The sequence below is a fragment of the Dromiciops gliroides genome, chromosome 2 (assembly GCF_019393635.1).
Source record: "Dromiciops gliroides isolate mDroGli1 chromosome 2, mDroGli1.pri, whole genome shotgun sequence".
Lineage (NCBI taxonomy): Eukaryota > Metazoa > Chordata > Mammalia > Microbiotheria > Microbiotheriidae > Dromiciops > Dromiciops gliroides.
In genome coordinates this window covers 614,268,027-614,324,285 of record NC_057862.1, presented here as the reverse complement: position 1 = coordinate 614,324,285, position 56,259 = coordinate 614,268,027, and the positions used below count along the sequence as shown (strand labels likewise).

Here is a 56,259-nt window from a genome sequence, read left to right as displayed (position 1 = left end):
CTGGAAAAGGAAATGGTAAACTATTTCTGCCAAGAAAACCCCAAATAGGGTCACAGAGAGTCAGACACAACCAAAAATGACTAAACATTAACTTACACACACATATGCAAATATGAATTGTTATTCTTTAACCTTAAAGTGCTATATAAAAATAAGTAATTGTGATTATTTGTGTCAAACCTTAAAATACTATTACTGTTGTTACTTGCACAGTGATAGGGAAGGAAGAATTTATCCTTCTGCATGTTTTTTAGTAATTAGACTATCAAATATATTCATGAATCAGGGAAGATTATTATAACATCAAATTTCCTAATTTCTCAGAACCATAGGCCTCCTCTGAAATGATGGGAAAGGGAGGAAATGGAGATCTTTACATAAAAGAGATGACAATTGCACAATACTTTAAAAAATATTTTATTTTTATTATCCTAAATATGTTGGCATTGCTGACATTTGCATGATGAATTCACTGACATTATCCTTAATATGGGTGATACAATATACTGAAAATGAAAAGAATTCTCATTCTTACAAAGAAGGAAAATACAGGGTGTACAAAAGTCTAGATTCATATCAAAACAGCTTCACAGAATAGTTTCCATTTAAGAAAATAATAATTTCTATATTTATAAAATGAGCTACAATACAAAACATCTAATCTGTGCTACATTATAGTTGCTTGCAATATACTTAATCTGAACTACTAAAAACATTAAAAATATTTATTTTTTGATGAATTGCCTGCCCAATAAACAGTGCTTAGGGTAGCTGTGTCTCTTATTTTGAGAACAGCAGCACTAGTTCTTTAAATTCTATCATTCGTAATATGATTTTTAAAAATGTTTCACTTAATACAGAACACTAAATCTCTTTCATAAGCAAAGCACTATGAAAGCAGACAATTGAAAGTGAGGATCCATGGATGAATGAATGAATAAACTGAACGGAATGAATGAAAAAGCATTTATTAAACACTACCTGACACTGTGTGCTTATCAGGTGATTCATATACAACAGTGAGATTGTCCTTGCTCTCAAAGAGCTCACACTCCAATTGGAGAGGAGACAACACATAAAAGAAAGCTGCAGGGGGGATGGGAAGGTCTGGAAATCCTAAGAGGTATCATCAACAGGGCAGATGGCAAGGCCCAGGTGGCCATTAACAGGTCACATACAGTGGGGGTGGTGTCAGGAGGGTGTTGATGCAAAGAGGGAAGATGGGAAGGAAGGGGAGAGAACAAGTATTATTAAGCACCTTCTACGTGCGGGCACCCAAGTAAGCACTTTACAAATATAACCTTAGAAGGCAGTGGTAGGCAGATGTAAGGCCTGGTGGATGGTCATCTAATTTGCCAGAAAGAACAGAATTGTGACTCCTATGTCAATGAAGTCATGTGAACTGAAAGAAAACTTTAACTAACTCCTAATCTGTAAATTCCTGGCTGGCTGGCTGGTTATCTGAAAAAATTATAACTATAAGCTATCTGAAAAGCTATAGCTGGCTCGTAAGTCCCATCTGGGTCGCCATTCTGAAACTTTCTATAGCTCAAATTAGCTGGCTCAGCATCTAAAAGCTGCTAGCTGTCTGCCTATCTGTAGGCTATTAGCTGCCTAAGACAGTCTGTAAGGGCCGTTTAAAAAATCCCCCAACTGCTTCTCCCAGACTGATAAGAAAAAGCCTCTTTTCAATTTAAGTAAATACCAGGATTTATTGATATGGAACAAACTTAGAAATAAATACAAAGAAAAGCAAGAAATATATGACCTGTGAATTTGACCCCAATGGACTCTCTACTTTCTCTCTTGCCGAAGCACCCCCCTTGTTGCTTGTTCTGTAGCTGCTGCCTGCGAGCTCTCCTCTCCTCAGTCTCTCAGTCTCACCCCCCCTTTCTCTGTAGCGTCTCCCTGAGTCTCCTTTCTCAGTCCTCCTGCAACTGCTGCTCTTTCCGTCTCTGCCCCCGCCTCCAACTGTCTAACTTCCCCAGTATATAAAAGGCCTCTCTCATTGGGAACCCCGGGCCAAGTACCCATACACACCAAGCTAATTGGCTGGCAGCTCTAGGGCTGCCGCTGGGGGGGCTCGAAGGAGCCGTGCATACCACACCCAGGGCTTGAGGGAGCCATGGCCCCTGCTGTCCCTGGGCCAGCCAGCGGAGGTGAGCCTGGGATCTCCAGGGCATATCCCGTCAGGGCGGAGGGAGCTGAGGCTTTCCACAGCCATCCAGCTGGGCTGCCCCTGAAAGCTCCAAGGCCCATGGGGCTTCTTAGCTTGGCCACTGATGAGGTGGTGGAGGGGCACCAGCCCAGCTCACACAGAGAAAAACACTGAGAGTCTGGGGCTTTCTAATCTTAGCCAAACATGGGGTCCCCCAAATGACAATAAATTCTTACAGAACACAAGACTAGTCTCCATGGATTCTGTGTAACTAACCAGGGGAGGGGCTGAGGGAGAGCAAAGAGTAAAGATGCCTTGGTGGTTGTGTTTTCTTTGCTGACTGGCCATGCCGGGTGAGTGTGCAAGGCAGCTTTGGAATAGAGTAGTAGGGAAGAGGAGAGGAGTGGTGGTGGGTCTCTCCATTGCTCATGTGTGTGGAATAATTTTAATGGAATTTCCTTATGAAGACTGTGGTATGAAGATCACTGGTCTTCCACCAATGTAAACCTAAAATACAAACTGCTAAACTTATAACCTGAACCAATTAAGAAGGGTGTCGTCGTCCAGAAGCATGGATTTTCTTATATTTTGATATGAATGCCTCGGTCCTGCCAAGGCTAACTTTATGGCATTCCATCTGCACCAGGGTGCTAGAACACGGCCTTCTGTCCCAACATTCTTGTCTGTGGTCTTGAAATGAAGATGAAACATTCTCTTGAATTCCATTTTGTCCTTCAGCATTCACATGCTTTGCAATTTTAAATTCACTTGTGTTGTCCTTACTGGAATTCCACATGATGCTACTTTCCTTACAATCTTCTAGGTGCCTGTGGAGGTCTTCACTAAGCAATAATACAATAGTCCCTCCAACACAAAGTACTCTGTAACAAGAAGATATAATTGGTATGAACAGTTCATTCTTATTTGGACACATACAACCTAGATTACTATATCTAAAGGATTATATGTGTCTTCAAGTTGAAATTTAATTTGATCAACTTAAATCCTAGGATGTAACTAATTAGTTAAGATCTTCTAAAATGCAGAGCAATTTTAAAAGTTACCAAAATCACAAGTATGAAATTCACTTTAATTATGTTTCTACTTTATATAAAAGGCAAGCCAAATAATTAGCTTATAGTCATATCCCAATAAATGCATACGCAAAGTACAAGGCAAATCACATGATTCTAAAATACTAGGCAGGAATAAAACTGAAAGATTATGGATAAAAGGGGATAGGACAGTACTATTAACTTCTCTACAATCTGGCTTCCAACTTAATCATTCAACTGAAATTGCTCTCTCCAAAGTTACCAGTGATCTCCTAATTATCAAATCTAGTACCCTTGTCTCAATTCTCTTCTGCCCAGACCTCTCTGCAGCCTCAAACACCCTCTCCCCTTAATGCTCTCTTCTTCCTAGGTTTTTGTGACATTGCTCTGTCCTGGTTCTCCCATTATGCCGGAGAGTGATGTCCTCCTCATTCTCCCTCACCCTACACATCCCATCAGTTGGCAAATCTTTGTGTTTTTCCCTCTCTTATTTCTCTGTTTCTGAGCCCTTTTCCTTGCTCACACAGAGAAAGCTGGTTCAAGCCATTTTCATGTCACCTAGATTACTACAATGGCCTCCTAATGGGTTTTCCTGACTCCATTTTCTCACTACTCTCATCCAACCTCCATGATGTGGCCAAAGAGCAGAACTGACAAAGTGACTCCACTGGCTCCCCATTCTCTGCCACAACAAGTGCAGATTGCCTTGTTTAGATTTTAGCTGTTTTGCTGTATAGCCCTTCACCCCCTGGTCCTGGAGATCTTCTTAGTCTCCCTGAACATGACTCTGGCCTTGTCTAATCCTCCCAGGTAGCCCTCCAGCTCCTGTCTCTGGGTCTTCCCTCCAGCAGCTCCCCATGCCTGGAAATGTGCTCCTCTTCACCTCCATTTCAAAGAATCCCTTCAAAGACATCTCTCAAGAACCCCCTTCTATAGGAAACCATTCTTGATTCCCTCCTCCCTGCCCCCAGGCTGCTAGTGTGCCCTCCCATCTGCCTTGCATTTAACTACTCTGTATTCCTTTTCTTTATATTTATGCAGTACATATATAACTTGTTATCTTCCCCCACTAGAATTAAGTTCCTTGTTAGCAGGAATTAATTCATTCACTGTATTTGTATTCTATAGCATGGTGCCCAGAATATTGTTGTTCACTCATGTTCAACTCTATGTGACCCCCATGGATCATACTGTCCATGGGGTTTTCTTGGCAAAGATACTGGAGTGGTCTGTCATTTCCTTTTCCAGTGGATGAAGGCAAACAGAGGTTAAGTGACTTGCCTAGGGTCACACAGCTAGTAAGTGTCTGTGGCTGGATCTGAATTCAGGTCTTCCAGACTCCAGGCTCAGTGCTCTATCCATTGAGCCATACAGATTTAGTTGGGACATATTTAACTTTGAAATTCAGAAAATGGCTATGGCAAACAGACTCAACCCATAACATAAGAGTTAAAGAAGGAGACTATGGAACTAAAGATTTTGCTAAATCTTGTTAAATGGTACATATTAAAGTAACCATCAAGTCTAAACAATATTTCTAAACATAACACAAAGTGAAAATATATTATACTTGCCTTTCCATTTCATGAAGAATGCTTTTTATGTCTTTTCTTAATTTAAATTTTTTTCCAAACGGAACATCAGAAATAATAACATCAACACTTTCTGAAAGTAATGGCAATTCTGCAAAATAGAAATCAAAAGAATTAAATTATAAGACACTATTTATTTAGAATCCAAACAAAAATAAAATTCAAAGAAGGGGCTTTCTTTTTCCTCCTGAACCCTATGCAATCAAAATTGGTGTTCATGACTTTGTCGAAAGGAAACATTCTTAAATGACTCCAGAATCATCAAAAATGATGATTTTTGTATATGAGACTTGTACAGTTTCTGGTAGAAAAGATATGAATACTGGGTGGAAAGGAGAAAGTAAAAGGCATACTCTGTCATGCAACCTAGTTTTGGGAAGTGAAGATTTCAAAGGATTCAGAGAAAGTATGGGTAAGATTAAATTTACATGGACTAAATTCTATAACACTAAATTCTGGACTAAAATTCTATATGAGAAATCAGTTCTGGAGGGATGGGAAACTTTGAAAAATGAAAATTCTAAAGACACAAAAGAGAAATAATTCTGATGAGGAGAAAGAAGGAAGAAATAATAGAAAGGGAAATCCCATTTAAAAAACTGCAAAATGCATAAAACATTCAGAAATCAATATACCAAGACATATTTAAGACTTATAAATGATCATAAAATACTCCTAAAGAAACAAAGAATGGAAAATTATTTGAGAAATATTAATTGTTCATGGTTGGCCTGTGCCAATATCATAAAAATCATGCTACTTAAATTAGTTTATACCATTAGCATAAATTACCAATCAAATTACCAAAGGAGGATGTTATAGTGTTAGACAAAAGAACAAAATATATTTGGAGGAACAAAAGGCCTAAAATCTCAAAGAAAATAAGGAAAATAAATGAAAAGAATCTATTAAGTGTTTACTATATACAAAGAACTAGGGACACAAATATAAAAGCAAGACAGTCTGATCTCAAGGGCCTTATAGGCTTTGACTAAATAAAAAGTCAGAAAAAAAACCCAGTGGTCTTAGGTTATAGCAGCAAAGTACATGACAAAATGTCTTTTTTTTGGGGGGGGGGCAATGAGGGTTAAGTGACTTGCTCAGGGTCACACAGCTAGTCAAGTGTCTGAACTCAGGTCCTGCTGAATCCAGAGCCGGTGCTTTATCCACTATGCCACCTAGATGCCCTGTATCTTTTTTTTTTAATGAAGATTCCATTGATAAAGCCATATCTAGTTATTTGGTTTAACTATCTGACAGTGCTAAGGACTTTTGTAGCAAAAAACTTTGTTTGCTAGGTCTACCGTAGTTGCAATTATTGAGAAACGGAGGGGAGTAGTGTTATAACTATAGAGGAAGCAGGTAGCCTTGTATCTCCCCAAGGTTTACTCCCTTATAATATGGCCACACTGGTAGCAGAGTTGGTGGTTTGGGAAGCACTATTACAGGACTCTTGGGTTTGCCTATCAATGGTACTTGGGCAGGCCCTTTCTGCACAAGAGTTACTCCCCTCAATGATGGCTGTAGGGGCTGAGGTAAAACAGGACATATAGTCTAATGGGTATTAAAATTCCCAGGGTTCTTTGGCTTTCAGTTCTGGACTGTCTTTACTCATATTAAAGGGGAAGTGGTAGTCAAGCAATGGATTGATTTACTTGGCACATGCCACCTTCTGTCTTTACCCAGGAAAGGAATAAATAGTACTTTAAGACTTCAAATTATATTAAAAAGTAGTAATCATCAAAATATTTGGTTATATTTTTTAAAATAGAAAGCAAGCCAATAAGAAAAATCTCCATGTTTGACAAGAACTGCTGGAAAAACTGGAAAGCAATGATAGAAAATAATTTTAGACCAACATCTTAAATACCAGAATAAGCTCAAGATGAATATGTGATCTGAATATAAAAGGTTATAACATAAGAACAATTAGAAGAGAACCACATTCATAGTTATGGCATAGGAGGAGAAGTCTTAATCAAAGAAAGGATAGTAGAGATCCAAAAAGATAAAATAGTTATTTTCCAATATATGAAATTGAAAAGCTTTTGTACAAACAACATTAACGCAATTAGAAGGCAAGCTATTAACTGGGAATAAAATCTTGACATTAACTCTGATAAGCATATGATGTACAAGATCTTTTATGAATTAGTAAAAATATGTAAGACCAAGAGACAATCCTCATCCAATAAATAGCCAAAGAACATGAACAAATAGTTCTCAAAAGAATTACAAACTATTAATTATATGAGAAACTGTTCCAAATAACTAATATTAAAAGAAATCAAAATCAAAGCAACTGAGTTTTCACCTTAAGCACATTATATGGGCAAAGATGGAATTATTCAACATTGGAAGGACTGTAAGAAGATTGGCATATGTTGGTGGAACTCTGAATTGGTCCAATCATTCCAGAAAACATTTTGGGATTATGCTACAGAAATGACTACAATGTTCATACCCTTAAATTCAGAATTTTCATTGCTAGGTATATACCCTAAGGAGGTCAAAAGCAAAAGTTTACATATATTCCAAAATAAACAAATAGATATTCATCAATTAGAGAATAGTTAAACAAATTATGGTAATGGAATATGCTATGCCCCCAAAAATGCTGAATATGAAGAGTTCAGAGAAACATAGTAAGATTTATATAAAGTAATTAAGAATGAACAAAGCACAACCAGGAAAACACTATATACAATGACTACAACAATGCAAATAAAAAGAATGGTAGCTACTGATTACTATATAATTATAATAACTAACCTTGGCTCTGAAAAACAGTTGAAAAAATGTACTTCCCTTGTATCTTTCTTAGTTCTAGAATATTGTACTTACTGCCAGGCAGTAATAAAACATAATATAAAAACAAAAGGCATAAACAAAATAAGATAACAACATTTAAAAATATAATATCAGAAGTGCCAAAGTTCAGAATGAATTAAGACTGGGGGGAAAGTTGAGGACACTAAAAGAAGGTGTTTTTTTGGTTCTGTTTTTTGTTTTTGTTTTTGAAACTATATCAGGAGGGGGCGGGGCAGCTAGGTGGTGCAGTGGATGAAGCATCAGCCCTGGACTCAAGAGGACCCCGGTCCAAATCTGGCCTCAGACACTTGACACTAGCTGTGTGACCCTGGGCAAGTCACTTAACCCTCATTGTCCCGGCCCCCCCAAAACAACCCCCCCCCCTACTATATCAGGAAAGAACAGAGACTCAAAGAAAGGATAGGAGTGCTGTTTGGGGAGGATAAAATAATAAAAATGGATGAATGAGCAAAAAAATGCTGCTCAATTATAAATTTGCTTTTGTTTTCTCTGCCAAGAAGAATGCACACTGGCTAAGAAAGGACAGAACAAATATGATTAATGGGAAGGTGATATCTGAGATAAAGAGACTCCCTTGCTGCACAGGACCAGGTCCGGTCAAAAAAGCAATATATAAAATTATGATTGTTGACCAAGTGATCTCTCAAAAACTGTAAAGAACAAAAGTACCACAGGACTGGAAAAAGCCCCAAATATATCAATTTTCTGAGAAAGGGTGTATACAAAATATGGGTTAGTAAGCTTGATTTTGATTGTTGGCAAAACTCTATAGCATATCACTAAAGTGGGGGGGTTAGTTTACCTTTTTATCTCCAAAGTCTAGCACACTACTGGACATATTGTAGCATTTACTCACTGCTTTCTGACTGACTGATCAGTGTAATCCTTGAAGGGTTTTCATATAAGAAAGAGGAGGGATTACATTAGTTCTGTTTGGTCCTAGAGGGCAGATCAATGGGTGGGAATTTCAGAGAGGCAGATTTCAATTTCAGCTTGATATAAGAAAAACCCTTTCTAACAATTAGAATGATTTAAAAATGGATGAAATGTCTTGGGAGATACTGAATTCCTCCTCACTGGTGCCCTTCAAAAGACGGTTGGATGGTCACTTTTTGTGCGTGCCACAGTGGGGATTCTTGGTCAGATTCAGGTGGGATTAGATGGCCTCTGAAATTCTTTCCCACTCAGAATCGGTGGTTTTGGTTCAGCAGGTAAAAGGTTCCAGAGAATAAGAATCGTAAAATATGCTGTGTTAGCTTCAAGAACATGAACACGAGGCCTCTATTGTATTCCTCTTTCCTATACTGTAATGGTTCAACTTTGAGCTCACCTTCTCAGATGAGTGTAACTTGTCTCTAAACAGAATTGTGATGACTCTTCAATCTCATTCTATTCAACCTGACAAAACTAAGTAAAAAAGAATTTAAACCTGGTTTTATGTCCTACTTAAAATTCCAGATGGCCAAGTCAGAAATCTGAGTAAAAGGAAAAATAATGGGTTTAGTGATTAGTGCCCAAGTAAGTCCATCAATGTTTATCTTAGTAGAACTGAATAAGGTTATTACTTTATTTACCGACTGCTTAAGTCTCTGAGCACCTAAACCTATAAAATGGAAAGCATAAAGAAATCTCTCAAAATATAAAGTGCTTTGACTGTGAGGCCATAAATCACCTGTGCTGGATAATACAAACTTTGCCTGTAACTAAGGAGATACAATCTTTAAACAGAAACACAGAGACCAGTATATAAACCAGTAGATAAATAAGGCGCATAAGCTGAGTGCATTAAACTGCAGGGACACAACAGGATCTATAAACTGTGAAATGTCAAACAAATAAGTAAAAAATGTCCTCTCTTTTCCATGACTGCAGGATAATTCCGAAAGGAAAAACATTTACATTTCAGAACCATGATACATGGGGTGTGGGGAGAGGTACTTCATTCTTCTACCTCTTTCTTCTTTTCTTTTTTTGGTGCAATGACGGTTAAGTGACTTGCTCATGGTCACACAGGTAGTGTCAAGTGTCTGAGCTGGATTTGAACTCAGGTCCTCCTGAATCCAGGGCTGGTGCTTTATCCACTGTGCCACCTAGCTGCCCCCTCTTCTCTCTCTCTTGAAGGAAAAATGGGGAGACTAGCTAACTCCTGGAATCTTCAGATTAAGGCTTCTGATGAATATCCAGGTATACCTTTATTCATTCAACATTTGAAATTAAAATATATTTGTATATATGACACACCATCATGTGCAGCACATGAAGAATAGAGAGAAGGGGCTTCAAAAACTTACAATCTAATTGGGAAAATAAGACAAGTATAGAAACAGAAGTATTTTAACACAAATAGAACCTAAGGGCAGAAGAGAGGTAGAAAGTACTCCTAGAGTTCAGGTGAAGAGAAAAAGAAATGTAATTTGTACCCATTCTATTCCACTGATACACCTCTCTATTTCTTAGCCAGTACCAGATTATTTTGATAATTACAACTTTATAATACAATTTGAGATCTGGTCTTGCTAGACCACCTTCTTTTGTAATTTTTTCATTGATTCTTACGATATCCTTGAACTTTTGTTTTTCCAGATAAATGTTATTCTTTTTTCTAGCTCTATAAAATATTTTTGATAGTTTGATTCGTATAGCACTAAATAAGTAAATTAACTTAGGTAGGATTATCATTTTTATTATATTGGCTCGGCCTACCCACAAGCAATTAATATTTTCCCAATTATTTAAATCTGACCTTTTTTTGCATGACAAGTGTTTTGTAGTTCTGGTTCTTGTGTTTGTTTGGGCAGGTAGACTCCCAAGTATTTTATATTGGCCACAGTAATTTTAAATGGAATTTCTCTTTCTATCTGTTATTGCTGGACTTCGTTGATAATATACAGAAATGCTGATGATTTATGTGGGTTTATTTTGTATCCTGCAACTTTGCTGAAGTTGTTAATTTCAAGTAGCTTTTTAATTGATTCTCTAGGATTTTCTAAGTGTAATATCATATCATCTGCAAAGAATGATAGTTTTGTTTCCTCATTACCTATTCTAATTCCTTTCTCTTTTTCTCTTATCACTATAGCTAACATTTCTAGTACAATAATAAACAATAGAGGTGATAAGAGGTATCCTTGCTTCACCAAATAATACAAATAATGCTTGCTGATGGTTTTGGATAAATAGTACTTATCATTTTAATGTAAGCTCCTTTTATTCCTATGCTCTCTAGTGTTTTGTTTTATTTTGTTTTTTTCAGGGCAATGGGGTTAAGTGACTTGCCCAGGGTCACACAGCTGGTAAGTGTCAAGTGTCTGAGGCCAGATTTGAACTCCGGTACTCCTGAATCCAGGACCGGTGCTTTATCCACTGCGCCACCTAGCCACCCCTCTAGTGTTTTTAATAGGAATGGGTGCTGTATTTTATCAAAGGCCTTTTCTGCATCTATTGAGATAATCATAATTTCTGCTGCTTTTGTTATTGATATGGTCAATTACACTGATAGTTTTCCTAATATTGAACTAGCCCTGCATTCCTGGTATATATCCCACCTGATCATAGCGTATGATCCTTGTGAAGAATTGCTGTGATCTTTTTGCTAATATTTTATTTAAAATTTTTGCATCAATATTCATTAGCAAGATTGGTCTAGGGGGCAGCTAGGTGGTGCAGTGGATAAAGCATCGGCCCTAGATTCAGGAGTACCTGAGTTCAAATCCGGCCTCACACACTTGACACTTGCTACCTGTGTGACCCTGGGCAAGTCACTTTCCATTGCCTGGAAAAAAAAAAAAAGATTGGTCTATAATTTTCTTTCTCTGTTTTGGCTCTTCCTGGTTTGGGTATCAGCACCATATTTGTCTCATAAAAGGAATTTGGTAGGACTCCACTTATTTTTTCAAATAATTTATATAGTATTGAAATGAATTGTTCTTTAAATGTCTGGTAGAATTTGCTTGTGAATCCATCTGGTTCTGGGGATTTTTTCTAAGAAAGTTCACTGATGGCTTGTTCAATTTCTTTTTCTAAAATTGGGTTATTTAAATATTTCATTTCTTCTGTTAATCTGGGTCATTTATATTTTTGTAGATATTCATCCATTTCATTTAGATTGTCAAATTTATTGGCATATAATTGGGCAAAATAGTTCCTAATAATTGACTTAACTTTCTCTTCCTTGGTAGTGAGTTCACCCCTTTCATTTTTGATACTATTAATTTGGTTTTCTTCTTTTCTTTTTTTGATCAAATTAACCAATGGTTTGTCTATTTTATTGTTTTGGTTTTCTTTTTTCATAAAACCAGTTTCTAGTTTTATTTATTAATTCAATGGTTTTCTTACTTTCAATGTTATTAATCTCTCCTTTGATTTTCAGGATTTCCAATTTGGTGTTTAGTTGGGGATGTTAAATTTGTTCATTTTCTAGTTTTTAGTTGCATGCCCAATTCATTGGTCTACTTTTTCTTTATTATCATTGATTGTTTCTATGATTTGTTCTTTGACCCACTTATTTTTTAGGATCAGATTATTTTATTCCAATTGACTTTTAATCTCTCTTTCAATTGTATATTATTGAATGTAATTTTTAGTGCATTATGATCTGAAGGGGATGTGTTTACTATTTTTGTTTTTCTAAATCTGTCTATGGTACCTTTCAGCAAGATATAGTTTCCTTCTTTATCTCTTTTAACTAGATCTGTTTTTGCTTTTGCTTTGAAATTATGATTGCTACCCCTGCTTTCTTTGCTTCAGCTGAAGCATAATAGATTCTATTCCAGACCCTTATGCATACCGTGTGTATCTCTCTGCTTCATATGTGTTTCTAGTAAACAACATATTAAAGGATTTTGTTTTTTAATCCATTCTATCTGCTTCCATTTAATGGGTGAGTTCATCCCATTCACATTTATAGTTATGACGACTGTTTATTTCTTTCCATGCTATTTTTTTAAACCTGTTTATCCCCTTCCCCACTCTTACACCCCACCCTTTCCCTCCTCACAAGTATTTTACTTATGATCACTGCCTTCTCCAATATCCCCTCTCTTGTATCAGTCCCCCTTTCCCCTTCTATTATCCTCTTCCCTTGTAAAACTTCCTTATAGGGAAAGATAGATTTCTATATCCAACTGAGTGTTTGTTATTCCCTCTTTGAGCCAACTTTGATGAGAGTAAAGTTTAATCTTTGCCCATCCCCCCATCTTCCCCTCCATTTTTATAGTTCTTTCATGCCTCTTTTTTGCGTGTGAGACAATTTACCATTCAATTTTTCCCCTCCTTCTTCCATGCAATTTCTTTCTTACCCTTTTATTTTGTTTTCTGCAGTGTTGTCCCATCAATAATCACCTTATAACCAACCATACCCTCTGTCTACATATACTCCTAATTATTGTTATAATTTTTTTTAAGTTTCTCTTGAGTCTTGTATTTGGAAGTCACATTTTTTTGAATAAAAAATTAATCAGAAATGCTTGAGAGTCCTCTATTTCATTAAATATCCATTTTTTCCCTGGAAAGACTATATTCAATTTTGCTGGGTAGGTGATTGTTGGTTGTAAACTTAATTCCTGTGCCTTCCAGTATATTATATTCCAAGCCCTGTGATTCTTTAATGTGGAAGCTGCCAAATCCTGTGTGGTTCTGACTGTAGCTCCTATTTGGATTGTTTCTTTTTGGCTGCTTGCAATACTTTTTCCTGGATCTCTGAGCTTTGAAATTTGGCTATGATGTTCTGCGGAGTTTTCATTTTGGCATCTCTTTCAGGCAGTGACTGATGGATTCTTTTAATTTCTATTTTGCCCTCTGGTTCTAATATACCAGGGCAGTTTTCCTTAATAATTTCTTGAAAGATATTGTCCAGGCTTTTTTTGTTGTTGTTGTTCATGGCTTTCAGGTAGTTCAATAATTCTTATATTATCTCTCTTGGATCTATTTTCTACGTCAGTTGTTTTTCCAATGAGAAATTTCACATTTTCTCCTATTTTTTTTACTTTTTAAATTTTGTTTTATTTTATCTTGGTGTCTCATAGAGTCATTAGTTTCCATTTGTTCAATTCTAATTTTTAAAGAATTATTTTCTTCAGTGACCTTTTATACTTCCTTTTCCATTTGGCTAGATCTATTTTTTCCCCCCTATATCTATTTTTTAGGGAGTTATTTTCCTCAGGAAGTTTTTGTATTTCTTTTTCATGGTTCTCTTGCATTACTTTTATTTATTTCCCCATTTTTTCTTCTACTTCTCTAATTTGCTTTTTTTTTTTTTAAGTGAGGCAATTGGGGTTAAGTGACTTGCCCAGGGTCACACTGCTAGTAAGTGTTAAGTGTCTGAGGCCAGATTTGAACTCAGGTACTCCTGAATCCAGGGCCAGTGCTCTATCCACTGCGCCACCTAGCTGCCCCACTAATTTGCTTTTTAAAGTCCTTTTTGAGCTCTTCCAGGAATTCTTTTTGGGCCTGAGAACAATTTGCATTTGAAACTTCTTCACTCAGCCATCTTGGCACAGGAAGCCAGTTGATACAAATCTTCAAAGGTTTCTCTAAAATTACCACTTTATAATTTCTTATAGTACAAATAGTATGCCATTATTTTCAAAACTTGTATAGCTATTTCCCATATGATGAGTACCTCCCTCAGTTTCCAATTCTTTGCTACACCAAAAAATAAACAAATAAATAAATAAATAAGTTGTATGTTACACATATTTATATGTACTTATTTTTCCCACTAGAATGTAAGCTCCTGGGGGCAACTAGGTGGTGCAGTGGATAAAGCAACAGCCCTGGATTCAAGAGGACCTGAGTTCAAATCTGGCCTCAGGCACTTGACACTAGCTGTGTGACCCTGGGAAAGTCACTTAACACTCATTGCCCTGCAAAAAAAAAAAAAAAAGAATGGATATAAGTTCCTTCAGAGTAAGGATTGTTTCATTCTACAAGTATCCTAGCGTATTGTTAGGCACATATTAGGCACTTAATAGATGTTTGTTTGTTGACTGAATCACTGATTATTCCTAGTTTGCCTTCTGATGCCAAGCAGAGGTATAAAAATTGGAACACTAAAAGATGAACTAAAGTTTGTAACATAGGAGACTGAGTGATTAGCGGTGTAACAGACAGAAATAGTAAAATCAGTCAGAAGAGCTGGTTTAGCAGGAAAGATAATGAGTTTCATCTGAGATTCCCTGATTTTGATGTGCCAGAGGAATGCCCACATGAGTAGATGCCAGAGATGCAGGTCTGGAACATTTAAGAGGTCAGGGTTAAAGGACTGAGTTTTGGAAGCCATCTGCCCAGAAGCACTAATTTATGTGGTGGGAATAAACTGGCTAATTTGCCAGTATAATGAAATAAGAGATAAGACAGCCAAGGACAGACCCTTGGGGAACAAACCCATTAATTAACCCAGGTCCATGAGCTGGTAAAGAAAAAAGAGAAAGAAACTGTCAGTAACAACTGAGCTGGGCTATAAAGCATGACAGGTAAAGTTTCAAAAGGCAAAGATGGGGGCTGGTGGGGAGGGAAGAAGGAGAGAATAGGACAAGGCAGTTAAGGTGTGAGGAATAGAAAAAATGAAGTCCTGATATTTGGAATTAATAATAACATTTACTTTAATAATAATATTCACTTTAAGGTTTACAGATCTCTTTACATAGGTTAGCTTATTTGATTTTCACAACAATCCTATAAGGTAGATACTATTATCCATATTCTAGAGATAAGGCAACTAAGGCTGAGGGAGTTAAAGTAATTTGTCTAGGGTCAGGCAGTTAGTGTTTGAGGCAAGACTGGAACTCAGCTCTACCTAACTCTAAGTCCAGTGCTATCCAGTGTGCCACCTAGCTGCTTTTCTGGAATGTGGATGGGGAACAAAAGCCATACCTGCAACTGACACCAAGAATATGAAGTCAGTCTTTAAAAGATGTCACCTGCTTTATTCCCCAATATGCAGTGTTTGAAAAATTATATTTTTTTTCTCCCATATCACTGAAATGTCCTACAGTTGTGGAAGGAAAAGGAATCATTTGCTTTTTTAAATAAATTTAATAGTTTATAGCTTTTTAGTCTTAGGTATCTCCTAGTAAAATGAGATTAATGTTGCCCAGATCTCTAGTTAATGAGTAAGTTAGAGATTATGTGAAAGGAAATATCGTGAGGTAAGGCTGGAAAATAGCCTTTTTAGAGCTGCAAGAGTGGCATTAGGGATAGATTTCAACAAGCGGTTTCAAGTCTCTGGACCAGAGGTTCCTCACCTGTAAAATCTACCTCTACTACCCCTTCCAAGTTCTACAAATCCTGAGTACACAAATTCCTTTGTAAAACTCTCTATAATGTGGCTTTTGTCTATTTTTGAAGGGGAGAGCTAGGGCTCAATGAGCTAGGCTACATCACTTTACATGGCTACCTCCATCCAGGGCTCCTTCCATATGCCCAGATCACTCTAATTTCACTGAGAAACACTTAAAGCTTAGAATCTATGAACAATTAAATCTTTCATCTCCTCCTTTTCACGAAGAAAGGATAATTCAATGATAGGAAAACACTGCAAATACTAAAACCTTGCTGCATCTTGGGGGAAAAAGCCAATCTAATCTTTAAATGACTAATTCATTAATAATTCAGGTATCAATTTCAAATACCAAATTTTGTGTACATATATTAGATGCAGATTTAATTTTTCTTCAGTACATGTCATTTTTTTTTTAAGTAGTACATCAAGTCATCTGTGATGCTACATAAACTTGAAGGCAGATCTAGCTCCATTAATCACTCAATTAGGACTTATCAAGCAGGTTGAAAATGGAGTTTTGGGAGAACATAACTGACTCTAATTTTGTCCTTCATTTGCTATTTTTCTTTTTCTTTCTGTGTGATGCCTCTTTGACACAAATGTCTCCTTCAAAACCTCTCAAGAAGATAACAACAACTATTGAAGATCTCAGTAGTTCAAGAAGTCATTCATTCCTTCTCTTTATCCTATCTAATGAGGCCTTGTATGTAGCAGGCCCTTAACAAATGTTTATTGACTGACTACAAATGTACAGTTTTCTTTGTTCTACTGGAAATAGCTGTGCTAACAAGGGCATATTCTTTTCTCAGTAACAATGTAAGCTTCCTCTTTTTGTTTGAATGTGTACTTTCTCATGTCTACATGTCTACATGCCTGACCTGATCCTACCAACTAGTTTGTTGTAAGAAATATGTCTCTCTCTGGGTTGTGTAGCTCAGGAGGATAGCATTCACACACATTCACACACACACATACACACACACATCATCTTCAGAATTGTGAGACACACATGTCTATCACCTACTGATGGTTGTATACATGTTCCATTTGAGCCATAACCTGTAGTTTACCTGTGTGTAACCTATACTGGCTTATTTGGGCAGTAGCTGGCAAGGTCCTTGAACATTCTCATGACAAGCAATTGCTCTGTTCCAGGGATTCAACAACAAAGGTGAAACACTCATTTTTGCCACAGTTGCCTTTTTTTAAGAATTGTTTTTATAGCTTTCATTTTTTACACTAGTGCTAATATAAGTTATTTTCTTATGTGTGTGGTGGGGGGGGGGGATCTCATGAGATTATCTTTAGTAGCTTCCCAGAGTAGTCAAAATGATTGGGTTTTTTTGGTACTTTCCAAGAAACTAAACAGTCTTCCCAGGGGTGTGGGATGGATGTGGCTAGAATTTTAAGTTAGAGTTTTATGTAATCAAATGCTGGTTAAGTCTCTTTATTCTAGGTAGCAATGCTTGTGAGTTAGAACAGTAAAAGATCAATTAATATACATTTTGGAGATTAAAAAAAATGGGGATATACTGTTTTACATGAAAAAATTGATAATGCCAGTGAAAGACATTTTGCTGAATTGACTCATAATGAGTTTTCCAATATGAACAATTTGGTTTAGGTTTTGGAACAAGAAAAATCACTACTTATAAGGTTCCTCTTTCATGGAAATATAGTTATACTGTATTTATATGTGTATATGTACAACACGCATATCATGTATATATATATATTATATATATATATTATATATATATATATACACACACACACATACATTTATGTTGTGAGTACATGTGCAAATATACATACATATACATACACATTTCTATGTGTAAGAGTAGTGCCTATCCCATAGCCGGCACTTAATAAATACCTGTTGATTTGATTTATTCAACTTTTTATAATCTTCCACAAAGGGTCTGCCTAGTGCACTGTGAAGGCTGTCTGCTGTTTCTTTTTTTAATATTTTCTGGCCTTTTATTTTGAAACAGTTGAACTTCTTATCTTTTATCCCCATTCTACTTAAATTTATTCCATGGCTTTCTAAAGCTTGCTTGAGTCAGGTGATTATATTTGGCTTATTCTTCCAGATTACTGAGATCTTTTTTTTCTTCAAACTAATAATACATTTATACATACAGGGTGTCCGTACACAAACCTATATGTACACAATGCACAGCACGTGTCCCCCAAAAGACAGTGCAATTTAAGAAAATTGCACTAAGTCTTTGGGGACACCTTGAATATATAAATGTATGATTAGTCTGAAAACAAACCCACCCAAACAAAAACAGCAACAGCAACAACAACAACAGGGGTGTGAAAGAGAAGGCCAGATATTACACCTGGTCTCAAATGGCAATGGAAAGCCACAGAGTAGATTTAAGTAAACTAGGGGACAAAAAATAAACAGCCTGGTTCAAAATAAATGTCCAGAAAACATCAAAAAGAATCAGCAGACGACCTTCACAGTGCACTGGGCAGAACCTCTATGGAAGACTAATCAACAAGCGTTAATTAAGTGTCGACTATGTGCCAGGCACTGCGCTAAGCACAGGGAAGACAACATACAGACCACCATGTACAAACAAGATCTGTACAGGGTAAACTAGAGGCAATCTCATTGGGAAGGCACTAGCATTAAGGGGAACAAGGAAAGGCTTCTTGGAAGAAAGTGGCGTTTTAGCTGAGATTTGAAGGACGCCAGGGAAACCAGGAGGTGTAGATAAGGGAGAGCGTCCTAGGCACAGGGGCCAGCCAGAGAAAATGCACAGGTGAGAAAGTTGCAGGGATGCAATCTGTACAAGTAGATAGAGGTCTCTTTATGCTGATGAGACCAGGAATCCTCAAAGTAGTGAAGTGATGAAATAAATCAAGAATGTGTTTCTGTGCCAACATATTGCAATTCTCATTCTTGTACATATTAGGCCACTAGGAACTTTGTTTTGTAGATTCAGAGAAGATAGAACTAAAATCAATAAACAGAAATCACAAAGAGGCCCCATATCACCAACTATATGCTGGACAGCTCCACCTGGAAGACAGGAGATCTTTTTTTTAAAAAGCCCCACAATAATCTGAGGGATTCATAAATAGAAAAGACTGTTTCGTGGATCAAAGAACTATCTGAAGGCTCCTCAAGTCATTTCATTTAATCCTTATCCAAAGCATGAATTCTGTCTAAAAGATCCTTGAGAAATGATTAGTTAGCTTTTTTTGCTTGAAGTCCTCTAATTCTGGAAAACTCACTAATCCTGGAGGCATCACATTTCATTTTTGACAGCTCTTAAAATTATTATTAATAATAACAATAATAACAGTAATAGCACCAAGAATCAATATTTATATCGTACTTTGAGGCTTGCAAACCATTTTACTAATATTATTTAATTTTATCCTCACAACAACCCTGGGAGGTAGATGCTACTATTATCCTCATTTTACAGATGAGGAAATTGAGGCTGAGTTTCAGTGACTTGCCCTAGGTCATACAGCTAGTGACTGAAGCAGGATATGAAATCAGTTCTCCCTGACTCCAAGTTCAACACACTATCTACTGATCTCTAACTATTTGGACATTTTCCCTTATATTGAATCAAAATCTATTTTCCTGTAATTTCTACTTGCTGATACTAGTTCACTTCATTGGGGTTTAATAGAATAAGTATAATCACTTTTCTACATGAGAACCCTTCAAGTATTTTGTGAGAAAATAATGGGATTTGGCAGATACTCAAAGGCCCACCTGGAGATTAATCTAAACTGACTGAATAAATGCTTAAGGCCCAAAGACTGGTGCTAAAGCTTCTAATTTAAGGCGACCACACATTTAGATTTTAAACATCACAGTTTGAAGACAGTTATGTCCTCTTAAAATCTTTTCTTCTTTCTTTTCTTTTTTTTTGGGGGGGCAATGAGGGTTAAGTGACTTGCCCAGGGTCACATAGCCAGTAACTGTCAAGTTTCTGAGGCTGGATTTGAACTTGGGTCCTTGTGGATCCAGGGACAGTGCTTTATCCACTGCACCACCTAGCTGCCCCCTTTTCTTCTTTCTTAATAAATGATTCTCAAATTAACATCCCTAGTTCTCTAAACTAAACCTCTGTATTGCTTTCTTCTGATTCCCCTCAGCATCTTAGGTATCTGCCTCTCTGTGGAGTCTAGCCCATCAATTTCTCCTTTAAATGTGGTGCCCAGAACTGGATACAATACTTGCAATGTAGTCTGACCAGAGCAAATTACTTGGAACTATTAAATTAACTTTTGTTTGGTTATCACATCTCACTGATTCATACTGAGCTTGCAGACCACTAAAAGCCTTCTTCTTTTTTCACATAAATTATTTTCTAACCAAACCATTCTCTTCCCATCTTGTATTTGTACAGTTGATTTTTAAAATTCAAGCATAGTACTTTGCAGTGATACCTATTAAATTTCATCATTACCTTCCAGCCTTTCACAACGTTTCTGGATCATGATTTCATCACCTAGAGTATTAGCTATCACTCTTTTCTTTGTCTCATCCATAAAATTAATAAGCATGCATATGATCTATGGCTTTATCCAAGTCACTTATTAAAATGATCAAAAGAGAAGAGCAAGGTAGTGAATTCTCCATTATTGGGAGTGTTTCACCTGGGGCTGAGAGAAAATCAGTCAGAACATTGCTGAGGAGAGTCTGACCTGGGGTGTGAGGCTGGATTAGATAACCTCTACAGGCCTTTCCAACACTAAGATTCTACGAAACCCCATTTCTAGTTCTGTTACTGTTAGGTACTTTTTTATTTATATGCCTGAATATACAACTGGTTTGGTAACTTCTTTTTACACAGAATTATTGTGAGAGAGAAAAATATTCAATGAATTATAGGTCTTTTGTTTTCCTTTTAAAATCTATTCTAAGTGATATGTGATTATAAGAAAATCTATTAAATGTAGTTTAAAACAGAGCTGAACATATCTAAGGGACCTCTGACTTCTCTTCTGCATATGGATGTAGGAAAAATTGCTGGTTATTGGAATAATACTTCACAAGAATAAATCATCTGATGAATATTACAATCTTTTTGTTTAATAACTTACAATCAATATTGAGGTAAACTAAGTATAAATTCCATTAATACAATCCTTCTGATTCCTTAAGAAATATGCTTTTCTAATTATATACAGAAAAACAACTTTGCTTTACAACGTCCTGGCACTAAACATGTACTTATATCATAATTTTGATTAAACTTGTATTTTGAATAGCTTACCTGTTACAGAGACCTTAAGTAATTCTATTCTGTCCATGAGACCAGCAGATTTTAGATTGTCACATGCGCCCAGTAACTGTGAGTCACTTATATCAGCACCAAAATAATAGGCATTCTGTGAAGGAAAAACAGATTTTTGAAGAATAAGCAAAATTATGAAATATTTTGCTTACCTAAGCAAGTATATTTACATCTTTCTTAAATGATGAAAGAGGAAAACACATGTCTAGCAAAATCTAGGATGTTTCAAACAAACCTGATGTGAAGGAAAAAAATCATTTTGATATGTTAATGCTGCTGTTAATATATTATAAAAATCTTCACTGGTCAAATAAGATATATAGAAAAGGAAGAATAGTCACAAAGGGAGCATGCGGCAATAACCCCCTACCCCTTTTTAATAGGGTTATTATTAGACTAGTAGATCAGATGTATCAAACATAAAGTATAGAGTAGACTAAACCAGATTAAAAAGTAATTGGGAAAGATTTAACAGAATAAAAATAATACAATGGAACCCAGATCATGCTATTATGTGGTTTTATAAGTCAATATGCAGCCATAGGGTTCTTTATACAGGGCTTGGTGGCCCTGCTTCTATTTCAGTTTGATACGACTGCTATGGATAATAGTCTCCCTGGACTAAGCAAATTATCAGACAAAATCTCTCATTCCATTCTTGTGGATAAGATGACAGCAGATTTGGCAGTAGACTGGTACAGTTAAGTAGACTGAGAACTGCCTGAATGGCCAGACCCAAAGAACAGTCATAAATAGTTCGGTGTCAACAGAGGTTTTTAATAGACTGTTCTAGTGACAGGAGACTGGCTGGAGGGCATATGGCATGTTTATCAATTATCTGAGCAAAGACAAAGAGGGAATGTTCATCAAATTTGCATATGACAGTGGGCAGCTAGGTGGCACAGTGGATAAAGCACAGGCTCTGGAATCAGGAGGTCCTGAGTTCAAATCTGGCCCCAGACACTTGCTATTTACTAGCTGTGTGACCTTGGGCAAGTCACTTAACCCTCATTGCCCTTCAAAAAAAAAAAGAAAAAAAAATTGCATATGACATAAGGCTGAGACCAATATACACCAAACTGTATGTCAGAGTCAGGGTCCAAAAGTATCTTGACAGGTTAGAATGTTAGACTGAATCCAACAGTCTATCTGTTTTGATTTGTTCTTTGATTTGTTCTTTAAAGGTGCCTCCTCTTTAAATTGCTTTGCATTTATTTTTGTGCACATTACCTCTCCTAGCATGTAAGTTAGCTGACGGCAGGAGCCATTTCCTTTTAGTCTCTGTGTCTCCAGTGCCTAGCACAGCTCCTGGCACACAAGGGCCATTTTAAAATGCTGGTTGATTGATAGACATGATAGTTATCTTCAAGTATTGCCATATGGAAGTAAAAGTACATTAGTGCTACCATTACTTATGTAAGTATCTTATCCTATAGACTCCTACTACCTAGAATGGCAGTACTTTTTACATAAGTGCTTAACAAAGGTTTGTTGAAATGAATTTTTGAAACATTTGTACGTTTTTCTAAAATGGTAAAAGAGACAGATAATCCAATCATTTATTGGTTTTGGAATGCATTATATTTATGCCTTGCTTCCATAAGAACCCATTACCTGCTTCTGTACTATAATAGGTCCCATGAAAGATACAAGAGAAGTGAAAAACAGCATTTGCCTGAGACATTTATAATTGAATTAGACATAAACTATACATATGCAAAACAACCAAAGAATTATAAAGCCACTTATATATATGCTTATGATAATATATAATAACATGGCATGTAATTATTTGTCTACTTATTTATTAGTTTATTTAAAGATAATATTCATTTTAGTTTGTATTACATTGCAAGGAAGGGGAGGTATCTTTGGAATGACAACTATGGCAAAATTAAAGAGCAGTGGATTTGGAGAGAGTAGACCTGGGTTTAATTTTTGGATTTTTGCACACACTTATCGCCTTGGGCGAGCCATTGAATCTCTTTGATCATGTTTCCTTATCTGTATAGTGAAGGTGTTGGACTAGATGACTTCTGAAGACCTCACTCTAAATCTGTAGTCCTATAATTTTTTTTAAAAAAAGAGTAATTTACCAATAAATAATTGAAGATTGGTTACATAGAATCGTTTTCATGTAGACATTTTTCTTGGTGTTATGGACAGAGAGTTGGCCTCCAAGTTAGGTCTGGGTTTCTGTCCTGCCCCTAATACACACACTGCATGACCCTGAGCCAATCACTTAACTTCTCAGTGGCCCAAAAAGCTCTAGCTCTAGTCAAAACCCTGCTTCGTTTTAGAACTTACAGGCCATTCCTTGGCAGCTTCCAACAGGATTGTTCCAAGTCCACACATTGGATCCAAAACTACTGCACCAGCCTAGAGAAAGAAAAACTGATTTGTGACAGTCATGGTGGAGAAATATGCATGTTTATGCCTCTTGTGGTAATACACACATCAATACAAAACATGAACAGCACAAACAGAAAGTAATTTTGGGGAAAGGCACTAACAATGACAAAGATATGGAAAGGCCTCAGGTAAGGAAGGAAGCCATGTATTCCGGGAGTAGAAATGAGGAGGAAAGGCATTCCAGGCACAGGGAATAGCCTGTGCAAAGGAACAGAGTGAAGAGATGGAATGATGTGTATATGAAATAGTCAGTGGGCCAGTCTGACTAGAATGTAGTGTGTGTGTGTGTGTGTGTGTGTGTGTGTGTGTGTGTGTGTGTGGTTGTGTGTGTATGTGTGTGTGCATGCGTCTGCACGTGTGTGTGCCGTAAGGTGATATAAATTCACAAACAGACTAGAGCCAGACTATAAAGGGTTTCAGGAGGCAACAAGGTAGCACAATGGATAGAGCACTTGGCCCGGAATCAGGAAGATCTGAGTTCAAATCTGACCCCAGATACTTCCTAGCTGTGTGACCCTGGAGAAGTCACTTAACCTCTGCCTGACTCAGTTTCCTCATCTGTAAAATGGGGATATTACTAGCACCTCACTTCCTGTGTTGTTATGAGGATCAAATGAGATAATAATTGTAAAGCACTTAGCACAGTGCCTGGCACACAGCAGGTACTATATAAATGCTAGTTGTTATCATTAACTGTCAAAAACAGGGCTCTCTTATTCTAGAAGTAAGAAGATGAGTTGAAGAGGGTGGAGGATAAAAGGTAGACGGCAGTCTAGGGAAGAAGCTATGAGGGTCTGAACTAGAGTGGTGGCCGGCTGGGTGGAGAGAACAGGAGAGCTGCAGGAGCCATGGAGGCGAAACCAGCAGCCTCCGCACTGGCCGGGCTCCATCAGCTGTGACCCAGCATGACGCCCTTTCCAGGGCCCTCCCCCCGTCATGCTGGGGCTCCCCTCAGAGACGGCCCCCTTTGCACTGGGTCTACTTTCTAGTAGCTATAGAGCTATTTGCATATTGCTTCCTCCATGACAGTCTGTGCCTCTTGTGGCCAGGGACAATGTTCTTGCCCTTGTTTGTATCTCCAGCACTTGGAACACTGTCTAATGTAGAGCGCTGATTATGATGTGATTGATATGGGCTATGAGGGAGAAAGAACAACCAAGGATTACTGAGATGGAGAATTTGGCTGATTAGAAGGATATGGGACCTTTGAAAGAAATAGGGAAGTAAAGAAAAAGGGTAGGTATAGAGAAGAAAAGACAGTAAACTCCATTTTGGACATGTGGAGTTTGAAAAGTCTGTGGAATGTCCATCTGGAGATATTCAGTAGGTAGATGGGGACAGACTGATGCTTATGAGAAAGATAAGGGTAGAAACAGTTTTATTTGGCAGCTAGGTGGGGCAGTGATAGAGCACTGGACCTGGAGTCAGAAAGACCTGCCTTCAGATCTGTTCTCAGACACGTAATGCTTGTATGACCCTAGGTAAGTCACTTAACCTTTGTCTGCCTTAGTTTTCTCAAATGCAAATGGAGAGAATACTAGCACCTACATTGCAGGGATTTTCTGAGGATCAAATGAGATGTGCCTGGCACATAGTAGGTACTATTATGATTATGGGAATCATCTGCGGAGATGACAACTGAATACATGGGAGCAACTGAGATCACTCAGATAAAGAGTAGAGAGGGGCGGAGCCAAGATGGCAGAGGAAAGGCATCAAATGCTCAGAGCGCCTGACACAATTACTCCAAAAACAGCCATGAGACAACCCCTACAGCAGTAGAACCTACAAAAAGAAGGGCTGAGATTATTTTCCAACCAAAGACAGCTTAGAAGCTCCACAGGAGGGAGCCCGTGCCGAGCTGGGAGTAGAGTCCAACCCCATGATTGTGCTGACACAGATCCAGCCCCAGGCAGGCTGCGCCAGAGAAACTTATCCCTGACCCTCCGAATCAGCTACAGAGATGGTGCCTTCTGGAACTAAGCTTACGGTCAGGTGAGAGGGCTAAATGGCTGGCAGGGGGTGGGGGTGTGAAATACAGGGGTGTCTGTGGGATTTAAGGAGAAATTCAGTAGTCCTACCCCAGTGGGGAACCAGGAAGAAATCTTCAGCTACTGGAGGCCCAGGTCGGGGAGAGGTTCAGGCTTGTCAGAGCTGACAACCACAGCACACATAAAGTTCTGCTGCCTGGTTAATTAGCAGGCTGGCTTGAGGTTATCTTCAGACCAGAGAACAGGCCAGGCAAGTGAAAAACTTGCCCTTCCTTAAACAGAAACACCTGGGACCCTCTGAAGCTTGGGACAGCGTAGCTTGGAAATAGGGCCCCACTGTAAGAGGGAGTTAAAAGTCAAGTAAAAGGTAGTCAAGATGAGCAAGCAGAGAAAGTTGAGAACCATAGAAAATTTCTTTAGTGACAAGGAAGATCAAGGGGCACCCTCAGAAGAGGATAGCAAGAAGAGGAGAGAAACAATGTGGTGAGAGAAGATCCTTGGAACTCTCTACAGATCCCTGGCGCATGGGAGATCCTTGCATACAGGTTGGGATATGGTTGATAATCATCAAAGGATACTGAGAAAGAGCAGTCAGACAGGTAGGAGGAGAATCAGGAGAAAGTAGTATCAGGAAAACCTAGATAAGAGAAAGTCTCCATGAGCATAGTGGGAGATCAAGAAAGAAGCAGACTAACTGATGGCTACAAAAGCAACTCAGGAGAGTACCTGAGATGGTCTGGAGATCAGAAGATGAGGGTCTGAGAACTGAATAGAGACCAGAAGGGGTGAAAGGGAGGAGTACAATAAGCACAGACAAGTTTTTCCCAGGATTTTGGCTCTAAAATGGAGGAAAGATCTGGGACACCAGCATGATATATTGGCAGTGAAGGTAAGGTTTGCAGTTAAAAGGCAAGGGGCCAGTAGATGGATAAAGAAATTGAAGATGAGAGACAAATTGGGAGGGAATAGGATTGAGAGGTTGGCCCTGGAGATGAGAAAGGCCACTTCTTCCTCAAAGAGTAAAGAAAAAGAGAATGGGGAATGATGTGAAGATCTGAAGCACAGAAGAGAGAAAAAGAGGAGCTTTTCAATGTATTATCTCAATTTTTTTTAAGTATAAGTATAAGTCAAGGTTCTTTGCTAAGAGGGAAGGGAGAGAGAACAGTGTAGGTGGCTTGAGAACAGATGGCCGGGAACAGACATTTTGGGCAATAAGATATAGAGTTAATCAAAGAACTATTAAAGGATTACCATGTAGCAATGAAGGCCCATTTAAGATTAGGTAACAAACTTGTGGACCCAGTCAGCACCACAGAATGACTTCCTCCAGGGGTGTTCAGTAGTATGAAGAAGAGAGAAAGGAGATGGAGAAAAGGATGAGATGGTGAGGGAAAGGATCCAGGGTTGGCTAGCATAAAGGAGGATATTTCTTTTTATACCAAGAAAGTAAATTAACAGAATAAAGTATATCATTTTAGATACTAAATATTCATTTTTTTGAGAAACACTAGATGACATGAGAAAGTTTGAAATTGTCTTTACTCTTGCCTTTCACAGGAATGAATATTTATGTGAGTTTGCTAAAATCTACAACCTAAATGGCTTTCACTTAGGGGATAGAGATGAGGACCAGTGTGGTGAATTTTATTTCCCCATTAAGTATCAAGGTGCATTTCTTATGCCCACCTTTGTAATCTTTAATTTTCAAATCAAAAGTCATTCCCAGGGGCAGCTAGGTGGCACAGTGGGTAAAGCACCAGCCCTGGATTCAGGAGGACCTGAGTTCAAATCCGGCCTCAAACACTTGACACTTAGTAGCTATGTGACCCTGGGAAAGTCACTTAACCCTCATTTCCCTGACCAAAAAAAAAAAAAAAGTTCACAAAATAAAAGTCATTCCCCTTTACAACAATGACATTTTTTCCTTACATTAATTTCAGCGAGAGATGCCATTGTCCAAGCTATAGTAGAACGAAGTCCTGCTGCCTTGATGTAAGCTCTACTTGCCAAAGGAAGCCTATAAAAATATTGGTCATAGGGTCAATATGATTGGATGCCAAATACATACACACTAATGAAAATATGAAGTAAAGAAAAGTGAGGTACTCTCATATATTCACAGACATGCGACAAAATGTTTAAGACAGTATGCTGTATTTAACTTTATAATATAAACACATTCGTTACCTGGCAGAGTCAGTCTTGAGGCATTCCAGGCAAGTGAGTTTTCTAGGCAACTGAGATGAATTCGGTATTCAGTATAGACCAATGGAAAGAATCCTGAACTAGGAGTCAGTAGACTTAGTTTCTTGTTCCAGAACGGCCACTTAGTAGCCATACAACCCTGGACATTCACTTGCCTTTTCTGCAGATAAGTTTCCAAGGTTGTTTTGAGGATGACAGAATCTTAAAGTCTGGAGAGACATCTGAAGCCCTCTACTCCAGCACTCTCATAAACAGGAATCCCCTGTTCATATAACATAAAGGTGGTTTATAAAGACTCTGCTTGACGATCTCCAATAAGGCTCAGAATCATAGACAGAGCTGAAAGGAACCTTAGAGGTCTTCTAATACAATGCCTTCATTTTTCAGAAGAAACTAAAGCCTACGGAGGTTAAGGGACTTGCCAAGGACATATAGACAGTGTCCCCAAGATCTGGAATTTGAACCCAGGCCTCGGCCTCCAAATACAGAGCTCTTCCTACTATATCACAGGCAAGGGAGACCTCCATCACATCCTGAGATACTTTTGAATAGCACTGATAATCAGTCTTTCCTTCTATGAAGCCTGATTCTGCCTCTGCAAATTCAACCCACAGTTCCTACTTCAGCCCTCTAGGATCACACGGAGCAAGTCCAAACCCTCTTCCACGGGTAAATACTTGAAGTCAATTACTGTGTCTTCCACTAAGTCTATTCTCTGGGCTAAGATCCAATGATCACTATTTTGGGTCAGCCATTTGACCAATTTCAAATCTTCCCAACTGAACTAACATCAATGTCATATCTGAGCACCTTTTCCACAGATACAAGTTATGCTATCTCTTTCCTTTAAATGGGTTGTTACAAGATTGATGCTGATAATATACTTTATTGATTTAAATGCAGGCTATAATTAAACATGGGTTCCACTCCCCAAAATGAGATATTTTAGAGGAAAATATATACAACAGTGAATAATAATTATGTAAAATTAGTGAATAAAAATCATGTATTTACTATGAAAAATATAAAACTGATGAAGGGCCTAAGAGCTCCATGCATGACTTGAAACTATCCAAAGTTGGTCCAAGGAAAAGGGTCCTAGCATCTGCGCTGGCAGCAAGCAGGTATTACTGGCAGATGCAGAGACCCTCATTAAAGTGAGAATCGGTTGTGCTCAACTCTTTATGACCCCCCTTTTTTTGGAGGGGGGGGATTTCCCGGCACAGATACTGGAGTGGTTTGTCACTTCCTTCTCCAAGAGATTAGGTAAGCAAAGGTTAAAGTGACTTGCCCAGGGTCACGCTGCTAGCGTCTGAGGCCACATGTGAACTCATCTTTCTGACTCTAGGTCCAGCACTCTATCCACTGAGCCATCTAGCTACCTCTTCTAAAAGATTAGTAGGGATTAACTGAAATTGTAAATTTATTAAAGGTAAGAACTAAAAAACTTTTTAAAAGATTTATGCATTTAGTATCAGCATGGACTACAGATGGAAATAAATGAACTCTACACATGACTTCTCTGTTTTAGTACAACAACCTATAGACAGGGTAGACAAAAACATAACTGAAGAATAACTATAAATTGTTTTCAGGTTTTCATTAAGTTTGATTTTGGGAGAAAGCATGTGGCCTATATTAAAATCAATGAAGCAATAGAACTACACTGAATTAAAAATATCTGGGAGCTCTATATGACTATTTGTTGTAGATATTGCAGATAGACTTCGTCTACCAGGACCAGGACTGAACTCTGACCTTAGAGGTCTACTATGCAGCCCGGTTTTTCTGATCAGATGAAGATATACTTGAATGAACAAACCTTTGTGAAAAGAAACAAAGATTTAGAGAGCAATAGTAAAAATGGATGAGCTCTATAAACTGAAGACAAACTTGAAACATGAGTTTTGAGAGCACTGGATTTCATGTAATTGTGGAAAAGAATCACAGAATGTAGGGAACAGAAGAGAGCTCAGAAGTCATTAAGACCAATACACAAATTCCTTCTATAACACACCCAGCAAGACATCACTTGGCCTCTACTTGATCATGTTCAGTTAAAAGGTACCTAATGAAGTACCCCATTCAATTTTAAAAAGGTTCTAATTTTAAAAATTCTTCTAAAGACTCAGCCTCCTGGGAATTTCTATCCACTGGTCTTAGTTCTCTCACTGGTACCATATAAAATCAATCTAGTCCTTCTTGCCACATGACAACCCTGAAATATATTGAAGATGGCCATAACGTTCTTCCAACTTTTCTTCCCAGTTAATTTAACTGATCTGCATCTGACATGGTTTGGGAATCTCCTCATTATTCTGGTCATACTAATTTGGAAAAAAAAAACCTCACCCTGTTAACATCCTAAAAAGTAGTGCCCCAAACAGAATCCAGTGTTCCAGCTGATATCTGGCAAGTACACTTAGATGACAACCTTTCTGGTTGTGAACATTATACTTCTATTAATATAGCTAAAGATTACAGTGACTTTTTTTGGTAGCCAAGGCACATAGCTAAGTGTAGGAAGAAGCAAAATTTAAAAATACATCTTTAATGTTATGAGATTGTTCTGTATGGTGCCTCTAAAATCCAATTTTTCACCAGATCAATTCTGTAACAATAGCTCATCTTCTGTATGACACTTTAATTTATAAGGTGAATCAATAAGAAACAGCAGGAAGCAGAAAAGTGGCAAAAATATTCTTCTATACTAACCCCCCTTTCTCTGGATGAATTCTACAATGTCCAACAACAGAATGGCTATGCTCTCTTGGAGAAAGCCTTTGCTTCTGCAGCTGCTGCTGTAGCCATCAGCCTCTTCATACTCTTCAGAGATGGGGCAGTAGTACTTATATCCACCCCTGACCTTCTTACTTTAGTGGTGTCATGTAAAACACAATACAAATATCTTGAGGAATTTTCAAGATAACTGTGGTAGGAATTGTTATTATTCTTATTTACATTTATAGTAACATGGCAGTATTCTACTGTATGACTAGAGAAACATCATATTTAGATTGTCTAAAAAGTTGAAAAAATTTTCTCCAGACCTTTCCAAGGAATTATAATGCATCAGATTTGGCAATGAGCCCCTGAGGGCCCCAAGAATTGCACTGTATGTTTAATTTTAATAAATGCTTACTATCTCTGTAAGCAAACACTTATGTATGCATACATTTCTTACCTAGCCTGAGTCTATAATTTTCTAAATTAATGAATAATTTAAAATACTTTAGACACTAGGTATAATTTGTCAATGTCAACAATGCAATTCATGGCTTTCAGTTATCCAAATTTTTATACTCTAAAATCACAGAAAAATAAAAACAATATGTTATCAGAGCATTTTAAAGGCATATACAAAACATGAAATATCAAGCCTTAAATTCCATCTAGGGTTAATTAGTTTTTCTTGTTGCAAACAAAATACATGGAGCTGATAAGTTTAAAAAACATTAATGAATTTAGAAAAATCCTGGAGCACAAAAATATAAACATCTACCTGAAAATAGGAATCCCCACCACGGAGTAAATGTCATTTAGATGTATAAATATCTGAAAGAGAAAACACAGAAATTAGAATGAAAAACAAAACTCCATGATTAGGGCTTTTGGGTGGCAACTTGAAGGCCTTAGTTTTGTGCCCATAAGACCTAGAGTTTAAGAGGAAGTCTTCTAGTCTTCAGGGTTATACGGCATAATAAAAACATTTTATTCACTATTTTTTTCTTAAGCAAAGGTTTCAGTTCAATTATACATGCATTTTATAGGTAAACCGTGTATGCTATTAGAAATTCATATATCAATGTTGGTGAGAGCAATTCAATATAACACACGAATGGGCACCTACTGAGTGCTAGTTACTTTGCTAGGTACCTGGGACATAAAAACAAATATGGCATAGCTCTGGTTCTCAAGGAACTCACATTCTAATGAAGTAGAGGCATACACAGAGAAAGCTCTCACTTTCCCTTGTATTGTAGTTACATGCAAAATGGAGGTACAGGCAAATGTTATGAGAACTCAGAAAAGAGAGACATCACTGTAAACTGGACCAGTGACGGCTTCACAGGTGAGATAGCAGCTATGTTGGGCCCTAATGAAGGGATAAATGAAACTGAGGAAAGTAAAGTTCCTTTCAGATGAGGGGTGGAGGAGAGAAATAGCATGAGTAAAAGCATAGACACAGAAGAAGTAAGGTGAGAAAAAGGAATGGAGATTTATTTCGCTTATTTGGAACAGAGTATGTGAAGGTGAATTGTATGAGATAAAACTGGGAAGGCAGGCTGGAATTAAGATTATGTAGCGAGACTCTCAAATGCCAGGATCAGCAGTTTGTATTTCCTTTGGTAGGCAGTGCAGAACTGCTGAAGGCAATTTAGTAAAGGAGTGATACGATCAAGCTCTGTAAATCACCCATAATATGAAGCTACCTACATGCACACCCAAGTCTTAAATGTTTAGTGAATGAATGTGGGGTGCTCATGGGCTCAGGAGTGATCCATACCTTGACAAGACCTCTGCATAACTCAGAGGGACAGTCCTAAACAAAAGGTCCTGTAAGACAATGGGCTAAAGTGGTTCCTCTCAGTGCCCGACACAGGCTCTGTGAAAGTCCCCAGGCTATCCTGAGGTTTCTTTATACCAGCTGGATAATCAACAATCTTTCTAAAATTCAATGGGCACAACAATCTTTTCAATCTGTCAGCTTCTCTCTAACCTCACCCTATCATCATACTCTGTTTTAAGTTCTATTTCTGACTAGAGGTGGATAATTTGCTTATTTCTCTAGTTCTTACATTCCTTCCAAATGTCACCAAACAGGATTCTTCTTTTTATAACCAATAGTCTACGCCCTGGCTTGGTTCAAAGAACAAGCTTTTAGTTGGGTGAGACCACTTCATTTTAAGATGGGTGTGTCAAATAACCCTTTGGATTAATGAAACATATAAAGTTACCTAGTCATGATCATTTTGTTTGATGCTGTCACAATAATACTAAAAGGTTTTTCTCACAACTAGCATTTCTTAATGTATTTTTTTGCTGGGGGAGAGGTGAGTACTCCAAGTGAGTTTCAAATGGACTCTGTTGCTCCTGTACTAGTCCCCACCTGTGAATAAACAGACCATGTCCATATCTTGTTGAGAAACTTTTACAATGAAAACCATCAAAGTTAACCATATTTATTGCTAAGGAAAACAACTGTTTGCTTCTGCATAGTTGCACTCTTTTAAAATAACCTAAAATGTAGAAAATAAAATTATTAAACTACTCAACAGTGTCAGTTTAAAAATAAAATTTGAAATGTAACAAAAAGAGTTTTTAAAATATTCATTACCTCTAAACTGGGGTTTCTCAAATCTGTTTTCCAGCCAAACTGTTTTATAAGAGCAATTCCAATTACTCTTCCCACCTCCTGGAAAAGTAGTAGTTAAGGAAAAGATTAAACTATTAAGAATGAAGATCTCAGCTTAAAGACATAGCCAAAAGTTAATGGAATGCATAAGAAAGGTTTGGAATATGCAATAAAAATATATCATATGAAAAAATTTCCCATCAGAAATAAGAGTGGAATTAAAACACACACACACACACACACACACACACACACACACACACACACGCACGCACGCACACACGCACGCACCTACAAGCAACTACTATATCTAACAAGCCCTAATCAAAATTAATTTTGTTTACCTAACATCTTAATTATTTGATGAATTCATCAGCAGCTTTTACAATTCCTTTAAGAAATGATATTGGGGCAGCTAGGTGGTGCAGTGGATAGAGCACCAGCCCTGGAGTCAGGAGTACCTGAGTTCAAATCCGGCCTCAGACACTTAACATTTACTAGCTGTGTGACCCTGGGCAAGTCACTTAACCCTCAATTGCCTCACTAAAAAAAAAAAAAAAAGATCTTAACAGGGTTATTTCAACTAGCACAGAAATGCAAACCCCTACAAATCTGTTTTTTTGATACAACAGCCTCGTCTTTTGGCTTGGCAGAAAGCTGCACCCACAAGGCAGCACAGTTCACACAAAGAAAATTTTTTCATAGCTCAGAGATCTTAATATCTCAGCTGTATAGTATCTGGAGGTCACCTAGTTCAGGGTTTCTTAAACTTTCTACTTGTGACCCCTTTTCACCTGAGAAATTTTTATGGGACTCCAGCTATATAGGTATATATCTGTATACATCACCTTTTACCATTGCCAAATTTTTCATGACCCCCCCACACATTCAGTTACCTGACTCCACATGGGGTCATGACCCACTGTTTAAGCAGCTAGGATCTAGTTGACCTCCCTTACTTGATACATTGGAAAGCTGGGGCCTTAAAAGTACACCAAGGGGGGCAGCTAGGTGGCGCAGTGGATAGAGCACCAGCCCTGGAGTCAGGAGTACCTGGGTTCAAATCCGGCCTCAGACACTTAACACTTACTAGCTGTGTGACCCTGGGCAAGTCACTTCACCCCAACTGCCTCACTAAAAAACAAAAAGTACACTAAGGGGCCAAGACTGCACAGGCAGTAACAGAAGTTGTTCCACTCAATATCTTAGGAATTTCTATTATCTTCCCCTATTGGAGCACAAGGTCTTTGAGGGCAAAGGCTATCTTCACTTTTATATTTGTACCTCCAGAACTTGGCACACAGAAAATGCTTAATAAGTGGTTTTTTTTTTCATTCATTCCAACTATATGAAGCAGAGCTTCTGTAATCAAGATTCACAAATACTAAGAAGGATATCCTTGAGTTAAAGGTAAGTACCTTAGGCTTTGAAAAAGCCTACTACTTAGGATTTTAGAACTTTCCCTCCCTTTAAAAAAGCAGGAGAGAAGTTAAGGAATTTAATGCAAACAAATTATATATATATATATATATATATATAAAAATTTTGTTTTTATTCATACATATGTGTAGATAGATAGATATAATTTAATCTTATCTTCAAATCTCATTTAACTTATTCCTTTCTTTTTACGGGGAGGGAGGTAGGAGAGGAAAGGAAGACCTACCTCTGTGGTAAATGTTTTTGCTATTGTTCCACTACAGCGACAAGAAACTCTGAAAGTGAATTTGCCCTGGTGATGCTCAACTTCTTTGTGTCCATCATTTTCAGATTTTTCTTCTTGAAAGTTTTCTTTTTCAGTTATCAGATTTTTATGTTCCTGTATCTTGTCATTTTTTTGCTTTTCTAGCTGACATTCTGTATCCACTGGCATTGCTAGTGTTTGTTCTATTTTTAACTTCTTAGTAATGGTGTCTTTATTTTCTCCTGTCTTCCTTTTGGAGGGTTTGGCCATTTCAGGTAGAAATTTTTCTTCTAGTTCAAGAAGACTTCTCCAAATTGAAATAGCATGTACCCAACACATGGGATCCCCAGTTACAAGTCTTTGAATTTCATTAAACATTTTTCCTAAATAAAAACAAATATCTTATTTTAACTCATGTTAAGACTTTAAAAATAGTATACGACATTATCAAATATGATACAAATCAATTTCTTGACACCAGATATACTGATGTGGCTAACCATCTTATTTTTCTCAGGAATTCATACTTCACCATTAGGACACAGCACAGGATCAAGATCCGCAAATACTGTCACCTGAATCTAAAGTGGTAGTGTCTTCTGGGATGTGTGATTTAGGTTAACTGACCATTCTCTGAAATTAGTTCACTCAGAATGAATTAGGTTCTGTTTGACATAAAAAGCATCAACATGTTTTAAAAGTTCAAATATTTATATTTTACAACACAAGCTTATTACATCAAACTATTTTAAGAATAATAAATGAGCTCAGAACTCCATGGCTACACTAGAAATCTTTCACTTAAAACAACCTAATAAAGAGAGTGATAGCTTTCATAAAGGTACAGAGATAAATCTAGAGAACATGTGTGAAGCTTTAAAATGCTGAAAATACCATAACACATCAGAAGGATAATTTATCCTCATTAAAAAAAAATTAAGTTCCAATTTCTTTCCCTCTCTTCACCTCTTCTCTCACCAATTTGGAAGGCAAGAAATATAATACTCATTCTTAACATGAAAACATTTCTGCATAGTCATGATCTGAATTTTTTTTTAAATAAAAGAAAAATATGCTTCAATCTGCACTCAGAGTCCTTCATTCAGTTCTGTCTGGAAGTGGATACCATTTTATATCAGGAGTCTGAAGTTTTGGTGGATCACTGTTACTAGGTCTTTCACACCTGATTATTATTATAATACTGCTATTACTGTATAGACTGTTCTGCTTCCTTCACTTTGCATCAGTTCACATAAGTCTTCTGAAGTTTTTATCAAACCCTCTCCATCATCATTTTTACATACAGCACAATTAATATTTCATCACATTCATATAAGAAAACTTGTTCAACCATTCTCCTAGTTTCTGACATACTACTTTCCAGTTTTCTCAACAGTTTTTATGCCCTAATACCTGGTCAGTTTTTGTAAAGGTGCCATGCACAACAGAGAAATAGGTATACTCCTTTTTATTCTTATTCAAAATTCTCCAGAGTTCTACCATATCTAAAATTTCTGAAATTCTATTCATCTCAACTTCTTTCTTATTATTTTATGGTTAGCTTTATCTAGGTCTGAGGAATAAATCAAGGTCCCCTACTAGAATAGTTTTTACTGTCTATTTCCTCTTATAACTCATTTAACTTTCCCTTCATGTATTTTGATGTTATGCCATTTGTTCCATATATGCTCAGTATTGTAATTAATTCATTGTCCAATCTACCTTTCAGCAAATTGTTGTTTCCCTAATTCTTTTAGATGTTTCTGTCTTTGCTTTATCTGAGATCATGACTGCTACCCCTGCTTTTTTTAACTTCAGCTGAAACAAAAGAATCTGCCGCAGCCTCTTATTTTGACAGTGTGTCTTTCTGTTTTGAGTGTCTCTCTTGTAAATAATGTTGGATTCTGGTTTCTAATCCATTCTGCTATCCTTTTCCATTTTATGGGTGAGCTCATCCTATTAATATAGTTATGACAATATTTCCTTCTATTCTCTTCCTTTTTACCTTGATCCCTCCTCAAGTCTGTTTTGCTTCTGACCATTCTGACTAATACCTCCTAATCTACCCTCTCTCTTATTAGCCCCCTTCTTTCTCCTATTTCCCTGTTGAGTAAGGACAATATCTGTACCCAACTGTGTGTAATATATATTCTTCCCTCTTTGAATCTAATCATAGGAATAAGGATCAAGTGTTGTACATTCCCCCTCCATTTAAAAAATTCCTTATGCATTTCTTTTATGTCAGATAATTTTACCTATTCTTCCTCTCCCTTCCCCCTACTCCCAGTGCACCCCTTTCTCAACCTTCCAGTTTTTGAGTTCATCTCAACATAGTAGACTTATACCCACGCCCTCTAAGTAGATGCCTTATAATTGCCCTAATGATGATAAATTTCCTAGGAGTTACATGTATCATCTTCCCATATAGAAATGTAAAGAGTTTCACCTTATTGAGTCCTTTATGATTTCTCACTTTTGTTTACCTTTTTATACTTCTCGGGTCTTGTGTTTGAATCTCACATTTTCTATTTAGCTCTTGTTTTTTCATCAGGAATGCTTGAAAGTCCTTTTATCCCCATTAAATATCCATTTCCCCTTGTAGAATTATAATTAGTTTTGCTAGGTAGATTATTCTTGGTTCTAATTCTAGTTCTTCTGCCTTCCAGAATATCATATTCTAAGCTCTCTACTCTTTTAATATGGAAGCTGCTAAACATATCATTAAATTGACTGTGACCCCATGATATTTGAATTGTTTCTTTCTGACTGACTGAAGTATTTTTAACTTGATCTGGGAGTTCTGAAATTTGGCTATAACATTCCTGGGAATTTTCATTTTGGTATCTCTTTTGAGAAGTAAATGGTGGGTATTTTCTATTTCTATTTTACCTTCTGGATCTAAGATAGGAGAACAGTTTTCCTTGATAATTTCTTGAAATATGATGTCTATAGGAGCAGCTGGTGGTGCAGTGGATAGAGCACCGGCCCTGGAGTCAGGAGGACCTGAGTTCAAATCTGGCCTCAGACACAACACTTACTAGCTGTGTGATCCTGGGCAAGTCACTTAACCCCAATTACCTCACCAAAAAAAAAAAAAGAAAGAAAGAAAGAAAGAAATATGATGTTTATGCCCTTTTTTTGATCATAGTTTTCAGGTAGTCCAATAATTTATAATTCCTACAGACATGAGGGAGAGGGTTAGACGTGGTGCAGCTGGGTCCAGGTGGTGTGATTTCAGGTCGTATTATTTTCCTTCCCCTATTCCCTTTTTCTCTTGTTCTACTAATCTTACTTGTGTTTTAAATTTGTTCCTGTTAATGAGCCCTGTTTGTTTTTTTAAAGAGGCTGTTAATCTCCTTCCTTACCCCAATATTACTTCAAGCCACCTAATTAACACTCCCCAATTAAAATTTGGCCCGTACAGAGTCATTAGCTTCCATTTGACCAATTCTAATTCATAAAGAGTTACTTTCTTCAGTGAACCTTTTTACCTCTTTTATCATTTGGCCAAGTCTTATTTTTAAGTAATAATTTTCTTCAGTATTTCTTTTTTTTGAGGGGGAATGAGGGTTAAGTGACTTGCCCAAGGTCACACAGCTAGTAAGTGTCAAATGTCTGAGATCATGAATATTGCTTTAATGATACAAATTTTACAAATTTTTAATCACCTTTTGTCAAGCTGTTAATCCTATTTTCATAATTTTCTTACATTGTTCTCATTTCTTTTCTCAATTTTTCTTCTACCACGATTATTTGATTAAAAAGTTTTGTTTTTTCCTTTTAAAATTTCGTTTTTGGGGGGCAGTTAGGTGGTGCACTGGACAGAGCACTGGATCTGGAATTCAAATCTGACCCTCAGATACTTACTAGTTATATTACCCTGAGTAAGTCACTTAACCCTCAGTTTCCTCATCTGTAAAATGAGCGGGAGAAGGAAATGGCAAACCACTCTATTATCTTTGCCAAGAAAACCTCAAATGGGGTCACAAAGAATTGGATGTGACTGAAATGAACAAACAACAAAAACTGCTTTGGCTCTTAGAAGAAGAATTCTTGTTGGGCTTATGTCCAATTTGCATTTTTCTCTAAGGCTTTGTTTGTAGATGTTTTCAAGTCACTGTTGTCTTCTGAGTCTGTTACCACAGTAGATTTTTATGGTCAGGTTCTTTTTTTGTTGTTTCCTCATTTTTTTCAGCCTATATTTAGAGTTTGGACTTTATGTTAGAGTTGGCCTCTCCTTACCTCTGGGGTACTGATGGTGTGTGGCTCGATCTCTTGATATCCTATTGCTTTCATAGTTAGGTCTTGGGGCTTATAAGTTTTCAGTGCTTTTAAAGTGATGTGAGTTAGGGGAGAGTTCCAATCACTGCCTGGTTTGCACTCTGGTCGAAGATAGCAGAAGTGGCATGAGTTTTGAGTCCTTAGTCAGGCAGATTATTCATATTCCCAAGCCAGACTCCACCCAATTTTCTTTCTTCCTTTCTAAGTTCTTCTGGGCTAGAAAAATGATTCATTGTGACTTTTTTGATTTTTCCACTCAGAATTTGGTTTGACAGGCTTTTTTTTTTTTTTTGCAGGGCAACAAGGATTAAGTGACTTGCCCAGAGTCACACAGCTAGTAAGTGTGAAGTGTCTGAGGCCAGATTTGAACTCAGGTCTTCCTGAATCCAGGGCCGATGCTTTATCCACTCTGCCACCTAGCTTGCCCCTTGATAGGTTTTTAAAAGTTATTTAGAGGAATGTTGGGCAAAAATGCTCACTTCACTCTACCATGCTGGTTCTGCTCTTCAAGATAACTTATTTTTAATGACAACAACAGATTCCCACTCACTCAGAGTGGTCATAAGTTTCACAGAGAAGATATCTGTCTTTAAAAAGCTAATGAGTTCTTCACAGGCAAAAAGATAGATGCAGCAAGATTCAATTTTATAAATACTAGAAACTTTTTCCATTATTAAAATCAACATCCAGATTAGATAATAAAACTATACCAGCACCTTTATATTGAGTATTATTTTCTTGAATGATGGTGGGGAAGAGGTTCTACATAAGTAAAGGTCAGTGTTCCAAGAATCTAAACTTTTTTCTTTTAGCCCTTTTTGTCAGCTCACATTTCCCTACTTTTGTAAACAGGTATCTGACTTGGAGGTATCTATCCATATGAATGTCAGTTGCCATCAGAACCCTGGCCAGCAGAACCTTTTCTTAAATTTTTTTTGGGGGGGGGCAGGGCAATGAGGGTTAAGTGACTTGCCCAGCATCACACAGCTAGTAAGTATGAAGTGTCTGAGGCTGGATTTGAACTCAGGTCCACCTGAATCCAGGGCCAGTGCTTTATCCATTGCGCCACCTAGCTGCCCCCCAGCAGAACCTTTTTTTTTTCAACAATTTCTGAGTTTAATTTTTTTCAATTAACAAGAAATTATTTTTCTTTCTCTTTAATCTCTTCCTCTCCCAGATACTCTTCAAAAATAGAAACCAAAACCAAACCAAAACAAAAACCTTGTACTAAATATGCCGAGTCAAACAAAACAAATTCCCACATTGGTGATGCTTGGAGCTGTCAAAAGACTCCTTATGGTCCTAGGCCTTATCCACAATCTTCATGCCAGACTCAAGGCTCATGTCTTGAAGGGTCAAACATGAAGAATGTTGGTAGAATGAAGAGTAAGATGACATGAAATTAAATCATTAACTGGAGTGACCTTGGGGAAGTCACAACCTCTCTGGTTCTATTTCCTCATTTATAAAATGGGGATAATAATATACTCTATCTTGTAAGGGGTTGTGGAAAGCCAATGAGATTAAGTATAAAGTGATTTTGTAAATTTTCAAGTGTCAAATAAGTGTAGGCTATTATTATGGATTAGATAGGCTAGAAAATCTAACTATTTAGAATGCTGTTTCTATGGGAAAATGTGCTAGGAATTCCAAATAACTACTTTACAAACAAACTTTGCAATTGGAACTATTCATAAACTGCTGTCAAAGTTAACAATCCTGAGGGAAGGCAAGTAACTATGCAGGGAGAATACAATGTTCCTTCAAGGGTCAGCAAATGTTAACTATCCCTTCTGAGGCTGTTTAAAGTCAATTCTTTCTTTTAATGCTGATCATCAGGCTGCCTGAGTATATTTGTGAACAGGTTTAGAGAAGTGTCTGAATGGGAGGAATGGAAGAGAAGGACAAGAGAGAGAAAAGAGAACATGGATCAGTTTGTGTCTGGGGAGAATGAAAGAGGGTATATAATGTGTGAAACATGGAAGCCTGGGTACTTCTAGAAGAGAGCATTTGCACTTGAATTTGTGGTGGTGTGGGAAAAGTGGGTTCTGGGACTAGCAGAGCCTGGTATAGATGTCACAGAGCTCTAGGTTCTACTGTCCTCCCTTGAAGGGATATTAGCATTAGGGGAGGCAGAGGAGACAGCCCTGACAGGTATAGTTAACCCACTGTCTGGAAGAAACCTTCAGATCCAGAGTCTGGTATTACTTTTTTTTTCTTTCAGTTTTTTTCAATGACTTGGGGTAACCATTATGATCAACGGAGGAAGTCTGGTGATCTAATGGAAAGAATGTGGAGTTGGAAGCAAAGGACCTGGGTTCAAATCAGAATTACTACTTTATACCTTGTGACCTTGGATCAGGTTTCAGTTTCTTCATCTATAAAATGAGGCTGGACTAGATCAGGGCTTCTTAAATTTTTTCCCCTCGTGACCCCTTTGCACCAAAGAAATTTTTATGTAACCCCAGGTATATAAGTATATAAAATATGTATACAAATCAAACATTTACTGCCAAATTTTAATGACCCCCACATTCAGTTATGTGGTTGTGACCCACAGTTTAAGAAACTTTGGACTAGATGACCTCTAAAGTCTGTTCCAGATCTAAATCTAGGATCCTACTATTTGGGGCTGAAAACATACTTAAAATGAGGTTCCCTGAAACTTATTTGCCTATACATCTTTAATAGATTTATTTCTTGCCATTTGAATCATTCCTGAAATAGTCAAGTAAACTTTCTAGCTCTGTGACTGAGTAAATCACTTACTTTCTGGGTCTCATGTACCAAAACAGGGATGATAATACATGTATTGCTTCTCTCACAGGGTTATTATGAGAATCAAGTGAGATATGGTATGTGAAATGACTGGTAATTAGAGAAGGCAGTTAATACAACATTATGCACAATTAATTACTGAGCTAAAAGGACCTTTGAAGTAATTTTCTTTAATTTTTAAAAATCCATACTTTTAGAATATTTATTAGTATCCTTTGACTTTGTAAAAATGTGATATTCAAAATTTTTTAATTTCAGCAACATTAACCACTTTAATCTTCTACCTTGTTTCACCCCACTTTTAGCTTCCTTGTTTCAACTTTATGGAGGGATTTAGGGGAGCAATCATAATTTTTAGTACTTTAGGAGACTGTATTTAAACATTCAACTTGTATTTTGCAAATACTAGCTTAAATGAGACTTCATTGTGGCTATCCATTTACCTTCTCATCACCATGGCTTTAATTAATTACTTGAGAACACCAGACTCTGGGTGTTGTTCGTCCTTTGTTTTCTTTGTTTGTTTTGTTATTTTTGTTTTGAGGGGCAATGGGGGTTAAGTGACTTGCCCAGGGTCACACAGCTAGTAAGTGGCAAGTGTCTGAGGTCAGATTTTAACTCAGGTCCTCCTGAATCCAGAGCCGGTGCTTCATCTACTGCACCACCTAGCTGCCCCCCTCATCCTTTATTTTCAAAGAGGACCAATGACACCAAGGGTTGATATCTTGACTTGAGGCGAATTGGATTTCTGTGACACACAGGGTCATCAACCTCACTCTCTTCCAGAATCATCGAAGTCCAGTGGCAAGACAAGTCAGGATGACTGGCGATGGCCTGGGATGCAGTGAATGACCTTCGTGTCTGATGGCTGACCGAGCTCTGAGTGCTCCACAGCTATGCTTCAGCTGCCAGATTTCTGGGTACCAGACAACTGAAGTTTACTGTCCTGAACTTTATTCAGTTATTTCACTCCACAATTAAAATTTACTCAGCTGGGTTTAATGGGACTGTTCTAGGCATTAGGTTAATAGGATTTAGAGCTCCAGCTCCCTCCAGATCCCTTAGGGGATCATCTAATCCATTCACCTCATTTTACAGATGAAGGAACTAAGACTCAGAGAGCCAAGTGAGGTCACAGAGGTATGAGAGTCAGAATCTGAATAAAGTCTTCTGACTCCAAATCCAGTGTTCTTTTGATTTCATCACGATGCCACCAGCATTAGGGTATAACATACACTTGTCTTTCACAAATCTCTAAATATAGTTAGGTAACCATATATACTTTTAAAGCAGTGGTTCTCAAAATGGGATCCAGGGAACCTTGGTGGTTCCTGAGATCCTCTCTGGGACATCGTGTTAATAAGAAGACATCTCATTTTCTAATACATTAAATATTGATAGATAAAACCTACATAAACAAAATGGGGCTTGGGGGGGTCCCCCCAAATTTTAAAAGTATAAAAAAATTTGAGAACCACTGCTTTAGAGAATATTGGATTTTAATAGGAATGATCATAATGTCATAATATAGAATAAGACTAGGTCAGTCTTTGAGGGCAGATAGGCAGCATAGTGCAAAGGGAAGATGCAAAGACATACTAATTAGGTTAACATTTATAGATATTAAATTCATGATTAATATACCTATAGAAATGAACTTACTAATCTGAAAAATGTAGAAAAAATATATTTGACATTTTATCTAATTGTTGACAAACTATCTCCAGAAATGTGTTTTGTAGTAGGCGTTTAAAAAATGGAATATCTTTTAATACTTAAAGGATCTTTGATTTTGTTGTTATGCATTTCACTGATGAAGAGTATAACACCTCTACACCTTAGCAGATGACACTCATCTAAACTGGTGATAAGTCTCTCCAAAATGAGGTAAGTCATGTAGAATAGAATATATAGAGGGAAAAAAAGAAGTCTTTGGGAAGCATTTCATCATGCTCTTGCCTGTGAGTGAGATTTTCCTCACCCCTTAGATATAAGTGATTTAACTGTGGTAATAACCAGCATATAAACTACAAATTGTGATTTAACACGTTTAGATATTCTTTTTATTTGTAAAGTGCTGTTAGATGTCATCTGATGAACACAATACTGGCTTTAGTCTTGACTCAAAAATAGCTGTATTAGAAGAATGGTGAAACCAGGATATAAATTTGTTTCTTTCACATTTGTTTCAGATCCTGTGTTAAAGAGAGATATGCCTATTTGGACAGGTAAAAAAAGTTAGACTGTCTTAAATACAGAACAGCACCTCTTGTCTGTTTTTTTAAATGATATATGGCAAGACATATATCATTTTGGTTGTCTTTATGTGTTTTGGTGGACTGTAAAATGGGAAGAGTTTATCTAAGAATAGTAGGGTATAAATACTCTTCAGCCCTAATTGAGTATAAAAAGCAGATCTTGGAGAGGTTCAGGGTCTTTAGGTCCTAGACCTGACACCGGCTTTATTGTGAGACAAGATCCCTCTCTCAATAAACAGATTTCCCTATGGCCTGAAGACTTAGCTGTTTCTTTTCTTTGTTGGACTTAGAAATTTTTGCGACATGCCTAGACTACTTCAATAACCTCCTAACTCATCACCTTGCTCAAGACCCTGCCCTCTTCTAATCCATCATCCATATAACTGCCAAATATTATTCATAAAGCATAGGTCTGATCATGTCTCTCCAATAAGTACCTGGCATTTAGTGGGCACTTAATAAATGTTTACTGACTGGGGAGCTAGGTGGCATAGTAGACAGAGCACTGACTCTGAAGTGGAGAAGACCTGAGTTCAAATCTCACCTCACACACTTACTAGCTATGTGACCCTGGGTAAGTCACTTAACCCCAATTGCCTTAAAAAACCCATCCAGAGTAATCTTTAGTCATCCTGATTTATATCTTTTTTTTTTAAATTTGAGGCAATTGGGGTTAAGTGACCTGCCCAGGGTCACACAGCTAGTAAGTGTTAAGTGTCTGAGGCTGAATTTGAACTCAGGTCCTCCTTAATCCAGGGCTGGTGCTCTATCCACTGCGCCACCTAGCTGCCCCTGATTTATATCTTGCCATTGGACCCAGATGGCTCTGGAGGAGAGAGTGAGGTTGGTGACCTTGCACAGCCCTCCCTCACTGAAATCCTATTCACTGCAAGTCATGGTATCACCTAGATGTCATGGTCCTCTTTGAGAATGAAGAACAAATAAAAATGAACTGACTGACTTTTGATGAAGTCCAGTGGCTTCCTATTTCCTCTAGAATCAAATCTGTTTTCATTTAAAGCCCTTCAAAACCTGATTCCAATCTTCTCTTTCCTGGATTGTTATATACCCCCTTTCAGACACGTAAGTATTATGATGCTGATAAACCAATGCTATAAAAAAGGAAATTAAATTAGGTTGGCATGATGTCTACCCCTTTTCACGTCCTCCTTGGTCCCACCAGACTGGCTGTTCTTCACACAGGCCACTTCATTCACAGTCCTGGGGCATGGATCCACAAGCCAGGAATGCTCTCTCTTTATCTCTGCCTCTTGGACACCCTAGTTTGTTTCCCTCATAATTCAGCTCACATGCCGCTTCCTATGTTAAGCCTTTCCTCACCTTTTTCAGTTGTTAATGCTTCTCCTGCCCAATTCCACTGCATTTGGTTTTTGTGTGTTTCATACATACTTCCATAACCAGCATTTATTTAGCATTTACAATGTAAGAGGAACTGTGCTAAATGCTGGATGTGTACATGCTGCCTCCCTTACAGAATGTAATATTCCTGAGGGCAGGGACCGTTTCATTTTGGCCTTTGAGCACACTGCCTGGCACACAGCAGGCACTTAATAAATTCCTACTGATGGAGCAAAAGTCTTTCAGCTTTAGGAGGGATCAAAAATTAATCGGCTTGAAGAGAAGAATGTTGTCTTTAGGTAAATTGAAACCTTAATGTGAAAGAAAAAAGTTACCAATAATTAGGACTACAGTGAAGTAGAAAGGGCTTCCCTGGAAGGGAGTGGGTTCTTCCTGAATAGGGGACTTCAAGCAAAGGATAGCAATTCTGTGTTGTAGAGGGAGTTCTTTACTGAGGTATGGAATGGACTAGATGGACTCCCCAAATCTCAGGGACGAAAAAAGGGACTGAGTTAGCTGAGCAGTGACTCCTGTGATTATTGTAACGGGGGAGCTTCCTCATCTTCCCCCACGACCCCCACCCCTCCTGACAATATCTGAAGAGGTCTCAGAGTCAGAGAATTTCAAAGCTGGAATTTCCGAGGCCACTGAGATTAATTCATACCTGCCCAAGAATTCCCTCAACCAGTGTTATCCAGCCTTTGCTGAAAGACCCTTAGGGAAGGGGAATTCTTTCCTGGGGCTCCTAGCTCTCCATTCCCTGGGGCTTTGTTGGGAAAGGGGAGGATGGAGGTATAGGACTAGACCAGCTTTAACAAACCACCTCACAAACAACAAAAGTTAGTGTTCACAAATCGGAGGAGTTCTAAAGTTGAAAATCTCCAAGCACAGTAGACATTAGAAAATAAAAGCCTACATATTTCATACCTTTACTTCCAGAAGAGATGCTAAGTGGGGGTTGCCTTTTAAGCAGCAAGAACAGTCTTTCTGCAGATTTTAGTTGCTTCAGCATTGCTAAGTCAGAACTGGTAGTGAAAAAAACCTTCCCTGAAATGTATTCAACCTAATGAAAGAGAAAAATACAGATACTATTATTCTCGTATTTGAAATTTTGCTTTTTTAAAAAACATGTACACATATAGAATTTATGGGAAACAACATTGACAAATAAATAATATATTTCAAGAGATAAAAATAATAACTGTCATTCACCTTTAGATAGTGTCTTAAGCTTTGTAAATACTTTCTTCACAATCATCCGGCCAACTTAGTTTCAATATTATTATTCCCATTTCAAATATAAGAAAACTGAGGCTTTGAGAGTTTAAGAGACTTAGAGTAATATAGCCAGCATTTACATAGTGCTTTGGAGTTTGCAAAGCGATTTACGAATATCCTCTCATTTTATCCTCACAACAACCTTAGGGTACTGTTATTGTTCAGTCATTTTCAGTTGTGTCTGACTCTTTGTAACCGATCTGGGGTTTTCTTGGCAAAGATACTGGAGTGGTCTGCCATTTCCTTCTTCAGCTCATTTTACAGCTGAGAAAACAGGGAAACAGGGTTAAGTGACTTGCCCAGGGTCATAGGACTAGTAAGTGTCTGAGGCCAGATTGGAACTCAGGAAGAAGAGTTTTCCTGACTCTAGGTTCTACACTCTAGCATAACCCTTCATTTTTACAGGTGAGAAAACTGAGGCCCAGAAGCATTAAATAAACTGCTAAAGGAGACACAAAGTAGTAAATGGAAGGGCTGGGATTCAAACTGAAATTCTTTAAATAAGTCACTACCTCCCATTGCCTGTTTTATATGGAGCCTTTAAATGTTGTAAGAAGGTGTTTGTTTGTTTGTCTTTAAAGTAAGCAGAAATAGAGATGCTGATTTAAATTACTTACAAATATATTTGTTGTTGTTCAGCTATTTCAGTAGTGTCCAAATCTCCATGACCCCATTTGGGGTTTTCTTGGTGGAGATACTGGAATGATTTTGCCATTTCTTCCTCCAGCTCATTTCATAGATGAAGCACACAGGGTTAAGTGACTTGCCCAGGGTCACATAGCTAGTAAGTGCCTGAGGCCAGATTTGAAGTCTTCCTGACTCCAGGCCCAGCACTCTGTGCGCTATGGTGCCACCTAGCGGCCTAAATACAAGTTAAAAAAACATACACCTGCTTTAAAGACATGATGAAAAGAGGCAGTGCATCTTTTTCAATAGCCCTCCAGACTTGGAGTCAGAATGAGCAAGTTCCAAATCGCCCTTCTGCACTTAACTCTCTTTGTGGCTCTGGGCAAACGCTGAAATTTGGAGAGCATCAGTTCTTCCTTCTTCTGTAAAATAAGTCCTATGACATCCATAGCACAGGGAGAAAAGAGCCATGAAATGCTTTGCAAACTCTGAAGTGCTATGTGTCAGTTATTAACATTAACAGCTTTCAAGCCCATGACAGACACTGCCAATTTAAAATATTCAAAGGGGCCACATTAGCTATTTTACTGGGAATAAGCTGATGAAAGATTTACTGGTTCTGTAAAATACCTACTTTGTTAGTATATTTAATTACACAAAATTCAGAAACATTTTTATTTATTCTAAAAGAAACTCATCACCACTTCAAAGTTTGCAAATAACGTTACATGATATTTCTTTTGATCCTCATAATGTTAATAATATCTCCATTTTACAGATGAGGAAACTGAGGCAGGCAGAAGTTAAATGACTCTTCCAGGATCACACAATTAGGGTCTGAAGTAAGTTTTGGACTCAAGAGTTCCAGAATCCAAGGCAGGAATATTTACAAATATTTTCTTCTTTGATCTTCACAATCACCCTGGGAGGTAGATGCTATCATTATACACATTTTACAGCTGAGGAAGCTAAGGCAAACAAAGAATAAATAAATGACTTGGGGGCAGCTAGGTGGTGTAGTGGATGAAGCACTGGCCCTGGATTCAGGAGGACCTGAGTTCAAATCCGACCTCAGACACTTGACAATTACTAGCTGTGTGACTCTGGGCAAGTCACTTAACCCTCTTTGCCCCGCCAAAAACAAAAAAAAGGGAAAAAAAAATGACTTGCCCAGGGCCACATAGCTAGAAAGTGCCTGAACTGGGATCTAAACTCAGGTCATTTGGACAACAGGCTCAGGAGCTGCCTCAAAGCATTTTTCAGATGGAAGAACAATAAGTCAATCCAGAAGCCCCTAAAGCCCCTCAGAGTGTTTGTTTGAAGAAACAGTTTAAGGTTCCAAAATGAAAAAAAAAAAACAAAACCAAAACCAAACACCACCAATATGAGGACAGATTTAGAAATGTTGAATACATTCTAAAAGCAAAACAATCACAGGCCAAAAAATTACTTCCTTCAATCAAGATCAGGTCTAAGGCCTGATCCTCCTCCTCTTTTGCAGTTGAAAGAACTAAACCAAGTACTAGGGAGGAATGCATCAATGGCAACAGAAACCAGCTGCTAAGCTTAGAGCTTCCTAACTGATCATTTATTTTTAGTCACAAGACTTAAGTAAAATGTGCCAGTTTAGTGTATTTTCATCCTAATATTTGCTGCTTGAAAACTTATTTATATAGATAGGATTTGTTTTCCTCCATTTGGGAATACAGCCAATAACCAATAAAGCCCAAGCCAAGCTGCTTTTCTGTCTAGCACTTTCAAAGATGATACAACAATACTGTTATCCAAGTGCTAACACTGTGAGGCAGCTGGCATTTTTGCTTTTATCCTGAAAATCACAGACTGAAATCCAATGCAAAAAAATCAAGCGGACCTGGGGTATCAGCAACCAAATTTATGGCCACATCTGTGACTTCAGAACTATAGTGAACTTCTGGTGTGGGAACTGCTTCCCCAGATACAGAACCGAACCCTGTTTTTCACTTAATGTCTTAGAGAGACGACTGAGGTGCCAGGAAGTTAAATGGCTTCCTCAAGGTTGCAAAGTCAGTATGAGTCAGAGGCAGTACCTGAACTGTAAGGCAAGTCCTCTGTTTCTCCAAACTGCCTCATGTTAAATACAAGGGAAGTATTGCTTTCAAAGTTTCATAAATTAAAAGGTACAATTTGGTCTGAAGAGGCTTAATGTAGAAAGGTGACTGCATATATACAACCTACATCAAATTGCTTATCATCTTAGGGAGGGAAAAGAGGAGGGAGGGAGAAAATTTGGAACTCAATTTTTTTTTTTAAAAGAATGTTAAAAATTGTCTTTACATGTAATTGGAAAAATAAAATGGTTTTAAAAAAAACAAACAACACCCTTACTGGCCCTATTCTTATAATAATCCTTTATGTACTCCTAGGCTAACTCAATCCATATTTTCTTTTTCAGGTTAAAGAATCCCAATTGCTTTAACATCTTTATTCTTTAATACATTTTTGCTGCATTTCTTTGAACCCTCTAAAATTTTTCCACATATCTTTTATAATTCACTGGCCAAACACCTCTGTACCAGTCTAATGAGGCTATCAAGAAAGCGACTGAATTGTGGTTATCTTTCTAGCAGCACAAGTTTAAATTCCAGCAACACAAATCACTTTCTATCATAATGTTCTAATCTCACCCCCTACCTGTGGACTCCAGAAATATTTCCCTTTTATAGCTCCTCAAAAGAGGAGTTTCTTAAGGGTTAGGTAGCTACATACATATGTGTATAGCTTTTAAAGTAACAGCAACACATAGTTCATATATTCAGATTATGTTTCACAATGATGTATGGATCTTTTGATATTGACTGACTTTTTTCCTCCTGAGAAAAGCTGTTTTTATATAACCAGATGACCTCTGGCAAGTTCGTAATTAGTCTATCTACCCCTCCGTTATCCATCCTTTACACCACTGTTGGAGTAGTTTTCCAAATAGACAATTCTAATATGCCATTTTTTACTCAAAAAATTATCATGGCTCCCTACTGCTTACTGGATAAAACATAAATTCCTGATTCTGGAGCTCAAAGCACCTTCCTCTCTTCCAATTTAACTTTCTAATTATATCATATACTATTCCTCTCCACATACTCTATATTTAAAGTCCAGACTGGATGACTGTTCCCCTTTTCCCACCCTACCCTCCCATCTGGGCCTTTGCTCATGTCGTTCCCCAGGCCCAAATGTAATTTATTAAACTATAAGGCCCAATTCAGATACCATCTGTTTTATGAATCCATCCCTGTCTTCTCTGACCTCATGGTAAATGGATTCTCAGATTTCTTGCAGCACTTTGGGACTTTGCACAACACTACAATTATCTGTGAACCCTTTCTCTGGTACTGGACTGCAAACTCCACAAATATGGGACTGAGATAATAGCAGGCTTTGTACTCCCAAGGCCTTATACTTTATAGGTGAGCAATGTTTGTTGAATTAATGAAAAAAAAAAAAGAATTCAATGGCCAAACAGCCCACTCCAGTCCATCTTCCATTCATCCACCAAATTAATTTTCCTAAAAAACAGGTCTAGGGGGCAACTAGGTGGCTCAGCGGATAAAGCACCGACCCTGGATTCAGGAGGACCTGAGTTCAAATCCGGCCTCAGACACTTGACACTTACTGACTGTGTGACCCTAGGCAAGTCACTTAACCCTCATTGCCCAAAAAACAAACAAACAAAACCAGGTCTGATTATGATTGTCACCCCACTATTCAACAAACTCCAGTGACTCCCTATCATTTTAAGATCAAATACAAAATGCTGTTTGTCCTTCAAAGCCCTTAATAGTTTAGCTGCCTCCAAGCTTCTTACACCTTACTCCCAACTTACTCTTCCATCCAGTCACACTGGCTCTCTTCCAAGAAAAAGACCCTCAGTATCTCTTGGGTCCAAGCATTTTCTCTTCCTGGAATCCCATGCCTAGAATGCTTCACTCTGACTACTGACCTCCCTGGTTTCCTTTAAGTCCCAACTAAAATCCCACATCACATAGAAAACCTTCCCAGTTCACTTAATTCTAGTACTCTTCCCTCTGATATTATTTTCTATTTATCTGCTTGCTTTGTATATATATTTGCTTTCATATTGTCTCCCACCTTAGAGTGTAAACTCCTTAAGGGCAAGGGCTATCTTTTGCCTCTCTTTGTTTCTTCAGAGCAGTTAGGTGGGCCAGTAGACAGAGTCCTGGCCCTGGAGTCTGGAGGACTGAGTTCAAATCCTGCCTCAGACACTTGACACTTACTGGCTGTGAGCCTGGGCAAGTCACTTAACCCCAACTGCCTTAAACATCTCGAGCCATCTCCAGTCATCCAGATGTATGTCTTGCCATTGGACCCAGCTGGCTCTGGGAGGAGAGAATGAGGCTGATGACCTCGAAGAGCCCTTCCTCACTTAGATCCAATTCACTGCAACTGATGACGATGTCAGAGGAGGAAGGAGAAACAACAATAATCTTCGGAGCTTTGCCAAGTGCCTGGCACATGCTAGGTGCTTAATAAAGGTTTACTGAGTGGATTATGATGGGGCGGTCCCACTAGAAAACTTGGAGGGTTGCCTTAGGGCAACATAAAGTCCTCAGGATGTGGGCTTCATTTTCTTCTCTGTATGATGAGTGACTAAGTCTAGGAAACAGAGTGACAGCTATGGGGTCAGGAAGACCAGAGTTCCAATCCTACCCGACGCTTGTGTGACCCCTGGTAAATTTCTCATTCTCTCCGTGTAGAAGGGGGATAATAACAGCCCCTTCCCCGCGGGGTCGCAGTAAGGGCCAAAGAAACTAACGTGTAAAGCGCTTTATAAAAATATTCAGTGTTATTCTTATTACGTCCGAAGGCACTGGAGCGAGCTGTCTCAAAGGTGGGCAAGGGTCTGTTTTGATTCTTTAGTTCTACAAAGTTCCCTTCTGGGTGTTTCCCGGCACTAGAACGTAAGCGCCTGGGGGGGAAGCGGCTCTCTAGCTCGCTCGGACATCCTCAGCGCTGACCACAGCGCTTAGCACTTCACGGGAGCCTCGTAAGTGCTCTTCCCTCCCTCTATCCCCGCGGGTGGCGGCAGGTACGTCGGCTCTGGATTCTCAAGGAAGAAACCGGCCGGTGCTCAGACCTGGAGTGGGGAGGAGTTCCGGCTGACGCACCAAGGCCCCGCCCCCGACTCGGCCCCGCCCACTCGGAGCCAGAGCGTGCGGCGCTGCCGTGGGGCACCGCCCCCGGGTCCCAGGGAAGGAGGGAACTCACCTCTGTTGCTACCAGTCGGGCTCGCACCTCCCGCAAGAGGAAGGGCTCCAGGCCGCGGCCGACAGTACAGAAACACTGAACCCCGGCCCGAAGTGGTGACAAGGGTTCTCCCGGGGATGGCGGCCTCTCCTCGGGCGCCGAGGCCGACATGACTCCGCGTGGAGTCGCGGCCCGGGCGCCCGGCGGAGGGGGAGAGTGAGGACCGCACGACCCCGACGCTCGGGTCACGTGGCGCTCTGAGCGCGCGCCGGAAGAGAGGAGGGAGGGGCGAAGGAGGAAGGAGGGGCAAGGGATGGGAGAGAGAAGGGAGAGAAAGGAAAGGAGGGGTATAGAAGAAAGGGAGATGGGGCAATAGAGGGGGAGATAAGGGAGAGGGGAGAGAGAGAGGGTGAAAAGAATCTACATAGCAATATATTCAGTCCGTGGCAAAATTAAATAAACACTAAATATGCAAAACACTGCTGGGCTCCTGCAATACAAAGGTTCTTACCCTCAAGCAGATCACATTAGACTGTGGGGCGAAATACAGCTGAACGCGCTTTATACGAAGTAAGGCATGAGGTGGCTGAAAAACCAGACCAAGATCTAAGAAAATTTGAGAACACTGTTCTGGGCAGGCAGAACAAGGGTAGGTGGGAGCCGAGCGGAGCCTGGAAGGAAGAGAAAGATTCTGGGAGCAGAGATAAAGAACTACCTGCCTCCCATTGTCTGTGCCAGTGCCCATGAATGTCACATTTGGGGAAACACCAATGGATCAGTCTGGCTGTAATGCTGAGTGCATTACAGGAAGTGATTGGAAAGGACAAGTCTAATGGACGGAATCCTAAGTTCAATTTTAGATATGTTGAGTTTGAGGTGTGAACAGAATGTCTAGGGAGGTTTGCTTGAGCAGAATTTCTTGACTAGAATTCAGGATAGAAACTAGAGAACATAGAGGTCAATTAGTCAACCTCTTCCACCAATTTTACAGATGGAGAAACTGAGGCCCATAGATGTTAAGTGGCTCACCCAAAGACGTAGGTAGTAAGTGACATGCAAATACTGTATAGAAATGGGAACAAATTTATATATTTGTGTATGTATGTAGATAAGTGTATATATTTTATATATGTCTGTATATATATAGAGACGTGTCTATATATATTTATATATGTGAAAGATGTGTGTCTTTCTATATATATTTATATATGTGGAAGTTATCTGTACAGAAATGGGAATAAATGATATAGATCACTGTGACACTATAGAAAAAGAAAAGAGCGGTATAGGACACATGCCTTGGAAGAAATCTTTCCATAGTGAGATATGAAGAACCAGGAGTAGATGTCTCCTCAGGACCCTCATTTATCTCTTTTGGAAGGTGGAGCAATACATTCCTCCCAAAGCTTCCCTTTCTGAAGGACTCAGATTCTTTGAGTTAACACCATTTTCCATCAGCTGTCTGCTTGGTTTGATTCCACTAGCATCATGTCTCCCACATTCCCCACCCTCCCACCCTTCTTCCCAACCCTCTCTTGTGTATTATCTTCCTCGTTAGATTGTAAAATTCTGGAAGGCAAGGACTGTCTTTTACTTATTTTTGTCTTCGATGCTTTACATAGTGTGTGGCACATAATGGCTACTTAATAAATGTTTATTCACTATGAGAGGATAGTAATTTGCAACAGGAGGAGGTGGTCAACAATGTTGAAAGCTACTGAAACGTCATGGGAGATGGAGAGTTTATGGGATTTAGCAATGACCGAGGTTACTGGCAACTTCAGAGAAAGCAAATTTCATTAGAATAATGTGTTCAGAGTATAGTTACCAAGGGGATGAGAAGTAAATAGATGATGAGAAAGTGGAGGCCACAAGTGTAGATAACTAGGATTTTATCTGTAAAAAGAAGGAGAGGTGGAACACATTAGAAAGCAGAACAGGGTCAAGGGAAGATTTAAGAATGGGAGAAATCGGGGCACCTAGGTGGTGCAGTGGATAGAGCACTGGCCCTGGAGTCAGGAGTACCTGAGTTCAAATCCGGCCTCAGACACTTACTAGCTGTGTGACCCTGGGCAAGTCACTTAACCCCAATTGCCTCACTAAAAAAAAAAAAAAGAATGGGAGAAATCTACGTATCTTATAAGGTGGTGGGGATCAGATAAGATAGTATTTGTAAAGTGCTTATTAGCACAGTGCTTGGCACAGTGCTATTTAAATGCTAGTTATTATTTCATATTCTTATATCTGTTCATGTTTGTAGGCAAGAGGGAAAAAGTCAGTAGACAGGAAGGAATTCAAGATGAAAGAGGGAGAGAGGTTGATTGATGGGTCAAGCTTCCAAAGGAGACTAGAAGGGATAGGACAAAGGAGACAGAGAAGAATTGGCCTTGGCAAAGAGAAAGGCTATTGATTCTCTGAGACTGCAGCAAAAAAAGATCAAAGAAGATGTGCTGAGGTTTTGAGGTGTATAGTAGAGATGAGGGAGTCCACAATGTGTTGGCCTGGATTTTCTTGGTAAAGTAGGATGTGAGATCACCTGCTGAGAGAGAGGAAGGAGAGTTTATTGGGGCTCTAGAGAGAGGAGAAGGCTTAGAACAAGGTTAGGCCCAGCTTTCCTTCCTTTGGCATGGAAGACCAGTATTAGCTGTTAACAGTTAAGTAACTTTTGTAACTTTATTATTATTTTAAACTTGTTCATTTCCATGTTGTGTTGGCAGTAAAAATTATTTTAAACCCTAAAGAAGGCCTATGTGTTGATTTCAGGGAGCAAGCAAGGGAGGATAAAAATCTTTTCCCTTGCTCATGGGAGAAGTGGGAAGAATAATGATAGCTCATATTCATGGGAGAGGTGGGAGGTCTTGGGACCAGTGCCTGGTCTTAAGCAGCTGTCAGGACCTGGGCATATGGCTGTCACTCAGCATCATCTATTATGCATACCACTCAATACCAAAGGGTACTACGGGCTGTCTGCCAAGCTCTCTGGGCTTCTCTCAGACTTTTGGAATAGCTGGCTGCCATTCAGACCCCAGCTCTCCTCCTTTATGAGTATTGTCGACACTCTCACATTAGTCTGGGTTTTGGGTCTACATCATCCAACCTGCTTAGAAAAACTCCTCTTCATCTGGTCCGTAATACTTGTCATGGAAGGTCACTTAAAAGATTTTTTGTTGTTGTTGCAGATATGTGATTTCATCAGCATAGGGAACTTCTGATGAGGAAACTCTTATTTATCAATATAGATAGTCAGCTGTTGTGCTAAAGGTATTAGAGGTATTAGAGAATTTCCTGAAGTCCATAAAAGTTAGGTGACTTGCCCAGGATCTCTCACACTGCTCCAGTGTATCAGAAGTAGGATTTGAAACCACATTTGGCTCACCCCAGGGCCAGCTTTATTCACTCTGCCACATTGCTTCTTGAGAAATTTTGTAACATAATTTAATCAAATTAGGAATAGATCAGTGAAAAAGATGTTTTCCTAGCTTGTGATCAAATTGGTTCCTGTGACAATTCCTTAGTAGAATGAAGAGCAAAATCCTGGAAGTTTAGATACCTTATTCGAGGCTCTGGGGGTCAAAGTTAAATAAAG

At 38.4% G+C, this 56,259-nt stretch overlaps 1 protein-coding gene across 1 annotated transcript; it reads right to left on the bottom strand.

Annotated features, from left to right (window-relative positions):
* Positions 1 to 434: 434 nt before the first annotated feature.
* On the bottom strand, positions 435 to 52,917 carry THUMPD2 (THUMP domain containing 2). Its single transcript, XM_043990378.1, has 10 exons — positions 52,695 to 52,917; positions 46,452 to 46,587; positions 34,831 to 35,231; positions 33,147 to 33,224; positions 31,311 to 31,363; positions 27,533 to 27,620; positions 23,508 to 23,579; positions 21,180 to 21,294; positions 4,788 to 4,896; positions 435 to 3,039 (listed from the first exon to the last, which is right to left on the bottom strand). Exons 1-10 carry the CDS (start codon positions 52,842 to 52,844, stop codon positions 2,703 to 2,705), a joined length of 1,539 nt encoding a protein of 512 aa, XP_043846313.1. The 5' UTR covers positions 52,845 to 52,917; the 3' UTR covers positions 435 to 2,702.
* Between the last annotated feature and the right edge of the window lie 3,342 nt (positions 52,918 to 56,259).

Coding starts and splice junctions, on each gene's coding strand:
- THUMPD2 (XM_043990378.1), bottom strand. CDS start 52,844: ATGTCGGCCTCGGCGCCCGAGGAGAGGCCGCCATCCCCGGGAGAACCC. Junction 31,364..33,146: donor TGAGAAACCCCAGTTTAGAG/GTAATGAATATT, acceptor TTTCTCTTTCAG/ATATTTATACATCTAAATGA. Junction 23,580..27,532: donor CATCTCTCGCTGAAATTAAT/GTAAGGAAAAAA, acceptor TTCTTTCTCTAG/GCTGGTGCAGTAGTTTTGGA.